Genomic DNA, 72,089 nt, shown 5'->3' with positions numbered 1-72,089 from the left:
CTACCTAAACATTCTTACATACTACATACTACGCGTACATACTCTCCGATATGATAGATACTACCTAGAACGTATGAAACAAAAGTGGGAGTAACTACACCCGGTAGTAGGAAAAATTTGTCATATATATATATATATATATATATATATATATATATATATATATATATATATATATATATATATATATATATATATATATATATATATATATATATATATCACTGTCCTTGTGAGCATATATATAAATCAAAGATATGCTTTAAGGACATACATGTTCATTTTATCTCCTTTACAATTTGAACCAATAAAGATAAGATAGGTGAAAATGATGCAAACCCGAGCAATGAACATGGATGTTGAAGGTACAGAATAGGGATCAAAATATAGTGAGGCTTCTAAGGAAAATGGAAGGAAATAACCTTTTCATCTCCATCAGATTTTCCCCTTCTTCCACCAACAGTGCAAATTAAGCATTACAGAGAAGCATCAGACACCTCCAATAATAGTCGATCATTATCTTCTGCATATGAAGTATCCATTGAACGGATAAGCAAGGACATATACGCCATATACTCTACACTCTAACATGCCCGAGGCAAAGACATCACAGGTCGGGAAAAATAGGTAGAAATTACAACCTTACAGGGAATAAACAAAACATAACTTGCCCCAGAACCATGGCATACCTTTGGTGACAGCAGGATGTAATTTCAGTGCAAAGAAACATACTGAGAGAATGATCATGATCATGCAGCAAACTAACACAACAGTAGTAATTATCAATTTCAAATTGCATTTATGCCTATCCCTAGTCATGTTCATATTTAGAACTCCCTACATTTTGGCGAACTTAAACCATGTTGAACTTAATGTAAGTATAATTCTCGATCCAAATATGGTGCCAGTCCATTTATGTTGGCTAAGTTAATTCAGTGGCTCTCCCCAACAATGGTGATGGGTGCTGAAAGATCTTCTAGTATCCCTTTCGAGGAGACGACCTTCTACGTCTTCACATTCATTCTAAAGAGAATGCCACTGTTGCCGCCTCATCACTGCACATATTTATGAATTGAAGTAATCAGACTTAACCAAGAGTAACCTGCAATGTAGTATAATAATCATAACCTTTTCTGCAGTTTATGGTAAGAATCTACTACCGAGCAATCAGCTCAGAAACAAAAGTCAAAAGAGGTAGAATTTGAGGGTGTGCAAAGAAAACCACTACACTGACCATCTTGCCATCACAAAAGTATTTCTTCTTTCCTTATCATAATCAAATGAATAAATGAAACATCACATGAATGTAGTGAGATGAGTATTTTTTTCAATTTTATTTTAAGTATAAATTAGAAGAGAACCTTTCAGACATGTAATGTAAAGAACTAATTATGCATTTCAAAACTAAACTGAGCTCAAAGCTACACATTTATAGCTACTACCATAACTCACAATTGACCGAGCAAAAGGCCAGATATGTGTAGCAGTTTATAAAATACAAAGTAAAGAGCACACAACAATTAGCAAATTTTGATAACAAATGGAGCCTGCAATGATCGTCGCTGGGCACGACTTGAACAATTCCATGAGGCTAGACTAACTTTCCTTATGATGAATCCTCGTCGTACCTGCATGAATCATATACAATTGGAATTTTAAAAACTGAAACCCCACCAAACCGGATTATATAATTTGACGTATGAAAATATCGGACAGAGGACCAGTGTGTTCAGATAATTCTAGTTATTTAGCATAAAAGAGGGAAGCTATCAGGGTACTTGGACTTTCTATGACATGTATCTGAAGCTAGCCAGGCTTACCAGTGACGGCATCCTAAAGATTTTTGTAATAACACAAAGGACAGAACAACCACATAGATGCACAAACCCTAGTTGACCAGATAAAAAAAGCCGAGGAGAATCGATTAATGGTTCAGGACATACCTGACACGTCTCCAACGTATCTATAATTTTTGATTGTTCCATGCTATTATATTACCTGTTTGGGATGTTTATGGGCTTTATTTTACACATTTATATCATTTTTGGGACTAACCTACTAACCGGAGGCCCAGCCCGTATTGTTTTTTTGCCTATTTCAGTATTTCAAAGAAAAGGAATATCAAACGGAGTCCAAACGGGATGAAACCTTCGGGAGCGTGATTTTTGGAACGAACATGTTCCAAAGGACTTGGAGTGCAAGTCAAGAAGCAGTCGAGGCCTCCACAAGATAGGAGGGTGCCCCCCTATAGGGCACGGCCCCCTGTCTCGTGGGCCCCTCAAGCGTCCACCGATGTACTTCTTCCTCCTATATAAGCCTACGTACCCCGAAAACATCCAAGAGGCACCCGAAACACAATTTCCACCACCGTAACCTTCTGTATCCGCGAGATCCCATCTTGGAGCCGTCGCCGGCATTCTGCCGGAGGGGGAATCCACCATGGAGGGCTTCTACATCAACATCATAGCCCTTCCAATGAGTTGTGAGTAGTTTACCACAGACCTACGGGTCCATAGTTATTAGCTAGATGACTTCTTCTCTCTTTTTGGATCTCAATACAATGTTCTCCCCCTCTCTTGTGGAGATCTATTTGATGTAATCTCTTTTTGCGGTGTGTTTGTCGAGATCCGATGAATTGTGGGTTTATGATCAGATTTATCTATGGATATTAATTGAATCTTCTCTGAATTCTTTTATATGATTGAGTTATCTTTGCAAGTCTCTTCGAATTATCGGTTTGGTTTGGCCTACTAGATTGATCTTTCTTGCCATGGGAGAAGTGCTTAGCTTTGGGTTCAATCTTGTGGTGTTCTTACCCAGTGACAGAAAGGGTTGCAAGACACGTATTGTATTGTTGCCATCGAGGATAAAAAGATGGGGTTTATATCATATTGCTTGAGTTTATCCCTCTACATCATGTCATCTTGCTTAATGCGTTACTATGTTCTTATGAACTTAATACTCTAGATGCATGATGGATAGCGGTCGATGTGTGGAGTAATAGTAGTAGATGTAGGCAGGAGTCGGTCTACTTGTTGCGGACGTGATGCCTATATACATGATCATGCCTAGATAATGTCATAATTATTCGCTTTTCTATCAATTGCTTGACAGTAATTTGTTCACTCACTTAATACTTATGCTCTCGAGAGAAGCCTCTAGTGAAACCTATGGCCCCGGGTCTATCTCTTATCATATTTGCTTCCAATTTACTTTTATTTGCATCTTTATTTTCTGCATCTGTATTATAAAATACCAAAAATATATCTATCTTATCATACTATCTCTATCAGATCTCACTTTCGCAAGTGGTCGTGAAGGGATTGACAACCCCTTTGTCGCGTTGGTTGCGAGTTCTTTGTTTGTTTGTGTAGGTTTGTGGGACTTGTTGAGAAGCCTCCTACTGGATTGATACCTTGGTTCTCAAAAACAGAGGGAAATACTTACGCTACTATTGCTGCATCACCCTCTCCTCTTCGAGGAAAACCAACACAAGCTCAAGATGTAGCAAGAAGGATTTCTCGCGCCGTTGCCGGGGAGGTTTTCGCTCAAGTCAAGACATACCAAGTACCCATCACAAACTCATCTCCCTCGCATTTACATTATTTTCCATTTGCCTCTCGTTTTCCTCTCCCCCACTTCACCTTTGTCGTTTTATTCGCCCTCTCTTTCCCAATCTTCTCCTCTATTTTCCGTTTGCCGTTTTCTGTTTGCTTGTGTGTTGGATTACATGTTTCCATGGCGCAAGACAATACCAAATTGTGTGATTTCTCGAATACCAATAATAATGATTTCCTTAGTACTCCGATTGCTCCTCTTAATGATGTTGAGTCTTGTGAAATCAATACTGCTTTGCTGATCTTGTTATGAAAGATCAATTCGCCGGCCTTCCTAGTGAAGATGCCGCTACTCATCTAAACAACTTTGTTGATTTGTGTGATATGCAAAAGAAGAAAGATATGGATAATGATATTGTTAAATTGAACTTATTTCCGTTTTCACTTAGAGATCGTGCTAAAGTTTGGTTTTCGTCTTTGCCTAAAAATAGTATTGATTCTTGGAACAAGTGCAAAGATGCTTTTATCTCTAAGTATTTTCCTCCCGCTAAGATCATCACTCTTAGGAATGATATTATGAATTTTAAACAACTTGATCATGAGAATGTTGCCCAATCTTAGAAAAGAATGAAATTGATGCTTCGCAATTGCCCTACTCATGGTTTGAATTTATGGATGATCACAAAAAAAATTTATGCCGGTTTGAACTTTGCTTCTAGAAATCTCTTAGATTCTGCCGTGGGAGGCACGTTTATGGAAATCACGTTATGAGATGCTACAAAACTTCTTTGATAATATTATGGCTAATTATTCTCAATGGCACACCGAAAGATCTTCTAGTAAAAAAGTGAATGCTATAGAAGAAATCAATGTTTTGAGTGGAAAGATGGATGAACTTATGAAATTGTTTGCTACTAAAAACACTCCTCTTGATCCCAATGATATGCCCTTGTCTTCTTGATTGAGAATAATAATGAATCTATGGATGTGAATTTTGTTGGTAGGAATAGTTTTGGAAACAATGCTTATAGAGGAAACTTTAATGCTAGACCGTTCCCTAGTAATTCCACTAATAATTATGGAAATTCCTACAATAATTCTTATGGTAATTATAATAAGATGCCCTCTGATTTTGAAAATAGTGTGAAAGAATTTATGATTTCTCAAAAGAATTTTAATGCTTTGCTTGAAGAAAAATTGCTCAAAGTTGATGATTTGGCTAGGAACGTTGATAGACTTTCACTTGATGTTGATTCTCTCAAACTTAGATCTTCTCCTCCTAAGCATGATATCAATGAGTCTCTCAAAGCAATGAGAATTTCCATTGACGAGTGCAAGGAAAGAACCGCTAGATTGCGTGCTAAGAAAGATAGCTTTATAAAAGCGTGTTCTTCTAGTTTCCATGAAAATAATGATGAGGATCTTAAAGTTATTGATGTGTCCCCTATTAGATCTATGTTTTTCAATATGAATTTTGATGATTATGGGACTGGTGATGAATCAACTTTTCCTAGACGGCGTCCCAAGAATTCAGAGTTTTTAAATCTTGATGCTAAATTTGGTAAAAGTGGGATTGGAGAGGTCATGACTTTAAATAGCATTGAACCCACTATCTCGGATTTCAAGGAATTTGATTATGATAATTGTTCTTTAGAAAGTTGTATTTCCTTGTTGCAATCCGTTGTTAATTCTCCACATGCTTATAGTCAAAATAAAGCTTTTACCAAACATATCGTTGATGCCTTGTTGCAATCTTATTATGAAAAACTTAATTTGGAAGTTTATATACCTAGAAAGCTTAATGATAAGTGGGAACCTACTATAAAGATTAGAATTAAAGATCACAAGTGTTTTGCTTTGTGTGATTTGGGTCCTAGTGTTTCCACGATTCCGAAAACTTTATGTGATATTCTAGGCTTCCATGATCTTGATGATTGCTCTTTAAATTTGCACCTTGCGGATTCCACCATTAAAAACCAAATGGGGAGGATCAATGATGTTCTAATTGTTGCAAATAGAAATTTGGTACCCGTTGATTTTATCGTTCTTGATATAGATTGCAATCTTTCTTGCCCTATTATTCTTGGTAGACCTTTCCTTAGAACGATTGGCGCGATTATTGATATGAAGGAAGAGAATATTAGATTCCAATTTCCATTAAAGAAAGGCATGGAGCACTTTCCAAGAAATAAAGTCAAATTACCTTATGAATCTATCATGCGGGCTACTTATGAATCAAGTACCAAAGATGGCACTCGTTAGATCTAACTTTGCTTTTATGCCTAGCTAGGGGCGTTAAACGATAGCGCTAGTTGGGAGGCAACCCAATTTTCTTTGTGTTTTTTTGTTTTTGTTCCTGTTTAGTAATAATTTTTGTTTCTACTTTCTGTTTAGATGTGTTTTCATGTTTTATTTAGTGTTTGTGCCAAGTAGAACCTATAGGATAAACTATGATGATAGTTGATTTGATTCTGCTGAAAAACAGAAACTTTGTGCTCACGATAAAAAATTCAATAAATCACAGAAACGAGCTTTTGCATTTATTCTTTATTATGCTGATCAATAAACAATTTTTCCAGTACTTACTATTTTGGTAGGAGTTTTAGAGTTCCAGAAGTTTGCGTTAGTTACAGATTGCTACAGACTGTTCTGTTTTTGACAGATTCTGTTTTTCGTGTGTTGTTTGATTATTTTGATGCATCTATGGCTAGTAAAATAGTTTATAAACCATGGAGAAGTTGGAATACAGTAGGTTTAACACCAATTTAAATAAATAATGAGTTCATTACAGTACCTATTGTGGTGGGTTTTTTTTCTTTCACTAACGGAGCTTATAAGATTTCCTGTTGAGTTTTGTGTTGTGAAGTTTTCAAGTTTTGGGTAAAGCTTTTATGGACTATGGAATAAAGAGTGGCAAGAGCCTAAGCTTGGGGATGCCCAAGGCACCCCAATATATTCAAGGATAGCCAAAAGCCTAAGCTTGGGGATGCCCCGGGAAGGCATCCCCTCTTTCGTCTTCGTTCATTGGTAACTTTACTTGGAGCTATATTTTTATTCGCCACATGATATGTGTTTTGCTTGGAGCGTCGTGTATTATATTAGTATTTTCTTGTTAGTTTACCACAATCATCCTTGCTATACACACCTTTTTGGAGAAGCCTATTTGATTAGAATTTGCTAGAATACTCTATGTGCTTCACTTATATCTTTTGAGCTTGATAGTTCTTGCTCTAGTGCTTCACTTATATCTTTTAGAGCATGGTGGTGTCTTAATTTTGGAGAAATTGCTAGTCTCTCATGCTTCACTTATATTATTTTGAGAGTCTTTTAGAACATCATGGTATTTCCTATGGTTACAAATTTGGTCCTAGAATGATGAGCATCCAAGTTGGGTATAATAAAAACTATCATAGAAAATGAATTGGATGCTAGGATCAATTTGATGCTTGATAATTGTTTTGAGATATAAAGGTAGTAATGTTAGGGTCATGCTAGTGGATAATTATGAAACTGAGAAATACTTTTGTTGAAGTTGGCAAGTCCCGTAGCATGCACGTATGGTAAAAGTTGTGTGACAAATTTGTTGCATGAGGTGCTCTTTTGAGTGTCTTCCTTATGAGTGGCAGTCGGGGACGAGCGATGGAATTTTTTCCTACCAATCTATCCCTCTTGGGACATGCGTAGTAGTACTTTGCTTCGAGGGCGAAGTAGATTTTTGCAATAAGTATATGAGTTCTTTATGACTAATGTGAGTCCATGGATATACGCACACTCATCCCTCCATTTAGCTAGCCTCTATTTTACCGCGCAATTTTCGCCGGTAGCATAAACCCATTATTTACCTTCCTCAAAACAGCCACCATACCTACCTATTATGGCATTTCCATAGCCATTCCGAGATATATTGCCATGCAACTTTCCACCGTTCCGTTTATTATGACACGTTTCATCATTGTCATATTGCTCTTTGCATGATCATGTAGTTGACATTGTATTTGTGGCAAGGCCACCTTCATAATTTTCATACATGTCACTCTTGATTCATTGCATATCCCGATACACCGCCGAAGGCATTCATATAGAGTCATATTTTGTTCTAGATTTGATTGTAACTCTTGAGTTGTAAATCCATAAAAGTGTGATGATCTTAATTATTAGAGCATTGTCCCAGTGAGGAAAGGATGATGAAGACTATCCCCCACAAGTCGGGATGGGACTTCGGACTTTATAAAAATAAAAGAGGCCAAAGAAGCCCACAAAAAGAAAAAAAGAAAGAAAAAGAGAAAGAAAAAAAAGGAAAAGGAAAAAAAAAGAGAAAATAAAAAAATAAAATGAGAGAAAAAGAGAGAAGGGACAATTGCTACTATCTCTTTTTCCAACTTGTGCTTCAAAAAAATAGCACCATGATCTTCATGATAGAGAGTCTCCTATGTTGTCACTTTCATATACTAGTGGGAATTTTTCATTATAGAACTTGGCTTGTATATTCCAATAATAGGCTTCCTCAAAATGCCCTAGGTCTTCGTGAGCAAGCAAGTTGGATGCACACCCACTTAGTTTCTTTTGTTGAGCTTTCATATATTTATAGCTCTAGTGCATCTGTTGCATGGCAATCCCTACTCACTCACATTGATATCTATTGATGGGCATCTCCATAGCCCGTTGATACGCCTAGTTGATGTGAGACTATATTCTCCCACTTTTTGACCTCACAACCACCATATTAGACCACCATAGTGCTATGTCCATGGCTTGCGCTCATGTATTGCGTAAGAGTTGAAAAGCTGAAGCGCGTTAAAAAGTATGAACCAATTGCTCGGCTCGTCATCGGGGTTGTACATGATGGGAGTATTTTGTGTAATGAAAATGAAGCATGGCCTAAGTATATGATTTTGTAGGGATAAGCTTTCTTTGGCTATGCTATTTTGATAGGACATGATTATTTGTTAGTATGCTTTGAAGCATTATTATTTTTATGTTTTATAAGCTTTTATCTTCAGTCATTTGGATCTGAACATTCATGCCACAATAAAGAAAATTACATTGAGAATTATGCTAGGTAGCATTCCACATCAAAAATTTCTTTTTTATCATTTACCTACTCGAGGACGAGCAGGAATTAAGCTTGGGGATGCTTGATACGTCTCCAACGTATCTATAATTTTTGATTGTTCCATGCTATTATATTACCTGTTTGGGATGTTTATGGGCTTTATTTTACACATTTATATCATTTTTGGGACTAACCTACTAACCAGAGGCCCAACCCGTATTGCTGTTTTTTGCCTATTTCAGTATTTTGAAGAAAAGGAATATCAAACGGAGTCCAAACGGAATGAAGCCTTAGGGAGCGTGATTTTTGGAACGAACGTGATCCAGAGGACTTGGAGTGCAAGTCAAGAAGTAGCCGAGGCCTCCACGAGATAGGAGGGCGCCCCCCCCCTTATAGGGCGCGCCCCCTGTCTCATGGGACCCTCGAGTGTCCACCGACGTGCTTCTTCCTCCTATATAAGCCTATGTACCCTGAAAACATCCAAGAGGCACCCGAAACACAATTTCCACCACCGTAACCTTTTGTATCCGCGAGATCCCATCTTGGAGCCGTCGCCGGCGTTCTGCCGGAGGGGGAATCCACCATGGAGTACATCAACACCATAGCCCTTCCGATGAGTTGTGAGTAGTTTACCACAGACCTACGGGTCCATAGTTATTAGCTGGATGGCTTCTTCTCTCTTTTTGGATCTCAATACAATGTTCCCCCTCTCTTGTGGAGATCTATTCGATGTAATCTCTTTTTGCGGTGTGTTTGTCGAGATCCGATGAATTGTGGGTTTATGATCAGATTTATCTATGGATATTAATTGAATCTTCTCTGAATTCTTTTATATGATTGAGTTATCTTTGCAAGTCTCTTCGAATTATCTGTTTGGTTTGGCCTACTAGATTGATCTTTCTTGCCATGGGAGAAGTGCTTAGCTTTGGGTTCAATCTTGCGGTGTTCTTACCCAGTGACAGAAAGGGTTGCAAGACACGTATTGTATTGTTGCCATCGAGGATAAAAAGATGGGGTTTATATCATATTGCTTGAGTTTATCCCTCTACATCATGTCATCTTGCTTAATGTGTTACTCTGTTCTTATGAACTTAATATTCTAGATGCATGCTGGATAGCGGTCGATGTGTGGAGTAATAGTAGTAGATGCAGCCAGGAGTCGGTCTACTTGTTGCGGACGTGATGCCTATATACATGATCATGCCTAGATAACGTCATAATTATTTGCTTTTCTATCAATTGCTTGACAGTAATTTGTTCACTCACCGTAATACTTATGCTCTCGAGAGAAGCCTCTAGTGAAACCTATGGCCCCCGGGTCTATCTCTTATCATATTTGCTTCCAATTTACTTTTATTTGCATCTTTATTTTATGCATCTATATTATAAAATACCAAAAATATATTTATCTTATCATATTATCTCTATCAGGTCTCACTTTCGCAAGTGGCCGTGAAGGGATTGACAACCCCTTTGTCGCGTTGGTTGCGAGTTCTTTGTTTGTTTGTGTAGGTTCGTGGGACTTGTTGAGAAGCCTCCTACTGGATTGATACCTTGGTTCTCAAAAACTGAGGGAAATACTTACGCTACTATTGCTGCATCACCCTCTCCTCTTCGAGGAAAACCAACGCAAACTCAAGACATAGCAATACCCTGTTGACTGGTGTTGCCGTGGATTGGAAAGCTCACACGCCTATCACCGGTGTAGCAAGCAAGAGCGCCCTACGCGCACTTGGGATAATAGACACTATGTTCATATATGTAGATACTGAACCCAAATGAGAGCACTGCATGTAATTGTTGGAAATATGCCCTAGAGGCAATAATAAAAGCTTTATTATTATATTTCCTTGTTCATGATAATTGTCTTTATTCATGCTATAATTGTGTTATCCGGAAATCGTAATACATGTGTGAATAACAGACACCGACATGTCCCTAGTGAGCCTCTAGTTGACTAGCTCGTTGATCAACAGATAGTCATGGTTTCCTGACTATGGACACTGGATGTCATTGATAACGAGATCACATCATTGGGAGAATGATGTGATGGACAAGACCCAATCCTAAACATAGCACAAGATCGTATAGTTCGTTTGCTAGAGTTTTCCAATGTCAAAGTATCTTTTCCTTAGACCATGAGATCGTGTAACTCCCGGATACCGTAGGAGTGCTTTGGGTATGCCAAACGTCACAACGTAACTGGGTGACTATAAAGGTAGACTACGGGTATCTCCGAAAGTGTCTGTTGGGTGACATGGATCAAGACTGGGATTTGTCACTCCGTATGACGGAGAGGTATCACTGGGCCCACTCGGTAATGCATCATCATAATGAGCTCAGAGTGACCAAGTGTCTGGTCACGGGATCATGCATTACGGTACGAGTAAAGTGACTTGCCGGTAACGAGATTGAACGAGGTATTGGGATACCGACGATCGAATCTCGGGCAAGTAACATATCGATAGACAAAGGGAATAGCGTACGGGATTGATTAAATCCTCGACATCGTGGTTCATCCGATGAGATCATCGTGGAGCATGTGGGAGCCAACATGGGTATCCAGATCCCGCTGTTGGTTATTGACCGGAGAGTCGTCTCGGTCATGTCTGCTTGTCTCCCGAACCCGTAGGGTCTACACACTTAAGGTTCGGTGACGCTAGGGTTATGAAGATATGTATATGCAGAAACCCGAATGTTGTTCGGAGTCCCGGATGAGATCCCGGACGTCACGAGGAGTTCCGGAATGGTCCGGAGGTAAAGAATTATATATAGGAAGTGCTATTTCGGGCATCGGGACAAGTTTCGGGGTTATCGGTATTGTACCGGGACCACCGGAAGGGTCCCGGGGGTCCACCGGGTGGGGCCACCTGTCCCGGGGGGCCACATGGGCTGTAGGGGGTGCGCCTTGGCCTAGATGGGCCAAGGGCACCAGCCCCTATAGGCCCATGCGCCTAGGGTTTCCACCATGGAAGAGTCCATGTGGTGGAAGGCACCCCTAGGTGCCTTGGGGGGGAGGGAAACCTCCCCTTGGCCGCCGCCCCCCCTAGTAGATCTCTCTACTAGGGCCGCCCCCCCCCCATGGCACCCCTATATATAGTGGGGGGGGGGGAGGAGGGATTTGACACCAGCCCCTGGCGCCTCCACCTCCCCGTTACGTCTCTCCCTCGTAGTCTCGGCGAAGCCCTGTTGCTGTGACGCCCTGCATCCACCACCACGCCGTCGTGCTGCTGGATCTTCATCAACCTCTCCTTCCCCCTTGCTGGATCAAGAAGGAGGAGACGTCTCCCGTCCCGTACGTGTGTTGAACGCGGAGGTGCCGTCCGTTCGGCGCTGGTCATCGGTGATTTGGATCACGTCGAGTACGACTACATCATCACCGTTCTTTTGAACGCTTCCGTGCGCGATCTACAAAGGTATGTAGATGCATCTAATCACTCGTTGCTAGATGAACTCCTAGATGATCTTGGTGAAACGAGTAGGAAAATTTTTGTTTTCTGCAACGTTCCCCTTCAGTGGCATCATGAGCTAGGTCTATGCGTAGTTCTTCTTGCGCGAGTAGAACACAATTTGTTGTGGGCGTAGATTTGTCAACTTTCTTGCCGTTACTAGTCCTTTCTTGCTTCAGCGGTATTGTGGGATGAAGCGGCCCGGACCAACCTTACACGTACGCTTACGTGAGACCGGTTCCACCGACTAACATGCACTAGTTGCATAAGGTGGCTGGCGGGTGTGTGTCTCTCCTACTTTAGTTGGAGCGGAATCGATGAACAGGGTCCTTATGAAGGGTAAATAGAAGTTGACAAATCACGTTGTGGCTTTAACGTAGGTAAGAAAACGTTCTTGCTAGAACCCTAATTCAGCCACGTAAAACTTGCAACAACAATTAGAGGACGTCTAACTTGTTTTTGCAGCAAGTGGTTTGTGATATGATATGGCCAAAGTTGTGATGAATGATGAATGATCTATATGTGATGTATGAGATGTTCATGCTATTGTAATAGGAATCACGACTTGCATGTCGATGAGTATGACAACCGGCAGGAGCCATAGGAGTTGTCTTTATTCTTTTATATGACCTGCGTGTCATCAAGAAACGCCATGTAAATTACTTTACTTTATTGCTAAACGCGTTAGCCATAGTAGTAGAAGTAATAGTTGGTGAGCAACTTCATGGAGACACGATGATGGAGATCATGATGATGGAGATCATGGTGTCAAGCCGGTGACAAGATGGTCATGGAGCCCCAAGATGGAGATCAAAGGAGCTATGTGATATTGGCCATATCATGTCATGTTTATTATTTGATTGCATGTGATGTTTATCATGTTTTGCATCTTGTTTACTTAGAACGACGGTAGTAAATAAGGTGATCCCTCATACTAATTTCAAGAAGTGTTCCCCCTAACTGTGCACCGTTGCGACAGTTCGCTGTTTCAAAACACCACGTGATGATCGGGTGTTTTATTCAGACGTTCACATACAACGGGTGTAAGACAGATTTACACATGCAAACACTTAGGTTGACTTGACGAGCCTAGCATGTGCAGACATGGCCTCGGAACACGGAAGACCGAAAGGTCGAGCATGAGTCGTATAGAAGATACGATCAACATGAAGATGTTCACCGATGTTGACTAGTCCGTCTCACGTGATGATCGGACACGGTCTAGTTTAACTCGGATCATGTAATACTTAGATGACTAGAGGGATGTCTAATCTAAGTGGGAGTTCATTAATAATTTGATTAGTTGAACTTAATTATCATGAACTTAGTCTAAATATTTTACAATATGTCTTGTAGATTAAATGGCCAACGTAGTCCTCAACTTCAACGCGTTCCTAGAGAAAACCAAGCTGAAAGACGATGGCAGCAACTATACGGACTGGGTCCGGAACCTGAGGATCATCCTCATAGCTGCCAAGAAAGATTATGTCCTATAAGCACCGCTTGGTGACGCACCCGTTCTCCCTGCAGAACAAGATGTTATGAACGCTTGGCAGGCACGTTTCGATGACTACTCCCTCGTTCAGTGCGGCATGCTTTACAGCCTAGAGCCGGGGCTCCAAAAGCGTTTTGAGAGACATGGAGCATATGAGATGTTCGAAGAGCTGAAAATGGTTTTCCAAGCTCATGCCCGGGTCGAGAGATATGAAGTCTCCGACAAATTCTTCAGCTGTAAGATGGAGGAAAACAGTTCTGTCAGTGAGCACATACTCACTATGTCTGGGTTGCATAACCGCTTGACTCAGCTGGGAGTTAATCTCCCGGATGATGCGGTCATTGACAGAATCCTCCAGTCGCTTCCACGAAGCTACAAGAGCTTTGTGATGAACTTCAATATGCAGGGGATGGAAAAGACCATTCCTGAAGTATTTGCTATGCTGAAATCAGCAGAGGTAGAAGTCAGGAAGGAACATCAAGTGTTGATGGTCAATAAAACCACTAAGTTCAAGAAAGGCAAGGGTAAAACGAACTTCAAGAAGGACGGCAAGGAGGTTGCCGCGCCCGGCAAGCAAGCTGCCGGGAAGAAGCCAAAGAATGGACCCAAGCCCGAGACTGAGTGCTTTTATTGCAAGGGAAGCGGTCACTGGAAGCGGAACTGCCCTAAGTACTTAGCGGATAAGAAGGCCGGAAAAACAAAAGGTATATGTGATATACATGTAATTGATGTGTACCTTACTAGTGCCCGTAGTAGCTCCTGGGTATTTAATACCGGTGCAGTTGCTCACATTTGTAACTCAAAGCAGGGGCTGCGGAATAAGCGGAAACTGGCAAAGGACGAGGTGACGATGCGCGTCGGGAATGGTTCCAAGGTCAATGTGATCGCCGTCGGCACGCTACCTCTGCATCTCCCTTCGGGATTAGTTTTAAACCTTAATAATTGTTATTTAGTGCCAGCTTTGAGCATGAACATTGTATCAGGATCTCGTTTAATTCGAGATGGCTACTCTTTTAAATCTGAGAATAATGGTTGTTCCATTTTTATGAGAGATATGTTTTATGGTCATGCTCCTATGGTGAATGGTTTATTCTTTATGAATCTCGAACGTGACGCTACACATGTTCATAATGTGAGTGCCAAAAGAAGTAAGGTTGATAATGATAGTCCCACATACCTGTGGCACTACCGCCTTGGTCACATAGGTGTCAAACGCATGAAGAAGCTCCATGCTGATGGACTTTTAGAGTCTCTTGATTATGAATCATTTGACACATGCGAACCATGCCTTATGGGTAAAATGACCAAGACTCCGTTCTCAGGAACAATGGAGCGAGCAACCGACTTATTGGAAATCATACATACTGATGTGTGCGGTCCAATGAGTGTTGAGGCTCGCGGTGGCTATCGTTATGTTCTCACCCTCACTGATGATTTAAGTAGGTATGGGTATATCTACTTAATGAAACACAAGTCTGAAACCTTTGAAAAGTTCAAGGAATTTCAGAGTGAGGTTGAAAATCAACGTGACAGGAAAATCAAGTTTCTACGATCAGATCGTGGAGGAGAATACTTGAGTCACGAGTTTGGGGCACACTTAAGAAAATGTGGAATAGTTTCACAACTCACGCCGCCTGGAACACCTCAGCGTAATGGTGTGTCCGAACGTCGTAATCGCACTCTGTTAGATATGGTGCGATCTATGATGTCTCTTACCGATTTACCGCTTTCTTTTTGGGGCTATGCTTTAGAGACTGCCGCATTCACTTTAAATAGGGCTCCGTCGAAATCCGTTGAGACGACACCGTATGAATTGTGGTTTGGGAAGAAACCTAAGCTGTCGTTTCTAAAAGTTTGGGGATGCGATGCTTATGTCAAGAAACTTCAACCTGAAAAGCTCGAACCCAAGTCGGAAAAATGCGTCTTCATAGGATACCCAAAAGAAACTATTGGGTACACCTTCTACCTCAGATCCGAAGGCAAGATCTTTGTTGCCAAGAATGGGTCCTTTCTGGAGAAAGAGTTTCTCTCGAAAGAAGTAAGTGGGAGGAAAGTAGAGCTTGATGAAGTATTACCTCTTGAACCGGAAAATGGCGCAACTCAAGAAAATGTTCCTGAGGTGCCTGCACCGACTAGAGAGGAAGTTAATGACAATGATCAAGATACTTCTGATCAAGCCCCTACTGAAATTCGAAGGTCCACAAGGACACGTTCCGCACCAGAGTGGTACGGCAACCCTGTCTTGGAAATCATGTTGTTAGACAACGGTGAACCTTTGAACTATGAAGAAGCGATGGCGGGCCCGGATTCCGACAAATGGCTGGAAGCCATGAAATCCGAGATAGGATCCATGTATGAAAACAAAGTATGGACTTTGACTGACTTGCCCGTTGAGCGGCGAGCCATAGAAAATAAATGGATCTTTAAGAAGAAGACAGACGCGGATGGTAATGTGACCATCTATAAAGCTCGGCTTGTCGCCAAGGGTTATCGACAAGTTCAAGGGGTTGACTACGATGAGACTTTCTCACCGGTAGCGAAGCTGAAGTCCGTCCGAATCATGTTGGCAATTGCCGCATTCTATGATTACGAAATATGGCAAATTGACGTCAAAACGGCGTTCCTTAATGGTTTCCTTAAGGAAGAATTGTATATGATACAGCCGGAAGGTTTTGTCGATCCTAAGAATGCTAACAAAGTGTGCAAGCTCCAACGCTCGATTTATGGGCTGGTGCAAGCATCTCGGAGTTGGAACATTCGCTTTGATGAGATGATCAAAGCGTTTGGGTTTACACAGACTTATGGAGAAGTCTGCGTTTACAAGAAAGTGAGTGGGAGCTCTGTAGCATTTCTCATATTATATGTAGATGACATACTTTTGATGGGAAATGATATAGAACTCTTGGACAGCATCAAGGCCTACTTGAATAAAAGTTTTTCAATGAAGGACCTTGGAGAAGCTGCTTATATATTAGGCATCAAAATCTATAGAGATAGATCGAGACGCCTCATAGGTCTTTCACAAAGCACATACCTTGATAAGATATTGAAGAAGTTCAATATGGATCAATCCAAGAAGGGGTTCTTGCCTGTGTTACAAGGTGTGAAATTGAGCTCAGCTCAATGTCCGACCACGGCAGAAGATATAGAAGAGATGAGCGTCATCCCCTATGCCTCAGCCATAGGTTCTATTATGTATGCCATGCTGTGTACCAGACCTGATGTTAACCTTGCCGTCAGTTTGGTAGGAAGGTACCAAAGTAATCCCGGCAAGGAACACTGGACAGCGGTCAAGAATATCCTGAAGTACCTGAAAAGGACTAAGGAAATGTTTCTCGTTTATGGAGGTGACGAAGAGCTCGTCGTAAAGGGTTACGTCGACGCTAGCTTCGACACAGATCTGGATGACTCTAAGTCACAAACCGGATACGTGTATATTTTGAATGGTGGGGCAGTAAGCTGGTGCAGTTGCAAGCAAAGCGTCGTGGCGGGATCTACATGTGAAGCGGAGTACATGGCAGCCTCGGAGGCAGCACATGAAGCAATATGGGTGAAGGAGTTCATCACCGACCTAGGAGTCATACCCAATGCGTCGGGGCCGATCAAGCTCTTCTGTGACAACACTGGAGCTATTGCACTTGCCAAGGAGCCCAGGTTTCACAAGAAGACAAGGCACATCAAGCGTCGCTTCAACTCCATTCGTGAAAATGTTCAAGATGGAGACATAGAGATTTGTAAAGTACATACGGACCTGAATATAGCAGATCCGTTGACTAAACCTCTCCCTAGAGCAAAACATGATCAACACCAGAATTCTATGGGTGTTCGATTCATCACAATGTAACTAGATTATTGACTCTAGTGCAAGTGGGAGACTGTTGGAAATATGCCCTAGAGGCAATAATAAAAGCATTATTATTATATTTCCTTGTTCATGATAATTGTCTTTATTCATGCTATAATTGTGTTATCCGGAAATCGTAATACATGTGTGAATAACAGACACCGACATGTCCCTAGTGAGCCTCTAGTTGACTAGCTCGTTGATCAACAGATAGTCATGGTTTCCTGACTATGGACACTGGATGTCATTGATAACGAGATCACATCATTGGGAGAATGATGTGATGGACAAGACCCAATCCTAAACATAGCACAAGATCGTATAGTTCGTTTGCTAGAGTTTTCCAATGTCAAAGTATCTTTTCCTTAGACCATGAGATCGTGTAACTCCCGGATACCGTAGGAGTGCTTTGGGTATGCCAAACGTCACAACGTAACTGGGTGACTATAAAGGTAGACTACGGGTATCTCCGAAAGTGTCTGTTGGGTGACATGGATCAAGACTGGGATTTGTCACTCCGTATGACGGAGAGGTATCACTGGGCCCACTCGGTAATGCATCATCATAATGAGCTCAGAGTGACCAAGTGTCTGGTCACGGGATCATGCATTACGGTACGAGTAAAGTGACTTGCCGGTAACGAGATTGAACGAGGTATTGGGATACCGACGATCGAATCTCGGGCAAGTAACATATCGATAGACAAAGGGAATAGCGTACGGGATTGATTAAATCCTCGACATCGTGGTTCATCCGATGAGATCATCGTGGAGCATGTGGGAGCCAACATGGGTATCCAGATCCCGCTGTTGGTTATTGACCGGAGAGTCGTCTCGGTCATGTCTGCTTGTCTCCCGAACCCGTAGGGTCTACACACTTAAGGTTCGGTGACGCTAGGGTTATGAAGATATGTATATGCAGAAACCCGAATGTTGTTCGGAGTCCCGGATGAGATCCCGGACGTCACGAGGAGTTCCGGAATGGTCCGGAGGTAAAGAATTATATATAGGAAGTGCTATTTCGGGCATCGGGACAAGTTTCGGGGTTATCAGTATTGTACCGGGACCACCGGAAGGGTCCCGGGGGTCCACCGGGTGGGGCCACCTGTCCCGGGGGGCCACATGGGCTGTAGGGGGTGTGCCTTGGCCTAGATGGGCCAAGGGCACCAGCCCCTATAGGCCCATGCGCCTAGGGTTTCCACCATGGAAGAGTCCATGTGGTGGAAGGCACCCCTAGGTGCCTTGGGGGGGAGGGAAACCTCCCCTTGGCCGCCGCCCCCCCTAGTAGATCTCATCTACTAGGGCCGGCACCCCCCCATGGCACCCCTATATATAATGGGGGGGGGGGAGAGGAGGGATTTGACACCAGCCCCTGGCGCCTCCACCTCCCCCCGTTACGTCTCTCCCTCGTAGTCTCGGCGAAGCCCTGCTGCTGTGACGCCCTGCATCCACCACCACGCCGTCGTGCTGCTGGATCTTCATCAACCTCTCCTTCCCCTTTGCTGGATCAAGAAGGAGGAGACGTCTCCCGTCCCGTACGTGTGTTGAACGCGGAGGTGCCGTCCGTTCGGCGCTGGTCATCGGTGATTTGGATCACGTCGAGTACGACTACATCATCACCGTTCTTTTGAACGCTTCCGTGCGCGATCTACAAAGGTATGTAGATGCATCTAATCACTCGTTGCTAGATGAACTCCTAGATGATCTTGGTGAGACGAGTAGGAAATTTTTGTTTTCTGCAACGTTCCCCTTCAGTAATGAGCTTAAAAGAGTTATTGTTGGCCAGCCACCCTTGGTATCCATGAAGAAGAATGCATAAAAAGTCCAATTACTTACTAGAGAACTTGTGAAGCCATGAACAGTTCAGGCTTACCACCACACACATGTGGTTGCCTAATCTGGAAATGTATGTATGAGATCGCCCTCAACAAACCTGTCAATCATGGATGCAAGGAAACACAACAGTTCAAAATGTATCGATAATAATTATCCGCGCCACATTTACATTTTAAAACCAGAAGAGTAAACATAACAACAACAATGTTCATCAACTAACCATTCAGTCTCTTCCCGTCTAGTGACAGATTCATCAACGGCCTGTACAATGATGGATTGGTATAGCTGCTTCCTGAATTCATCAGCTAGCTTTCATTTAAAATTTTCATTAGGTATAGGTTTCCTCGAGAGTACACATGCTCTATGTACCACAGAGCAAAATAAGCAACTCCCATCTCCTGGGATGCCTGGCAAATCAAGGTAAAATAGTCACAGGCAATAGCCCAATGCTATGTTGATATATCCGCAAATATAACTTCTTCACTTGTATTTGAGGCTCCACATCATCTTTTTTTCTTTTGTTGCACACTATCCTTTTCCTTTTGTTGCTGCCAATGAAAAGTATAGTAATTAGTTTGTAAATGAAAATACAACATATCATGTACCGTCACTATACAATGGAAAATCAAGGCATAAATTTAGGCATAAATTTTCTGAACAGTCACTGTACATTTTCTGAACAGTCACTATACAATGGCAAATCAAGGCATAAATTTTCAGCACTAAAAAAAGTACTAAAACAAATTTAATATATTCTATTTTTTTACATCTCCCTATAAGATCTTTTGGTTCACAAAAGGTAGGAGATTCAGAGAAAGTGAATAGAATGATCACCCATACATAAGCTCTCGGCATGAACAGGTTAGCTGACAGGAACAGAAGAGATATATGTTGACTACATCACCGTTGGTGATCTAAAACATGATAGAAAAGTGACTTGATCAAGAATAGTAGTGCACATATTGTCCTCCACCAAGTGATCAGCTAGCTATGAAAAGCGTTCTGGAAACCATGTGAATCCATATAACCAGTTAGCTATGATTGATTGCTGTAACTTCTCTTAAATTCAACAATATCTGACTTTCAGAACAATATCTAATTTCAGAACTGCTATATCTAAAGGTCAAACCATCGCATACATATTCAGAGAAAGAAGATAAGTTCAATTTGGTTTGTACTGCAGGCTCACATATCAGTTTAGTTTGGTTTGTATTGCAGGCGGTCAGAGCAACAAACTAATCGAGGAACAAGATAAGGGACATGTTAGATGATGTGTGCTGTAGGCAGCCGAAATCGAGCGTCCTTGGTCAATGGAGCAGGGAGCTTGGTCCAGGCGGCGACGGCGCTCCTCCCCAATCTGCGGCGTTAACCTCCCCATTCCGCGGCGGCGCTCCTTCCTTGCCTGCTGTGCGGCCTGGTAGTGTGCTCTTCTATGTTCCTCACGGTTGTGCGGCGTGGCCTCTCCTCCGCGGCGGTAGAGCTGGATGGAGGGGAGGGCAATGAAGGAGGAGGAGAGTTACCTGAGGAAGGCCTTCATCATTGTCGGACTTGCCGCCGGAGGCATCGCGCCCGTCCGCTCGTGTGCCGTCCAGTCGAAACGTCCAAGCCCAGCACGAGCTAACCGGTGGCGACGGCGCGCTCCGCCTGGCCTTCCCTGTTGATGGCGCGATGGCGCGCTTTGCCGGGAACAGCGGGCCAACTTCCTATCCTCCCAAGGCATGGCGCAAGAGCTTGACGGGGAAGCAGTGGCGCCAGCGGTAGAGAGATGCGAGCGACAGAGATAGATAGCTAGGGTCCTCACAGTCTCACCCAACTCCAGTGAAGGGAGAGCGCCAGCAGACGGCTCGAGGGGAGGCGTGACGGGGAAGGGGGAGTGCCCCCAGGAAGGGGAGCAGGGAGGAGGACGAGTGGGAGAGAGTGGCGGCTAGGGTTCCAGCGAGGAAGGAATGCGAGCAGGGAGGAGGACGAGTAGGAGAGCGAGAAGGACAAGCGGGGTTGACTAAATGTGAAAAGACCAAAATGCCCATCAGGGGGCACCGAAATAACAGGTAGTGGGATGGCTACTCCAAGCACTATTCATTGTAGCAGTGTTTCTCTCGATCTGATGGCCCCGATCGATCCATCTCATGATCCAACGGTCCAGATCGCTCCATCTAAACATCCGACGACCAGGATCGTTTTGGACGGCCAATCCAACGGCTGAAAATCCAAATGCACGGGAAGGCTTCATTTGTGTCCACAATCTAACAATGGGATGAGCCACATGTTCTTTCTTATTAATAGTATTTGCATGGAAAAACTCACACTTCTAATGATTGTACGGTACTTGTTTCCTTTGCGCGTGTAGAAAGCTGAAGTGACCCTCCCATGAGCACATTAGGTTTCTTTTTGTTCGCTAATTATGACCACTAGATGACCCATTGCGCCAATGGCGCAAAGGCCGAATGTAAGCTAATCGGTGTAAGAGTATGCATTATCATATTATTGTTTGAAAAGAATAGCTTATATACTATATGTAGTAAGTAGATAAGATTGGTGGAATATGTACATGATCCATTGGGAAATCTTAATATGATCTTGTAAGTGCTGCAGATATGATCACAGGGAATGTTTGATGGAAACATTAATGTGAAAGCATGCACAAAAGGAAAGGTTGTTTTTTGAGTCATAGTGTTCTGGAAACAACAGTAGAAGAGGAGTCCTTCACATATATACAATAAGCGATGGTAAACCGCTTTTGACCATAGAGACAACAATAAAATCTAAAGATCGTCGACTACTTTTCACCATAGAGGCAGCAAGGGAGGACTAAAGTCTATACATATCTTGCTGAGAGTAGTCACCATGACCAAAATGCACGATGAGAACCAGACGCTGCTTTGTGGTGACCTTGAAACGAAAGGCAGAGATGTCTCCATGGATTTTTGCAAGGCAACGAAACTCAGACTAGTTGATTGTTACAATGGCTCTCTTGTCGGTTCCTAGCATGATGCGGCAATTGGCTTGTAGATCAGTGTTTGCAAGCCTGACCTTGAGCGTATCATAATCTGGGTCAATGTAATCATTTAGTTTTCTTTCAGTGTAGTTGACCTGAAAATACTGATGAGAAAAAAGGAATTAATTCAATGGATTGGAGAGTGTCTTGTCACTCTTACACTGAGAAGGTTTAAATATAGATAGCAAGAACATTCATCAGCAAATAATGGCAGGAAGCAAAAGGAGGGTGCAGAGCATGCTACATTCCTTCCAATGTGGAGTATAAGATGTAAATTGGTTGTTTCTGTATGTATGGTACTCTAGTGAAGGAGAAAAAATATAGGAAGGAAGAAAACATGTATATCAGACTATATGAATATTAGTTTCTAAAGTTACATGTATACAGTTTTTTCAATATTTCGCAATGAAGTCAATTTGGTGAATCAAAATCATACTACAGGTTGTACTTCTAATGATTAGTCAAGTACAAGTAGTTTAGTTGTGAGGCATAAGTAAAGATAATTATTTTTTCAATGAAGTGGAAAGAAGGAGTTTACCATCCGCTGGCCTAGCTTTGCAAATGTTTTGTTGATAGTGCAGACATAGTATTTGATATCCGTTTTTCTGCGGCGGAACATGGCAAACAACTTGTTCACATGGTGCTGATAGAGCTTCACTTCATTGCCCCGGTGACAGTACCTTTCAAGCTCTCTCCGGTATTGGATAGCAGGGGGTGGTCCTGAATTTAGTTTCGTTTTGGTAAGATCTGGAAAGATCAAAATGACATGTAAGGAGGCTGAATACTATTTATTGTTAGGAGACTAAGCTTTCATCAAGAGAAAATTAGAATTAAGCTTTAAACCTATGGTAGGAAGAATATAGTAAGCAAGTTAGTTAACTTGAGCATTATTTATCGGCCTAATATATGTTTTTCCGGTTCTATGGCAGAAAATTGGTGTCAAAGAGGTATAGCAGATCATAAAAACTATTAGGTCATTTTATTTTAAATAGGGAATATCAGAACAAGATAATAAGCATTGTAGCTTGGCATTGGCTCACCGCGAATGATATACTACGGATGCTCATATTCTTCACCCTGTATAAGTATCGTGAGAATTGTTAGTGCGAGAAATCAGAAACTTAAGTAGCTGGCAATAGCAATTGTGGGCATATAGTTTAATTATGCACTTTAAAAGAGTACTAAGATGGATTTAACTTGTCTAGTTTGGTTCTTTTATAAATAAACCAGTATGTAATCGTTTGAGTATATGTGCATCAACCATTTGTGGCTATTTAATTCCTTTTGCCGGCTAATGTCTGTAAGTACTGTAGATTTGGGGCTAAACAGTGTACTAGATATTGCATTATATATATCGTGTGATGCATAGCAGGCCTAACAATCATTTAAGTAAATAACTACAGAGATTATATGCAATCATGGCAAAAAAGTCTGGAAAATTGTGAAAATCTGAAGTATTTGCCAAAGAGTGGAGAGGCAGGTCAAATACGAGGCGGTGGATTCATGGATAAAATAAGATTGAGCGATTCTAAAACCCAGTGTTAGCCGCATCTACTGGGATTCGGAATGGGTGGCCGTTTTTGCTGCAGAATAAGACGGTGCTTGGCAACGGGCTGGGATAGGCGATGGCTCACCTTTGGTGTCAGGTTCACGCAATTCCCTCAGTACTCCTGTAGAACATTTTGAGATGGTCAGGCATATCTCTCTGCATCGTGCGCCCTTGATTATGTAATAGTCAATGCAAGGAAACTGAGAAGTAACAGAAAACATGGTACTCATCTTGTCTTGTTATGTTATACCAAAAGGATATGATGTTTGAGGAGATGTTCACCTTCCCTTTTAATTGGATGTTAAAAAGGTTCCAAGTTTAGTAATTTTCTCCTTTTACTATCTCATGCACAACCCAAGTTGCCAAAAGTAACCATGCATCAACCAGTATCGAACCAGGAATGAGCCCAAATATCAACTTGGAAGTTGTTAAAAATATATGCAAAATCTATATCCTTCTACTTTTTCTCTTATCCCTTTCATTGGAAGAACATGATATAGAATTCAGTGTACATGTGCAGAGGTAGAAAGTGGCCAGCTACAACATGTTGATCCAAAATATGATTAAGATATTAGAATAAATTACATATTCCACTTTTCAGCGACCAATTCATGCCATAAATCCTTTATCAAGCAATCAAGACCATTGAGAATCATGGAGAGAAATATAAAAGATGTGATGGATAATGTTGCTATCTTAAATTAAAAAGGTTGACACACCATGGGTTCAAAATACTGTACGTAGCGATTAGGTCTTGACTACAAGTCTGTAATATGTTGACCCCAAAATTCATCCAAAAATAGATATAATTATGAATCTTTTGAGGACGAGCGATTACGTGAGGTGAGTGTTGTTGCTACTATTTCCAGCAAGAGGGCGTCGTCTATGGCTATGCACCTACAAATAAACATGTCTTGAATGTAACAAATGGTTTTATGAATTGTATGGATATGCACCTACAAAATAAACATGTCTTGAAAGTAACAAATGGTTTTATGAATTAATGTGTGTCCAAATCATAATATGATCATCAAGGACATGTGATCCCCATAAATAAAGGACAACTATGTAGCTAACAGAATCACTAATCTTAAGTAATTCTGGAAGAGAACTTACAACTTGATCCAGACATATATATCTTCATGTAACCTTAAAACCATATATATCCATTTCTTCAAGACATATCTATTTCTCTGCTCCTGATCACTTCATGCTAATTTATCCAAAAAGTGCTTGGTCCGATCAATATAATACAATCAAGATTTGACGGTTATTGCAACAAGCGCTCTGACACCAATATATTAAACCATCTTCTTCCTAGAAGCATTGAACAACCAAAATATATCTTATTCTAAAAAGTGATATACAAAAGAGTAATTGATGATGGGCATGCAACAACTTTATTTCCAGTATGTATCTACCTTCAGTTAGAAATTAAAAATATGTACTAAGGATTACCTAGGTTGTATGCCCTGGTGCATAAATCTCAAAGACTAATTAGTTTGGACCTCAAAGTTTCAAGAAGCCTAATTCTTATAAAATTGTAATCCATAGAAAGAAAATAATCACCTCTAGTATTCAATAACACATATATAAGAGATAAATTTAAGTTGGTTTGACATTTTGATGGAACAATTGGTGAGCATGCCCTAAACTACAATATCACTAAAAAGTAAGCAACCAATGGAGCTATAGAAACCAACACAGCTGAGAAGATGTAGTAGTCCACTGTATGGCAGAAGGGAACTAACGTCATATGAAATTGCAGATCTAAAAGATGCAAAGTAGGCAAAAAGTGGATGCACAGAAACTGAACCTGCTCCTGGGTGACGGCCACACTCATGCTCGGTAGCTCATGCATAGATACTGGATAGTACCTGCATATGTATGAGATGGCAGTGGAAGATTGGGTCTGGTATAAATGATTTGGATGGTTGAGGGCAGAGCAACATAGCAGCACCGCTGGTACAGCAGCGCGTGCCTCGACAACCATCCGAACGCCTTGTCGAGGTCGGACGCAGTGGCCTGGCAGTCGAGGGACTGCTGGGAGATGTCCATCACATATCAATGAGCTGATGCAGCTTGAGGTCGAGGCATCGAAGAAACCGGTGAGTGGACGTTGGTGGTCGGGCTGAGCTATCTTCCTCGCTTGCTCCGGTGAACAGGCCACTCCTCTATTTTATTCACTGTGGATAAAAACACTTGGTACATCAGACCATCAATACACGTTTTGTCCATCTGCTAATATTTAATTATTCATATCATTTCATGATTTGACATATTAGAGCATAGTCAAATATAGAGTGGGCTGGTAGTATAAAGAAACTTGGAGAACTACCTGCTCATACACTCTGTCAGTATCTACCTCCTCCCTAGGTAAGTTGCTCACTAATGATGCAGAATATGGAGATGATGCAGAATCTAGAGAACACCTTGTCATCCACTCCATCAGTATCTACCTCCTCCATAGGTAAAGAACTTGATTTTACTCTGAATCAAAGAGAAGCCCCCTGAAGATAGAAAATTGTATGCAGTTAATTGTCATATTTGGAATTAGCTCAGCTTTGCTCTATTGCTAGTCAACTAAATTGACTCTGGTGTGCTGCGGCAAATGTGGTGCTATCTGCTATGGCGAAGGGAAAAGATACAATGAAGAAAGAAGAATCCCAGTGAACAAGGGATGTAAGTTTTCTGCTGAGTATAGGAAAATCTACGGAAATTCATTGGCATCGTCAAAACAAAACTAAATTAATTTGTATCTCATTGGCTACTCTCCAGATCTGAGCCTCTCCTTTTTGCATTCACAACAAAAAGAGAAGAGATGGAGCTAGCATACCTGCAGATGCACTGGTGACAGTGAGGTCACCCGCAAGTACATCCAACTCTGGCTGAGGATACCGGCTCCTCCGCACTACTGATATATGGGAAACCACCATGAGCACGAGCACGCACGTGGTATCACAGAGCGCCGACATGGCGTTCACGAAGTAGATCCTGTATGCCAGGAAGGCGTTGGAGGCGAGCTTGGAGAGCTCATCAGATCACAGGTTGGTGGTGACGATGTTCTCCTCAGACACCCAGTAGGCGTACACCTCCTTGAGGGCCTAGGCAGCCTTCCTGCCCTCGGGGGTCTCCCAGCCACCGATGAGCACTCTATCAGGCTTGAACAGGTCATTGGTCGCCGTGCCCTCAGCAAGGAAACTCTGGGTTGGTCAGGATCTGGTAGTTCATGCCCTTGCTGTTGTGGGTCAGGATCTTCTCAATGGTCTCGCGGTCTTGACAGGGACAGTGGACTCATCAACGTCGATCTTGTCAGAGTTGGACACGTCGACAATCATCCGGGCAGCGCTCTCCCAGTAGGTGAGGTCGACAGCCTTGCCTGTTCCCAGACTGCGGGTCTTGGTGGGGGTGTTTGTTGAGGAACGTAGCAGAAATTCAAAATTTTCCTACGAGTCACCAAGATCTATCTATGGAGAGACTAGCAATGAGAGAGAGGGGAGTCCATCTACATACCCTTGTAGATCGCTAAGCGGAAGCGTTCAAGTGAACGGGGTTGAAGGAGTTGTACTCGTCGTGATCCAAATCACCGGAGATCCTAGTGCCGAACGGACGGCACCTCCGCGTTCAACACACGTACAACCCAGTGACGTCTCCCATGCCTTGATCCAGCAAGGAGAGAGGGAGAGGTTGGGGAAGACTCCGTCCAACAGCAGCACAACGGCGTGGTGGTGGTGGAGGAGCGTGGCAATCCTGCAGGGCTTCGCCAAGCACCGCGAGATATGAGGAGAAAGAGAGGTAGGGCTGCGCCAGGGAGAGGTGGAAACTCATGTGTATGCAGCCCCAAATACCTCAAGTATATATAGGGGAGAGGGAGGGGGGTACGCCCCCTCTAGGGTTCCCACCCCAAGGGGTGCAGCAGCCCCAAACCCATCTAGGGTGGCGGCCAAGGGGGGGAGAGGGGGAAACTTGCCCCCCAAGCAAGGTGGGGCGCCCCCTCCCCAAACCCTAGGCGCCTTGGGCCCTTGTGGGGGGGCGCACCAGCCCACCTGGGGCTGGTCCCCTCCCACACATGGCCCATGCAGCCCTCCTGGGCCGGTGGCCCCACTTGGTGGACCCCCGGGACCCTCCCGGTGGTCCCGGTACATTACCGATAACACCCGAAACTTTTCCGGTGACCAAAACAGGACTTCCCATATATACATCTTTACCTCCGGACCATTCCGGAACTCCTCGTGACATCCGGGATCTCATCCGGGACTCCGAACAACATTCAATAACCACATATATCTATTCCCTATAACCCTAGCGTCATCGAACCTTAAGTGTGTAGACCCTACGGGTTCGGGAACCATGCAGACATGACCGAGACGTTCTCCGGTCAATAACCAACAGCGGGATCTGGATACCCATGTTGGCTCCCACATGTTCCACGATGATCTCATCGGATGAACCACGATGTCGAGGATTCAATCAATCTCGTATACAATTCCCTTTGTCTAGCGGTATTGTACTTGCCCGAGATTCGATCATCGGTATGCAGATACCTTGTTCAATCTCGTTACCGGCAAGTCTCTTTACTCGTTCCGTAACACATCATCCCGTGATCAACCCCTTGGTCACATTGTGCACATGATGATGATGTCCTACCGAGTGGGCCCAGAGATACCTCTCAGTCAACGGGAGTGACAAATCCCAGTCTCGATTCGTGCCAACCCAACAGACACTTTTGAAGATACCTGTAGTGCACCTTTATAGCCACCCAGTTACGTTTTGACGTTTGGTACACCAAAAGCATTCCTACGGTATCCGGGAGTTGCACAATCTCATGGTCTAAGGAAATGATACTTGACATTAGAAAAGCTTTAGCATACGAACTACACGATCTTTGTGCTAGGCTTAGGGTTGGGTCTTGTCCATCACATCATTCTCCTAATGATGTGATCCCGTTATCAATGACATCCAATGTCCATGGTCAGGAAACCGTAACCATCTATCGATCAACGAGCTAGTCAACTAGAGGCTTACTAGGGACATGGTGTTGTCTATGTACCCACACATGTATCTGAGTTTCCTATCAGTACAATTATAGCATGGATAATAAACGATTATCATGAAGAAGGAAATATAATAATAATAAGTAATTTATTATTGCCTCTAGGACATATTTCCAACAGTCTCCCACTTGCACTAGAGTTAATAATCTAGCTCACATCACCATGTGATTAACACTGATAGGTCACATCGCCATGTGACCAACATCCAAAGAGTTTACTAGTGTCACTAAACTAGTTCACATCACCATGTGATTAAGACTCAATGAGTTCTGGGGATTGATCATGTTTTGCTTGTGAGAGAGGTTTTAGTCAACGGGTCTGCAACATTTAGATCCATATGTATTTCGCAAATCTCTAGGTTATATTGTAAATGCTGCTTCCACACTCTACTTGGAGCTATTCCAAATGGTCGCTCCACTATACGTATCCGGTTTCCTACTCAGAGTCATTCGGATAGGTGTTTAAAGCTTGCATCGACGTAACCCTTTACGCCGAACTCTTTATCACCTCCATAATCGAGAAACATTTCCTTATTCCTCTAAGGATAATTTTGACCGCTATCTAGTGATCCACTCCTGGATCACCTTTGTACCCTCTTGCCACACTCATGGCAAGGCACACTTCCGGTGCGGCACACAGCATAGCATACTATAGAGCCTACGTCTGAAGCATAGGGGACGACCTTCGTCCTTTCTCTGCCGTGGTCGATCTTTAACTCTTAACTTCATACCTTACAACTCAGGCAAGAACTCCTTCTTTGACTGATCCATCTTGAACACCTTCAAGATCATGTCAAGGTATGTGCTCATTTGAAAGTACCATTTAGCGTTTTTGATCTATCCTCATAGATCTTGATGCTCAATGTCCAAGCAGCTTATTCCAGGTTTTCTATTGAAAAACACTTTTCAAATAACCCTATATGCTTTCCAGAAATTCTACATCATTTCTGATCAACAATATGTCAACAACATATACTCATCAGAAATTCTATAGTGCTCCCACTCACTTCTTTGGAAATACAAGTTTCTCATAAACTTTGTATAAACCCAAAATATTTGATCATCTCATCAAAGTGTACATTCCAACTCCGAGATGCTTACTCCAGTCCTTAGAAGGATTGTTGGGGCTTTGCATATTTGTTAGCATTCTTCAGGATTGACAAAACCTTCTGGTTGTATCACATACAACCTTTCCTCAAGGATATCGTCAAGGAAACAATGTTTTTGACATCCTATCTGCAAGATTTCATAAATCATGCTGTAATTGCTAATATAATTCCAACAGACTCTTAGCATCGCTACGAGTGAGAAAGTCTCATCGTAGTCAACTCCTTGAACTTGTCGGAAAACATCTTAACGACAAGTCGAGCTTTCTTAATGGTGATACTTACCATCATTGTCTGTCTTCCTTTTAAAATCCATCTGTACCCAACGGCCTTACGACCATCAAGTATTTCTTCCAAAGTCATGGATCCTATCTCAGATTTTATGGCCTCGAGCCATTCGTCAGAATCCGGGCCCACCATCGCTTCTTCATAGCTCGTAGGTTCATTGTTGTCTAGCAACATGACCTCTAAGACAGGATTGCGTACCACTCTGAAGTAGTACGCGTCCTTGTCGACCTACGAGGTTCGGTAGTGACTTGATCCGAAGCATCATGATCACTATCATCAGCTTCCACTTCAATTGGCGTAGGTGCCACATGAACAACTTCCTGTGCCCTGCTACACACTTGTTGAAGTGATGGTTCAATAATCTCATCAAATCTCCACCATCCTCCCACTCAATTCTTTCGACAGAAACTTTTCCTCGAGAAAGGACCCGTTTCTAGAAACAATTACTTTTGCTTCCGGATCTGAGATAGGAGGTATACCCAACCATTTTGGGTATCCTATGAAGATGTATTTATCCGTTTTGGGTTCGAGCTTATCACGATGAAACTTTTTCACATACGCGTCGCAGCCCCAAACTTTTAAGAAACGACAACTTAGGTTTCTCCAAACCATAGTTCAAACGGTGCCGTCTCAACAGAATTACGTGGTGCCCTATTAAAGTGAGTGCGGTTGTCTCTAATGCCTAACCCATGAACGATAGTGGTAATTTGATAAGAGACATCATGGTATGCCCCATATCCAATAGGGTGCATCTATGATGTTCGGACACACCATCACACTATGTTGTTCCAGGCGGTGTTAGTTGTGAAACAATTTCCACAATGTCTCAATTGTGTACCAAACTCGCAACTCAGATATTCATCTCTATGATCATATCATAGACATTTTATCCTCTTGTCACGATGATCTTCAACTTCACTCTGAAACTACTTGAACCATTCAATAATTCATACTTGTGTTTCATCAAGTAAATATACTCAGTATCTACTCAAATCGTCCGTGAAGTAAGAACATAACGATATCCACTGCGTGCCTCAGCACTCATTGGACTGCACACATCAAAATGCATTACTTCCAACAAGTTGCTTTCTTGTTCCATTTTACTGAAAATGAGGCTTTCAGTCATCTTGCCCATGTGGTATGATTTGCATGTCTCAAGTGATTCAAAATCAAGTGAGTCCAAACGATCCATCTGCATGGAGCTTCTTCATGCATTTTATACCAATATGACTTACATGGCAGTGCCACAAGTAGGTGGTACTATAATTACTATCTTATATCTTTTGGCATGAACTTGTGTACCACTACGATCGAGATTCAATAAACCATTCATTTTAGGTGCAAGACCATTGAAGGTATTATTCAAATAAATAGAGTAACCATTATTCTCCTTAAATGAATAACCATATTGCGATAGACATAATCCAATCATGTCTATGCTCAACACAAACACCAAATAATAATTATTTAGGTTCAACACCAATCTCGATGGTAGAGGGAGCGTGCGATGCTTGATCACATCAACCTTGGAAACACTTCCAACACATATCGTCATCTCACCTTTAGCTAGTCTCCGTTTATTCCGTAGCTTTTATTTCGAGTTACTAACACTTAGAAACCGAACCGGTATCTAATACCCTGGTGCTACTAGGAGTACTAGTAAAGTACACATCAACATAATGTGTATCCAATATACTTCTATCGACCTTGCCAGCCTTCTCATCTACCAAGTATCTAGGGTAATTCTGCTCCAGTGGTTGTTCCCCTTATTACAGAAGCACTTAGTCTCGGGTTTGGGTTCAACCTTGAGTTTCTTCACTAGAGCAGCAGCTGATTTGCCGTTTCATGAAGTATCCCTTCTTGCTATTGCCCTTCTCGAAACTAGTGGTTTCACCAACCATCAACAATTGATGCTCCTTCTTGATTTCTATTTTTGCGGTGTCAAACATCGCGAATATCTCAAGGATCATCATATCTATCCCTGATATGTTATAGTTCATCACGAAGCTCTAGTAGCTTGGTGGCAATGTCTTTGGAGAAACATCACTATCTCATGTGGAAGATTAACTCCCACTTGATTCAAGTGATTATTGTACACAGACAATCTGAGTATAAGCTCAACGATTGAGATCTTCTCCCTTAGTTTGTAGGCTAGAAAACTCGTCGGAGGTCTCATACCTCTTGACGTGGGCACGAGCCTGAAATCCCAATTTCAGCCCTCAGAACATCTCATATGTTCCGCGACGTTTCAAAAAATGTCTTTGGTGCCTCAATTCTAAACCATTTAACTGAACTATCACGTAGTTATCAAAACGTGTATGTCAGATGTTCACAACATCCACAGACGACGTTCGGGGTTCAGCACACTGAGCGGTGCATTAAGGACATAAGCTTTCTACGCAACAATGAGGACAATCCACAGTTTACGGAGCCAGTCCGCATAATTGCTACTATCAACTTTCAACTAAATTTTCTCTAGGAACATATCTAAAACAGTAGAACCAAAGCGCGAGCTACGACATAATTTGCAAGAATCTTTTGACTATGTTCAGGATAATTAAGTTCATCTTATGAACTCCCACTCAGATAGACATCCCTCTAGTCATCTAAGTGATTACATGATCCGAGTCAACTAGGTCGTGTCCGATCATCACGTGAGACAGACTAGTCATCATCGGTGAACATCTTCATGTTGATCGTATCTACCATACGACTCATGCTCGACCTTTCAGTCTCTTGTGTTCCGAGGCCATGTCTGTACATGCTAGGCTCGTCAAGTCAACCTAAGTGTTTCGCATGTGTAAATCTGGCTTACACCCGTTGTATGTGAACGTTAGAATCTATCACACCCGATCATCACGTGGTGCTTCGAAACGACGAACTTTCGCAACGGTGCACAGTTAGGGGGAACACTTTCTTGAAATTTTAATGAGGGATCATCTTATTTACTACTGTCGTTCTAAGCAAATAAGATGCATAAACATGATAAACATCACGTGCAATCAAATAGTGACATGATATGGCCAATATCATTTTGCTCATTTTGATCTCCATCTTCGGGGCTCCACGATCATCATCTTCACCGGCATGACACCATGATCTCTATCATCATGATCTCCATCATCGTGTCTTCATGAAGTTGTCTCGCCAACTATTACTTCTACTACTATGGCTACCGGTTAGCAATAAAGTAAAGTAATTACATGGCGTTGTTCAATGACACGCAGGTCATACAATAAATTAAGACAACTCCTATGGCTCCTGTCGGTTGTCATACTCATCGACATGCAAGTCGTGATTCCTATTACAAGAACATGATCAATCTCATACATCACATTCTTCTTGGCCATATCACATCACATAGCATACCCTGCAAAAACAAGTTAGACGTCCTCTAATTGTTGTTTGCATGTTTTACGTGGCTGCTATGGGTTTCTAGCAAGAACGTTTCTTACCTACGCAAAAACTACAACGTGATATGTCAATTGCTATTTACCCTTCATAAGGACCCTTTTCATAGAATCCGTTCTGACTAAAGTGGGAGAGACTGGCACCCGCTAGCCAACTTATGCAACAAGTGCATGTCAGTCGGTGGAACCTGTCTCACGTAAGTGTACGTGTAAGGTCGGTCCGGGCCGCTTCATCCCACAATACCGTCGAAACAAGATTGGACTAGTAACGGTAAGCATATTGAACAAAATCAACGCCCACAACAACTTGTGTTCTACTCGTGCATAGAATCTAGGCAATAGACCTAGCTCATGATGCCACTGTTGAGGAACGTAGCAGAAATTCAAAATTTTCCTACGAGTCACCAAGGTCTATCTATGGAGAGACTAGCAACGAGAGAGAGGGGAGTGCATCTACATACCCTTGTAGATCGCTAAGCGGAAGCGTTCAAGTGAACGGGGTTGAAGGAGTCGTACTCGTCATGATCCAAATCACCGGAGATCCTAGTGCCGAACGGACGGCACCTCCGCATTCAACATACGTACAGCCCGGTGACGTCTCCCATGCCTTGATCCAGCAAGGAGAGAGGGAGAGGTTGGGGAAGACTCCGTCCAGCAGCAGCACAACGGCGTGGTGGTGGTGGAGGAGCGTGGCAATCCTGCACGGCTTCGCCAAGCACCGCGAGATATGAGGAGAAAGAGAGGTAGGGCTGCGCCAGGGAGAGGTGGAAACTCATGTGTATGCAGCCCCAAATACCTCAAGTATATATAGGGGAGAGGGAGGGGGGTACGCCCCCTCTAGGGTTCCCACCCCAAGGGGTGCAGCAGCCCCAAACCCATCTAGGGTGGCGGCCAAGGGGGGGGGAGAGGGGGAAACTTGCCCCCCAAGCAAGGTGGGGCGCCCCCTCCCCAAACCCTAGGCGCCTTGGGCCCTTGTGGGGGGGCGCACCAGCCCACCTGGGGCTGGTCCCCTCCCACACATGGCCCATGCAGCCCTCCTGGGCCGGTGGCCCCACTTGGTGGACCCCCGGGACCCTCCCGGTGGTCCCGGTACATTACCGATAACACCCGAAACTTTTCCGGTGACCAAAACAGGACTTCCCATATATACATCTTTACCTCCGGACCATTCCGGAACTCCTCGTGATGTCCGGGATCTCATCCGGGACTCCGAACAACATTCGGTAACCACGTATATCTATTCCCTATAACCCTAGCATCATCGAACCTTAAGTGTGTAGACCCTACGGGTTCGGGAACCATGCAGACATCACCGAGATGTTCTCTGGTCAATAACCAACAGCGGGATATGGATACCCATGTTGGCTCCCACAAGTTCCACGATGATCTCATCGGATGAACCATGATGTCAAGGATTCAATCAATCTCGTATACAATTCCCTTTGTCTAGCGGTATTGTACTTGCCCGAGATTCGATCGTCGGTATGCCGATACCTTGTTCAATCTCGTTACCGGCAAGTCTCTTTACTCGTTCCGTAACACATCATCACGTGATCAACCCCTTGGTCACATTGTGCACATGATGATGATGTCCTACCGAGGGGGCCCAGAGATACCTCTCCGTCAACCGGAGTGACAAATCCCAGTCTCGATTCGTGCCAACCCAACAGACACTTTCGGAGATACCTGTAGTGCACCTTTATAGCCACCCAGTTATGTTGTGACGTTTGGTACACCCAAAGCATTCCTACGGTATCCGGGAGTTGCACAATCTCATGGTCTAAGCAAATGATACTTGACATTAGAAAAGCTTTAGCATACGAACTACACGATCTTTGTGCTAGGCTTAGGGTTGGGTCTTGTCCATCACATCATTCTCCTAATGATGTGATCCCGTTATCAACGACATCCAATGTCCATGGTCAGGAAACCGTAACCATCTATTGATCAATGAGCTAGTCAACTAGAGGCTTACTAGGGACATGGTGTTGTCTATGTACCCACACATGTATCTGAGTTTCCTATCAATACAATTATAGCATGGATAATAAATGATTATCAGGAACAAGGAAATATAATAAGAATAACTAATTTATTATTGCCTCTAGGGCATATTTCCAACAGTGTTCACCGAGACAAAGATGATGTTGGCCTCGGTGATGTGCTTCTCGATGTCGGTTTTGAAGAAGAGGTTCTTGCCCTTGCATGCCTTGACAACATCATCGAGGCCGGGCTCGGAGATTGGGAGGGTGTCATTGTTCCAGGCGTCAATGTGGGGCTTGGAGATGTCGACAACCACCACCTCAATTGTTGGGCACTTGATGGCAATGACATCCATTGTTGGGCCACAGACGTAGCCAGCTCATATGCAGGAGATCTTCACCGTCTTGGCTGCCTACAACCTGTGATCACAACAAAGTAATTGTGTTGAGAGGATTGAAAAATAGGGCATCCACTGCTCTTACTGCACATCTCAGACTCAGAGTAAACAGAAGCAACCGAGTTTCAGATCTTAAAAAGACAGTATGTGTTAGAGATGCAGAGTTGAAGCCACATAAATGTTCTAAGAAATATTCTACCCAAATAATTGAGCAAAAAAGCATGAACAATACTCAGTAATCAGATGCTGGCAACATCACGGCATGATCAAATATGAGGGTAAAAAACGGCGTGCCTACTTCTGCAGACTGCATACAAAGGAGCATGACAAACTGAACGGAGATCACACCAAACGTCCAAATCCAGTGGGTATGCCATCAAATATCCTCGTTTGATATGCCAACAAAGATCACACGGGGATGTTGTCAAAACCAACACATCAACACACATCGCTTTCCGTAGGCAAAAATTGAGCAAGGAAGCGGGAAGGAACCCAACCTTGATGGCTAACGGCATGGAGGACCCAAGAACCAACCGATAAGGAAAGAGAGAATGAGTAACATATCAGCTTATAGACATTTCATCAAACACGCCAGGAGCATCATACCGAAGATCTCACCTTCTTATGACAACAATGAGCAGCGGTAGAATGCAAGGAGCAGTGGCAAACCGAAAATGAGAGCAGCCCCGTCAATCCTGCAAGAGGAAAGGAAACGGAAGAAAGGAAAAGTGAGGAATCAAATCGCACAAGGTAATGAGAACGAGAAAGTGGGGTCAGTTTCATGAAAGAGAATGCAACACCGCCGCTGCTGCTCTCATCCACCCAATTAATGATCGACGAACCCACAACAACAATTATAGAAAATCAATTATATTATTATAACCAGGTCCATCGAGGCAACATATCTAAACATATAGGGGACAAACATATCAACATGCTTAAATATTCTCCTAAAAAGCATGAATAAACAAAGCAAGAAGATGATCCATCGAGCACAACATATCTAAACATAACATCCATCTATTGTATCAAGCAAACTGTCACCAAAAACATGTAGGAAGGAGTTATCTTCGGATTCTCAACCTCTCCAGCCAGCGTACTGATTCAATCCCAATAGTTGAGGTTCCAAAATAGAGTGTTTAGATACTGGCCCCAATTCACATTGTCCAGGTCCATTTCAAGCCATCTTGAAGGTTCAATATGTGGAATTCCTATCAATCAAGATAAGATTCTGATGTAATAGACTGCCGTAAAACTAATGATTTGCATCATATGATAAACAACCTTTTGTACTATATAGTGTACATTAAAAAAATCCTATCTTGATAACCATGATAGCAGAAAGATCTAAGTATCCCTGCAAATAATTATTCTGCTATTAATCAGGCACTACAACAACTATACAGATTAAAAAATGTCCAATTCCAGACTCTTTTTTATGTGGTATTGCTAGTTCTTGTGTATCCCAATAACTTTCCAAAATCAACACTAATAAGCCTTTTAAATGATTAGTGATTTGCCTAAGAGTAAAAGCATGCAAGTATATTCATTAACTGCCCTCGTACTACCTGCAAACTGCGCTTTGGGTTCGGAACCGCCCTGCTGATAACCCACAAGTGTAGGGGATCGCAACAGCTTTCGAGGGTGAAGTACAACCCAAATTTATTGATTCGACACAAGGGGAGCCAAAGAATATTCTTGAGTATTAGCAGTTGAGTTGTGAATTCAACCACACCTGGATAACTTAGTATCTGCAGCAAAGTATTTAGTAGCAAGAGTGGTATGATAGTAATGGTGACAGTAGCAACAGAAAAGGTAAATGTTTTTGGGTTTTTGTAGTAGTTGTAACAGTAGCAACGGAAAAGTAAATAAGCGAAGAACAATATGTGAAAAGCTCATAGGCAATGGATCAGTGATGGATAATTATGCCGGATGCGATTCCTCATGCAATAGTCATAACATAGGGTGATATAGAACTAGCTCCAATTTATCAATGTAATATAGGCATGTATTCCGTAAATAGTCACACATGCTTATGGAAAAGAACTTGCATGACATCTTTTGTCCTACCCTCCCGTGGCAGCGGGGTCCTAGTGGAAACTAAGGGATATTAAGGCCTCCTTTTAATAGAGAACCGGACCAAAGCATTAACACATAGTGAATACATGAACTCCTCAAACTACGGTCATCACCGAGAAGTGTCCCGATTATTGTCACTTCGGGGTTGTCGGATCATAACACATAATAGGTGACTATAGACTTGCAAGATAGGATCAAGAACACACATATATTCATGAAAACATAATAGGTTCAGATCTGAAATCATGGCACTCGGGCCCTAGTGACAAGCATTAAGCATAGCAAAGTCATAGCAACATCAATCTCAGAACATAGTGGATACTAGGGATCAAACCCTAACAAAACTAACTTGATTACATGGTAAATCTCATCCAACCCATCACCGTCTAGCAAGCCTACGATGGAATTACTCACGCGCGGCGGTGAGCATCATGAAATTGGTGATGGAGGATGGTTGATGATGACGACGGCGACGAATCCCCCTCTCTGAAGCCCCAAACGGACTCCAGATCAGCCCTCCCGAGAGAGATTAGGGCTTGGCGGCGGCTCCGTGTCGTGAAACGCGATGAAACTTTCTCCTTGATTTTTTTCTCCCCGAGACGGTATATGTGGAGTTGGAGTTGAGGTCGGAGGAGGTCCGGGGGGACCACGAGATAGGAGGGCACGCCCCTAGGGGGGGCGCGCCCCCCTGTCTCGTGGACAGCCCGTGGGCCCCCTGACCTTGATTCTTTTGCCAAAAATTCTTATTAAATCTGAAAAGTGCCTTCGTGGATTTCCAGGACATTCCGAGAACTTTTCTTTTCTACACATAAAACAACATCATGGCAGTTCTGCTGAAAACAGCGTCAGTCCGGGTTAGTTTCATTCAAATCATGCAAGTTAGAGTCCAAAACAAGGGCAAAAGTGTTTGGAAAAGTAGATACGTTGGAGACGTATCAACTCCCCCAAGCTTAAACCTTTGCTTGTCCTCAAGCAATTCAGTTGACAAACTGAAAGTGATAAAGAAAAACTTTTACAAACTCTGTTTGCTCTTGTTGTTGTAACATGAAAAGCCAGCATTCAAGTTTCAGCAAATATTATGAACTAACCATACTCACAATAACACATAGGTCTCACAATTACTCATATGAATAGCATAATCAGCTAGCGAATCATAATAATAAAACTCAGATGACAACACTTTCTCAAAAAAATCAGAACATGATATAACAAAATGGTATCTCGCTAGCCCTTTCTGAGACCGCAAAACATAAATGCAGAGCACCTTTAAAGATCAAGGACTGACTAAACATTGTAATTCATGGTAAAAGAGATCCAGTCAAGTCATACCCAATATAAACCAATAATAATGAATGCAAATGATAGTGTGCTCTCCAGCGGGTGCTTTTAATAAGAAGGATGATGACTCAACATAAAAGTAAATAGATAGGCCCTTCGCAGAGGGAAGCAAGGATTTGTAGAGGTGCCGGAGCTCGATTTTAAAATAGAGATTGAATAACATTTTAAGCAGCATACTTTCGCTGTCCACGCAACAACTATGAGATGGCTGTATCTTCCATACTACATGCATTATAGGCAGTTCCCAAACAGAATGGTAAAGGTTTATACTCCCCCAACCACCAACAAGCATCAATCCATGGCTTGCTCGAAACAACGAGTGCCTCCAACATACAACAGCCCTGGGGGAGTTTGTTTAATTATTTTGATTTGCTTTGATCTTTTTGGATCATGGGACTGGGTATCCCAGTTACCGGCCCTTTCTCGTGAATGAGGAGCGGAGTCCACTCCTCGTCAGAATAACCCACCTAGCATGGAAGATATAGGCAGCCCTAGTTGAAACATGAGCTGCTCGAGCATACAAAACAGAATTTCATTTGAAGATTTGGAGTTTGGCACATACAAATTTACTTGGAATGGCAGGTAGGTACCGCAAATAGGAAGGTATAGTGGACTCATATGGAACAACTTTGGGGTTTAAGGAGTTTGGATGCACAAGCAGTATTCCTGCTTAGTACAGGTGAAGGCTAGCAAAAGACTGGGAAGCGACCAACTGAGAGAGCGACAACAGTCGTAAGCATGCATTAAAATTAATTCACACCAGATACAAGCATGAGTAGGATATAATCCACCATGAACATAAATATCGTGAAGGCTATGTTGATTTGATTCAACTACATGCGTGAACATGTGCCAAGTCTAGTCACTCAATTCATTCAAAGGAGGATACCATCCCATCATATCACATCATAATCATTCTAAATGCATGTTGGCATGCAAGGTAAAACCATTATAACTCATAGCTAATCAAGCATGGCACAAGCAACTATAATCTCTAAGTGTCATTGCAAATATGTTTATTTCATAATAGCTGACTCAGGAACGATGAATCATCATATTTACAAAAACAAGAGAGGTCGAGTTCATACCAGCTTTTCTCATCCCAATAAGTCCATCATATATCATCATTATTGCCTTTCACTTGCACGACCGAATGAAGTGTACAATAACAGGAGTGCACGTGCATTGGACTAAGCTGGAATCTGCAAGCATTCAACTCAAGAGAGAAGACAAGTAATATGGGCTCTAAATATAAATAATCAATCATGCATATGAGAGCCACTAAGCATTTTCAATATGGTCTTCTCGACCCCTAGAAGAAAGAAAAGAAAATAAAACTATTTACATGGGAAAGAGCCCAACAAGTAAAAGAAGAACGAGAAATCTTTTTGGTTTTCATTTTAATTTCTACTACAAACAAGGAAATTAAACTAACTATTTTTTTTGGTTTTTCTTAAGGTTTATCAAACACACAAGAAGAAAACTAGAAAAAGAGATTTAAACTAACATGGATAATACAATGAAAGAGTATGAGCACCGACGACTAGTGTGTGAACATGAATGTAAAGTCGGTGAGAAATACGTACTCCCCCAAGCTTAGGCTTTTGGCCTAAGTTGGTTTAATACCAAGGACCGCCGCTACTCTCTCCGGTGTAAGGAGAGGTATAATCAGGATAATACTGGCTGGTCATCTCCGGATCCCACTGGACAGATGATGCGCGATAAGGGTCCAGTCCAGGTTCTAGTTCAGGTTCAGGTTCTGGAGTAAAAGCTTGAGCTAGATGATTGTTCACCGCATCCGGTGTAACGAGAAATTTTTCTGCAAGCAAATCAAACAACAGAGGCGCAGGAAAAATAATAATCTCAAAGTGTTTCTTATTGAATCTAAGTTTATACAAGAGCATCCTATCTTTGTTGTCAACAATAAACTTATGTGCTACCATGCTCTTGTAATCTAGAATGTGAGGAGGCAATATTGTCTCCTTTTCCTCATGGTGCCTAATGGGTATCTGAAAATGTCTAGCAAGACGTGCATCATAGATACCTCCAAATATGGGGCCTTTTGTACGACTCAGGGCTAGCCGGTTAGCAACGACGGGACCCATATTAAAACTATTGTCTCCAAGCAAAGCATGTTGAAGCATGATAATATCAGGAAAACTCAAGTTTCCACTATTCCCACGACCAATCAATCATCTACTAGCGAATATGGCAAAGTAGCATAAAACAGGAAAGTGTATGCTAGAGACTTTCGCTTCGGAACCCTTCTTTGGCTCCTCTACAGCGATAATATCAACAAAGCCAGCCACATCTTCACGATGGGGTTCCTCTAATTCTCCCTCATAAGGTATCCTACATACCGTGCAAAAATGACGTAAAGACATTTCTTTGAACTCATCATATAAATAAAATGATACTTCAGGCGGTGACTTCTTAGGATAATAATAAAAGTTTTGCACGAAAGTATTGGTAAGTAAGAGATACTGATCGATTCGGTCGTTCATGAAACCGGTGAGCCCTGCAGTCTCGATTAAAGCATAAAAGTCTTCATGAATTCCGGCTTCCTTCAAGAAATCCTCACATGGCCATTCACATGACCATACTTCCGCTAAGCGACGAAGATTATACTTGGGTTTTTTCTTCTCTTTGTGTTGTCTTAGAGCTTTGGCTAGAAGAGCCTTTAAAGGACCCTGCAACCCTCGTGAGCGCGGCAGTACCGCTGGGAGGGAACGGTAGTACGGCTTGTTCAGTGGTAGTACCGCCCTGCCCAAGCGGTAGTACCGCTCTATGCGTGGCTGCTTGGGGGGTAACGGCTGGATTGTTTCCCCCACTATATAAAGGTGTCTTCTTCCCCAAAGTTGACTTACCTCTTCCCCCAAAAAGCTGCATTGTTGCTCCAAGCTCCATTTTCGCCTGATCTCTCTCCCTAGCCAATCAAACTTCTTGATTTGCTCGAGATTGGTTGAGAAGGACCCGATCTACACTTCCACCAAGAGAAATTTGATTCCCCCCACTAATCCCTAGCGGATCTTGTTACTCTTGGGTGTTTGAGCACTCTAGACGGTTGAGGTCACCTCGGAGCCATAGTCCATTGTGGTGAAGCTTCATGGTGTCGTTGGGAGCCTCCCATTAAGTTGTGGAGATTGCCCCAACCTTGTTTGTAAAGGTTCGGTCGCTGCCTTCAGGGGCACCAATAGTGGATTCATGGCATCTCGCATTGTGTGAGGGCGTGAGGAGAATACGGTGGCCCTAGTGGCTTCTTGGGGAGCATTGTGCCTCCACACCGCTCTAACAGAGACGTGCTTCCCTTTAAAAGGAAGGAACTTCGGTAACACATCCTCGTCTCCACCGGCTCCACTCTTGGTTATTTTGTGCCTTTACTTTTGCAAGCTTACTTGTGTTGTATCCCTTGCTTGCTTATGTGCTAGTTGTTATTGCATCATATAGGTTGCTCACATAGTTGCATATCTAGAGAACCTATTTTGTTGCAAAGTTTAATTTGGTAAAGAAAAGCTTAAAAAATTGTTAGTTGCCTATTCACCCCCCCTCTAGTCAACTATATCGATCCTTTCAATTGGTATCAGAGCCTCGTCTCTTTATTAAGGACTTTGTCGTCCGAAGAGTATGGTTGACACCACAGACGGTGCGGAGAAGCACTCCGGTGTGAATCCTATCTCGTCTATGGCCGATGGGGGAACCTCTGTCTCTCATGAGGAATTCAATGTGGCTCTAGACACATTGAAAAACTCCATGACGACCAAGGTTGAAAGCATGTTTACTAAATTTCTAGAAGGACTTAAATTGTCTACCTCGCTGATGAAAGTGGGTGATCCCACTAACAAGGTGACGGATGCTACCTCCGAAAAGGGGGAAGCTAACAGTGAAAAGGGTCCCTCTACTAGTGGTAGAAATGGCACCGGCATCTTTGCCCATGTGGAACCTCCAACCTATGGTGGACCAATTCCCTCTACTCATTTAAATCATGTCGGTCCTCCTCCTAAGATTGTGAAAAATGAGGATTTTGATTCTTAGGTGTACCGCTTCAAGCGTCATTTAAAGCATGTGAATACTAATCTTTGGAGAATCATTGAAGAAGGTTTCTATCCACATGACCCAAGCAACTTCACCCCTCGAGAAGCCGTGGATAATCAATTCAATGAGAATGCTCTCTTCATCATCCAAGAGGCAATTCTCCCCGAAGATCTCCCTCATCTTCGACCCTATGCCACGGCCAAAGACACGTGGCATTGCATTGTGTCTCTCTATCGGGGAAGTGCGAGCATTCAATGCTCCAACTATGAAGTGGTGCAAGATGAAGCCGATGAGTTTGCTATGAAGGAAGATGAAGAACCTCGTGAGCTCTTTCGGAGAGTAACCAAACTTGCGGTCTCCCTCCGAGATCATGGGAGCAAGGACACGGATGACAATTGGATAAAATGCAAGTTCCTCAAGGCCATGATGCCCTACAACAAGGCCATGTCCTCCGCCATTCATCAAAGACCGGACTTCCACTCCATGACCTCAAGTGAAGTGTTGGATGAGTTCGTTGCAATGATCATCTTGGACAAGACCACCGATAACGCGGTGCTCCGGTCTCAAAGGGCAAAGAAGCCCAACCTTGCCTTGAAGGCCAAGGTTATTGTGGAAGAAGAGGAAGAATAGGAAGATGAGGAGAGCAACCCCGAAGATACAAAATATGATTATCACGAGCACATGGCTCTCGCTTCAAGGAAATTTTGGGGCAAGAAGAACTCAAGACCCAATTTCAACAAGAACAACTCAAGTGGCTTCAAGAGCAAGCAAAGAGTTAGAACTTGTTTCAACTGTGGCAATGTAAGCCATTTCGTTGAGGATTGTCCTTACGATAAGCGGGAAGACAATGGTGGCAAGCTCATCCAGAGAGACAAAGCCAAGTCTTTCCCCAACAAGAACAACTTCACCAAGAAGACTCCTACTCAAGGGTTGGTGGTTCAAGAGGAATACCGTGAGGATGACGATGATGATGAAGATAGTGAAGCAATGGCCATGGCATCCGTTGCCATTGCCACAACTCCCCGGGTGTCTCTCTTCGATTCACCCAACGAGAACATCACCGCCAAGTACCTCATGGCTAAAGCCACCAACAAGGTAACCCCCAACATCAAAACCACCATTTTTCCTAATCCTTCTTTGATGGTTGGCATTGATGATGGTAAGGGGTCTAATGAGGAAGTAAATGAATTTGAGTCCTTTATGAGTAAGCTCAAGGGCAAATCCAAGAAGCACTTTGTTGCTCTCTTGGAACAACTTGGTGAAGTCAATGACATGATCGAGGCTCACGAAGAAACCATCTCTAAGATGGAAGGTCATAGTCGTAACTATGCCGATGAGATATCCGATCTCTCTAATGCTCTTGAGGAAGAGCGTGGGCATCGTTTGGCTATTGAGGAGTCACAAAACAATGACCATGCTAAGTTAAAGAAAGATCTCGATCATGCTCTTGTTGTGTCTCGTGTGCTATCTTCCGAGAAGGCTAAACTTGGGGTTGATCATGCTAGACTCAAGGAGGAGTTTGATGTGCTTGATAAGGCCCACAAGGTCTTGAAGGGTGCTCATGCTAACCTCAAGGAGTCTCATGCACAACTCCAAGTTAAGCTAACCAAGGAAAAGGCCACCTTTCCTCACATGATCTTAATTGATAATGCAAATGCTAGTAACCCGTATTGTGAGCATGTGCATCTCGTGGAGGAGAATGCCAAGTTGAAGGAACAACTCGAGAGAGGCCTTGTGTCATGCATACAAGGTGAGAAGAACCTAAATGACCTTTTGAGCAATCAAAAGGAAGTTGTGGCCAAGGAGGGAGTTGGGTTCTCCCCCAAGTCCAATAATAAGAGGAAGAACGAGAAGAAAAATGACAAGACCAAACGACCTCCCCCGCTTAAGCAAACTTTTGTGAAGGAGGGAGAGGGTGCTCCTAATGAGAAGAAGAACAATGCGAAGAGTGGTGATGCCAAAAGGGGCAAAGCCATCTCTTCCAACAAAGTCGGCGACTTTAACCCTTCTTATGTGTTGTGTCGTTCTAGTGATGGGCATGTTTATGCTAAATTTGTTGGTTCTTCTTATGAGTATATTGAATGGTCTATTTGGGTTCCTAAGACCCTTGTTACTAACATCAAAAGACCCATTACTAAATGGGTACCTAAAACTAAGCATTGATCTCTTGTAGGTGTTTGCTTCCGGTGGGGGAACATGGTTGCTCGATAGTGGAGCAACAAATCATATGACCGGGAGCAAGGACTTGGTGGTGGACGTGCAAAAGATCCCATCTATTCCCACCAATGTCGAGTGGGGTGATGCCTCACATTCTAAGGTATTGGGCCTTGGCAAGGTTGTCATTTCTCATGATCTAACGATCGAGAAAGTCATGCTTGTTGAGTCCCTTGCGTACAACTTACTTTCCGTTCGTCAACTTGCACTCATGGGCTTTGCCACCTTCTTTGATCTTGATACCATGGCCCTCTTGTGGAGCAAGACTCTTAAAGTAGCCTTTGTTGGGCATGTCGAGAATGGTCTCTATGTGATTAACTTTTCGGAGCGACCCACTAAGACCGCGACATGCCTAATGGCTAAAGTTGATGTGGGTTGGCTTTGGCATCGCCGTTTAGCCCACGTCAATATGAGATCTTTGCAAAGTCTTCTCAAGGGGGACCATGTACGTGGACTAACAAATGTTAGTTTTGCCAAAGATCGTGCTTGCAGTGCTTGTATCGAAGGAAAGCTTCATGAGAAAGCTCACCCTCCCACGACTATCATCTATTCGAAGAGACCCTTGGAGCTCCTTCACATGGACCTCTTTGGGCCTCCATCCTTTGATAGTCTTGGGGGAAGAAAGTATTGCTTGGTGATTGTGGATGATTATTCAAGATACATGTGGGTATATTTCTTCAAGAGGAAGAGTGAAACTCAACAAACCGTCATCGACTTTGCAAATGAGGCTCAACGACAACATGATGCAAAGATCTTGACAATAAGAAGTGACAATGGCACCGAGTTCAAGAACTACACCTTGGATGAGTTCCTTAGTGATGAGGGGATCAAGCATCAATTTTCCGCTCCTTACACCCCTCAACAAAATGGTGTTGCGGAGAGAAAGAACCGGACGTTGATGGATGCGGCAAGGACCATGATGGCGGAGTTCAAGTCTCCATACAACTTTTGGGCCGAAGCCATCAACACCGCGTGTCATGCATCAAATCGCCTGTATCTCCGCAAAGGCTTGAACAAGACTCCTTATGAAATACTCACCGGTAACAAGCCCAATCTCAAGTACTTCCGGGTGTTCGGGTGTAAGTGTTTCATTCTCAAGAAAGGTGTTCGTTTGTCTAAATTTGAGGCTAGAGCTTATGAGGGCATGTTTGTTGGTTATGCTACAAACTCTCATGCTTACCGTGTTCTCAACAAGTCCACCGGACTCATTGAGGAGACGTGTAACGTGGAGTTTGACGAAAATAACGGCTCCCAAGTGGAGCAAAGTGGTACTTGTGATGTAGGTGATGAAATTCCTCCCCAAGCCATAAGAAGAATGGGTATTGGTCATATTCTACCCATTGAGGAACCCCTTGTGTCCGAAGGAGAAGGACAATGCTCCACTCAAGTGGAGCCATCACCTCCCCAAGACCCACACGCTTTCGAAGAACAAAGTGAAGGCCCTCAACCTCATGAACAAGACCAAGGGCAAGATCAACATAAAGATGGTGGTGAACCACCAAATGATGCCCAAGGTCAAGTTCTCCCCCTCGAGCAAGTTCACGATCAAGAGCAAGCTCAAGATCTCGAACAAGCTCAAGACGCGCTCAAGATAATCAAGTTGATCCTCCTCCTTCCACATCCAAGGAGGAATTAGAGCGTCGTGCCGAAAAGATTGCTTCCAAGCTCACCACCAAAGGCCATCTCATGGAGAATGTGGTTGGAAGTCTAAGAAAGGGGGTAAGCACTCGTAGACAATTAGCAAACTATTGTGAACATCACGCGTTTGTCTCTTGTGTTGAACCCCAAAAGGTCTATGAGGCGCTCAAAGATTCGGATTGGCTCAATGCCATGCATTAAGAACTCAACAACTTCGAGTACAACAAGGTGTGGAGATTGGTGCCACGACTGTCGGGGAACCATAATGTCATTGGAACCAAGTGGATTTTCAAGAACAAGCAAGACGCTCACGGGAACATCATTCGCAACAAGGCAAGATTGGTAGCACAAGGCTACTCCCAAGTCGAGGGTATCGACTACGGTGAAACCTTTGCTCCCGTTGCTCGCCTTGAATCCATTCGTTTGTTGATTGCTTATGCTTCCCATCACAACTTTAAGTTACAACAAATGGATGTGAAAAGTGCTTTTCTTAATGGACCTATTAATGAATTGGTTTATGTCAAGTAACCCCCCGGGTTCGAGGATCCTTACTTCCCAGATCATGTGTATCAACTCGATAAGGCACTCTATGGCCTTAAACAAGCCCCACGTGCGTGGTATGACCACCTTACTGAGTTGTTACAAGATCGTGGATTTGAAGTTGGGAAAATTGTTCCCACTCTTTTTACTAAGAAGGTCAAAGGGGAGTTGTTTGTGTGCCAACTATATGTTGATGACATTATCTTTGGTTCCCCTCACAAAGCTTTCAATGAAGAATTTGCCGCTCTCATGACCTCTAAGTTCAAGATGTCTTCGATGGGAGAGTTGAAGTTCTTCCTTGGTTTTGATATCAAACAAAGAAGAGAAGGTACCTTCATCAACCAAGCCAAATACACTCAAGACATGCTTAAGAGATTCAAGCTAAATGATGTCAAGCCAGCTACTACTCCAATGCCTACCAAGTGCCAACTTGACTTTGATCCCAATGGTAAAGCGGTGGACCAAAAGGTATATCGCTCTATGATTGGATCCTTGCTTTACCTTTGTGCATCTAGACCGGATATCATGTTGAGTGTGGGAATGTGTGCTCGGTTTCAAGCCGCACCAAAGGAAAGCCACTTTGTGGCGGTCAAGCGAATCTTTCGATATTTGGCTCATACCCCAAACTTTGGCCTATGGTACCCAAGAGGAGCAAACTTCAAGCTCGAAGGATTTACGGATTCCGATTGGGCGGGAGACAAGGTGGATAGGAAGTCCACTTCCGGAGGGTGCCAATTTCTTGGTTGCTCTTTGGTGAGTTGGTCTTCCAAGAAGCAAAGTTGTGTGTCTCTCTCGTCCACCGAAGCGGAATATGTGGCGGCTGGTAGTTGTTGTGCACAACTCTTATGGATGAGGCAAACTTTAAAGGAATACGGTGTCATTTGTGACAAAGTGCCTCTTTGGTGTGACAATGAAAGTGCCATCAAGATTTCTCTCAACCCGGTGCAACATTTCAAGACGAAGCATATTGAGATTCGGTATCACTTCATCCAGGATCACATTAGGCGAGGGGAGATTGAGCTCAAGTATGTCAACACGCATGATAACCTTGCAGATATTTCACGAAGCCCTTGGATGAAGCAAGATTTCGCGAGTTAAGGCATGAGCTAAATATCATTGATTCGAGCAATGTGACTTGAACCCTTGCACACCCCACCGCACTCAACTTGTTGTCTAGTTTAGGTGTAGGCATGGACATAGGGGGACTGTTGTTCTCTCAATGAACTCTCCCTCCCCCCATTATGCATAAATTGATCTAGTCTTTCACATTAACCATTTTTTATGGTACTTGTGCTTCAAGGACGAGTTTGGTCATGGGTCCAAGGTTAAAATCTTTGCGACGCCATACCTCTTGACTCAAACATAGGTGGCCTCGGCCACCGCCCTCTTTTGAAGAGGTGTGTTTTGGCCCCTTGCTAGCGTGTTTTCTCCCGTGTTGGTCTTTCCTTACTTCGTGCCTTTTTTTTCGCTTCTTTTTGAGCATTAGCCGTCTGTCTAGAGGCCTGTTGGTTACTGGGCGGTACTACCCTGGTGGTGCATGGTACTACCGCTTATAAGTGGTAGTACCGCCCACCAGCGCGGTACTACCGCTGCGAGGTGGGGGGCAGGGGGTTATATCGGGGGCAGGGGGAGTTTTTCTTGTCCCCCATACCCATTCGCTCGCCTCCTCGCTCCATTTCGTCTCTCCAGCAACCGGTCGCCGCGGAAGGGCTCCGGCGGATCTCCTTCTCCGGGGCGTCCCTCTCCATTCCCTTCGGTGGAATCGATCCCCACCTCGTCCTCTTGCCATGGATGCCGGTATTGCCCCCGTTCCCTCTCTCTTCTTGTCTAGATTTCCAATCTAGCATCTTAGGGGCAATAGTGGTTGCATCTCTAGATTTTTTGCCAAATCTAGGCTTGAGTAGGATGGAGAAGGCATCTAGGCAGTTTGGATTAGTGGTTGGTAGAAGTATTTTTGAATTTGGTAGGACGGTAGTGCCGGATCTGACCACGGCAGTGGGAAACCGTTGTTTCCCCGTCTCGAGCGGTACTACCGCTCTCCTGGAGCGGTACTACCGCTTGGAGCGGTACTACCGCTTACAGGTCGCGGTACTACCGCTTGCTACCCAGTTCCACTGTACTCTTACCGATCAGTGATCCTTTTGTTGTGTTTTGTGGCTTATGCTCTTTCTTTCTAGTTGTTCTGCATGTTCTTGTGTGTGGTTCCAGGTGATGAACATCCTGAGCATCAGGCTTGCCGTGTCAACCCCGGTCGTGCCACGTCGAAGCGTTACCGCACTACTAAGTCTGCAGGAGGTTCCTCAAGTGCTCCACCTCCACCTCAAATCAAGAAGAAGTCTGCTGTCAAGGCGAAGCAAACTGGCAAAACCGTGCTGGAGATGCAAGCCAAGGAGTTCTGGGCAAGGCGTCGCTGCAACCCCTATGAGGCAGACCAAGATCCTACTTTGGTCAACCGTCCGTTCTGGAACAGGTTTCAGTTTGCCATTTTCTTTGATGTGCTCAAGGCCAAGAAGAACCTCTATGTCAATGTGCGCTCCATCGACACCGACTATATGGAGAAGGATCCTGAGTACTTTGGTGAAGCTCTTCAAATGTGCACTCAACTAAACATTCTCGGTATCATCCAATTCAACAAAGATTATGATCCTGATATTGTGGCCCAATTCTATGCCACGGTTCATCTCAGGACTGATGAGGACAGGACACTGACTTGGATGACCAATGGCAAGTTGCTTTCTGTCAAGTGGAAGGCATTCATGGAGTTGCTTGGGGTGGAAGATCGCGGGCTTGCATCTCCTGTCGGCTTTCGCCCTCACCGCAACACAACCTCCACTCACAAGCAAGCTCTCTGGCCCTATTGCACGCTGAAGATCAACTCTGAGACTAAGAAGAAAACTTATGAGCTGCCTGCCTTTCTGGATATTCTTCACCGTGTCTTCCATGAGACTCTGTTCCCTCGCATAGGGAATCTGGATATGGTTCATTCTTATCTCGTGGACATGCTTCTCTTCTGCCAGCGTGAGAAGGAAGAAAACACTAGCGAGTCCCTGGACATCTCTCATGTTATGTGGTCTGAACTCCTCTCTGCCATTTCTGAGCGTAAGTGCCCAATCTATGGTCCTTTCATCATGATGCTTATTGAGAAGGCATGGGATCGTGTCTATCCCAAGGTTATGCTAGAGACTGGAGATTTGGTGTCTCATGAGGTCAAGCGTCTGAGGAAGAAGGACAACTGGGGCACTTAGGTCCCTAAGTCTAGGGGTGCATCGTCTGCTGCTGCTATGGAGACCGAGGAGGAGGCTGAGGCCGAGGATGATGATGACTATGAGCCTTCTGGGGCTGAGCCCTCTTGGGCAAAGAAGCTCAAGCTCAAGGTAAAGAAGCTGTTCTGCATGGAGTCTCATGGCCAGTACATGACTCGTGTTGCTGAGAAGAAGGCCAGTGGTCGTCACAAGGAGCTCATGCATCAGATGGGTGCTATCGTTCTCAGTGCATCTGAGGACCAGCTTACTTAGGAGGAGGACTGGGTTCAGCAGCATTGCCCGTGGACAGATTCTGATGCCGAGCAGTTCCCGACCGACAACGATGGCGAAGACGATCACGCTGAGATCTGATGTTCGCGACCTTGCTATCACCTGGAGCCGTAGCAACACTTCCTCTCTTTTTGGTGTCTCGATGCCAAAGGGGGAGAGAGTTTAGGGATTTGTGTCGTCATTGTCTGTTTCACGAGTGTGTCTTCTTTGTGGTGTGCTTTCTCGATGTTTGCTTTGTTTGGTTTTGTGTCAGTGAGACCTAAGTTCCAGACATATGGTGTGAGACATATGCTACCTTATCTCTAGATTATCTTTATCTATGTCTGCCTAGCTTCTGAGTTGCATGCTTATCTTGTTATATACTCTTTGCTCTCATATATATTGCTTAGGTTGTTGGTCTCCAAAATGTAGGGGGAGCGTTGATCCTAGTATGTGTGTCATGCAGTCCAAAGCACCTATCTAGATAAGCACACATCTAGGGGGAGCTCATCTACATTTGTGAGTTGTGGGGTTTGCGCTTTCTTCCTGTGCAAATCTCGTATTGTCATCAGTCCACCAAAAAGGGGGAGATTGTAAAGGCATATTTATCCACAAGGTGTTTTGGTGATTGATGACAATGTTTTTGCGGACTAATCGTGTGCGTTGAGTTTTTTCAGAGATTCATCCTTTGGCACGAGACGATTACCTCCCCCCGGTGTTTTATTCAAGACGGTGTAGCTCCTTTGTTTCTCTATTGGTGGACTAGTTTCGTAGGAGTCACTGTACTATTAAGAGGGGATCCGCTTTGGTAAGGCTAGGGTGGAATCAACACGTACACATCCTTATCACTCCCGATGTTCCTTTCCGCTTCATTGGAGCTATCTTTCCTCTCCTTGCCTGCCTTGTCCTGTCCCAGCGGTAGTACCGCGGTCCTCAGCGGTAGTACCGCCGAAGCACGTCAAGCGGTAGTACCACTTGCGGTCTCCGGCCGTAGTACCGCAGTGGTTCCGGGCTACTACCGCCTCCACTCGAGACCGCTGCTTTTCGTGTCGGGTTTTACGGTACTAGTAGCAGCAGTAGTGCCGGTAGTACCGCTCCAAGCGGTAGTACCGCCCGTACTTCCGCGATAGTACCGCTCCAAGCGGTAGTACCGCCCGTACTTCCGCGGTAGTACCGCTCTGGGTCCAGGACCCTGCAACCCTTGTGAGTGCGGCAGTACCGCTGGGAGCGAACGGTAGTACCGCTTGTTCAGCGGTAGTACCGCCCTGCCCAAGCGGTAGTACCGCTCTGTGCGTGGCTGCTTGGGGGGGTAACGGTTGGATTGTTTCCCCCACTATATAAAGGTGTCTTCTTCCCCAAAGTTGACTTACCTCTTCCCCCAAAAGCTCCATTGTTGCTTCAAGCTCCATTTTCGCCCGATCTCTCTCCCTAGCCAATCAAACTTGTTGATTTGCTCGGGATTGGTTGAGAAGGACCCGATCTACACTTCCACCAAGAGAAATTTGATTCCCCCCACTAATCCCTAGTGGATCTTGTTACTCTTGGGTGTTTGAGCACCCTAGACGGTTGAGGTCACCTCAGAGCCATAGTCCATTGTGGTGAAGCTTCGTGGTGTCGTTCGGAGCCTCCAATTAAGTTGTGGAGATTGCCCCAACCTTGTTTGTAAAGGTTCAGGCGCCGCCTTCAAGGGCAACAATAGTGGATTCACGGCATCTCGCATTGTGTGAGGGCGTGAGGAGAATACGGTGGCCCCAGTGGCTTCTTGGGGAGCATTGTGCCTCCACACCGCTCTAACAGAGACGTACTTCCCTTTAAAAGGAAGGAACTTCGGTAACACATCCTCGTCTCCACCAGCTCCACTCTTGGTTATTTCGTGCCTTTACTTTTGCAAGCTTACTTGTGTTGTATCCCTTGCTTGCTTATGTGCTAGTTGTTATTACATCATATAGGTTGCTCACATAGTTGCATATCTAGACAACCTATTTTGTTGCAAAGTTTAATTTGGTAAAGAAAAGCTTAAAAAATTGTTAGTTGCCTATTCACCCCCCTCTAGTCAACTATATTGATCCTTTCAGCAGTTTTGCAAATGGAGCTTTGAGCTAAGAGATCAAAAATTGCAGCAAAACGAGCTAGAACTCGGGCTTGAGCTGGAAGGGGATTTTTTGGGTAGAAGATGAAGTGTGTGGGTGCTGGCATAAGTGGAGGGGAGTCACCAGGGGCCCACGAGACAGGGGGGCGCGCCCTACAGGGGGGCTTGCCCTCCTCTCTCGTGGCCTGGTGCTTGGCCCTCCTGCAGTGTTTTCAGTGCCTAAAATCCTCAAATATTCCAGAAAAATCATACTAAATTTGCAGGGCATTTGGAGCACTTTTATTTTCGGACTATTTTTTTATTGCACGGATAAATCAGAAAACAGACAGATAATACTATTTTTTGTTTATTTATTCTAAATAACAGAAAGTAAAAGGAGGGTACAGAAGGTTGTGCCTTCTAGTTTCATCCATATCGTGATCATCAAAATGAAACCACTAACAAGGTTGATCAAGTCTTGTTAACAAACTCATTCCGAATAACACGGAACCGGAGAAATTTCGAATAACACTAAGTTACCTCAACGGGGATATGAAAATCCCCAACAATAAGAATATCATACTTTTTCTTGACAGTAGGGAGAGGAAATTCAAAACCTCCAAAAATGATAGTTGGAACTTTTTGAATAGAATTGATGCTATGAACTTGAGATTGTTTCCTCAGAAAGTGTACCATATGCTCATTACCATTAATATGAAAAGTGACATTGCCTTTGTTGCAATCAATAACAGCCCCTGCAGTATTAAGAAAAGGTCTACCAAGGATAATATACATACTATCGTCCTCGGGAATATCAAGAATAACAAAGTCCGTTAAAATAGTGACATTTGCAACCACAACAGGCACATCCTCACAAATACCAACAGGTATAACAGTTGATTTATCAGCCATTTGCAAAGATATTTCAGTAGGTGTCAACTTATTCAATTCAAGTCTGCGATATAAAGAGAGAGGCATAACACTAACACCGGCTCCAAGATCACATAAAGCAGTTCTAACATAATTTCTTTTGATAGAGCATGGTATAGTTGGTACACCCGGATCTCCAAGTTTCTTTGGTATTCCAACCTTAAAACTGTAATTAGCAAGCATGGTGGAAATTTCAGCTTCCGGTATCTTTCTTTTATTTGTGATGATATCCTTCATATATTTAGCATAAGTATTTGCTTTAAGCATATCAGTTAAGCGCATACGTAAGAAAATAGGTCTAATCATTTCAGCAACATGCTCAAAATCCTCATCATCCTTTGACTTGGATGGTTTAGGAGGAAAGGGCATGGGTTTCTGAACCCATTGTTCTCTTTCTTTACCGTGCTTCCTAGCAACAAAATCTCTCTTATCATAACATTGATTCTTTGATTGTGGGTTATCAAGATCAACAGCAGGTTCAATCTCTACATCATTGTCTTTGCTAGGTTGAGCATCAACATGCACATTATCATTAACATTATCATTAGGTTCATGTTCATCACCTGATTGTATTTCAGCATCAGAAATAGAAATATCATTGGGATTCTCAGGTGTGTCTGCAATAGGTTCACTAGAAGTTTGCAAAGTCCTATCATTCTTCTTTTTCTTCTTCTTAGAAGAACTAGGAACATCTAGATTATTATTCTGAGAATCTTGTTCAATTCTTTTAGGGTGGCCTTCAGGATACAAAGGTTCCTGAGTCATTCTACCAGTTCTAGTAGCCACTCTAACAACAAAGTCATTTTTATTATTCAATTCATCAAGCAAATCATTTTGAGCTTTGACTACTTGCTCAGCTTGAGTAGCAACCATAGAAGCATATTTGCTAACGCGGTGAAGTTCATCTTTACTCTAGCCAGACTATCACCTACGCGTCCTATCTCGAAAGCATTATTCTTTAACTCTCTACCAACATAAGCATTAAAACTTTCTTGTCTAGCCATAAAGTCATCAAATTCATCTAAGCACGAGCTATGAAATTTAGTAGAGGGTATTTCAAATTTATCGTATCTATAGAGAGAATTTACCTTCACTACCTGTGTCGGGTTATCAAGATAATGTAGTTCTTCAGGCGGTATATTAAGACCATGTATTTCTTCAATAGGAGGTAAATTCTTAACATCTTCAGCTTTAATACCTTTTTCTTTCATTGATTTCTTTGCCTCTTGCATATCTTCAGGACTGAGAAATAAAACACCTCTCTTCTTCGGAGTGGGTTTAGGAATAGGCTCGGGAGTTGGCTCAATTGGTTCAGGAATTACTTCAGGAACTGGCTCGGGAAGAGTCCAATTATTTTCATTAGTCAACATATTATTCAATAGTATTTCAGCTTCGTCGACTATTCTTTCCCTGAAAACACAACCAGCACAACTATCCAAGTGGTCCTTGGAAGCATCGGTTAGTCCATTATAAAAGATATCAAGTATTTCATTTTTCTTAAGATGATGATCAGGCAAAGCATAAAGCAACCGGAGAAGCCTCCCCCAAGCTTGTGGGAGACTCTCTTCGTTGATTTGCACAAAATTATATATTTCCTGCAAGGCAGCTTGTTTCTTATGAGCAGGGAAATATTTAGCAGAGAAGTAATAAATCATATCCTGGGGACTACGCACACAACCAGGAGCAAAATAATTATACCAAGTCTTAGCATCACCCTTTAATGAGAACGGAAATATCTTAAGGATATATAAATAGCGAGAGTTCTCATCATGAGTAAATAGGGTGCCTATATCATTCAACTTGGTAAGATGTGCCACAACAGTTTCAGATTCAAGGCCATAAAAAGGATCAGATTCAACTAAAGTAATAATATCAGGATCAACAGAGAATTCATAATCCTTATCAGTAACACAGATAGGTGAAATAGCAAAAGTAGGATCGGGTTTCATTCTAGCATTAAGAGACTGTTGCTTCCATTTAGCTAATAATTTCTTAAGATCAGATCTATCATTGCAAGCAAGAATTTCCATAGCAGCTTTTTCATTCATAACATAACCCTTAGGAACAACAGGTAAAACATAATCATTGGGGGAACGTTCATCATCACTATCATCAATAGCATCTTCAATATTTTCATTCCCCCTAACTCTAGCAAGTTGTTCATCAAGAAATTCACCTAATGGCAAAGTAGTATCACGCACAGAAGTAGTTTCATCATGCATAGCAGAAGTGGCATCATCAATAACATGCGACATATCAAAATTCATAGCAGTAGCAGGTTTAGGTGTCGCAAGCCTACTCATAACGGAAGGAGAATCTAGTGCAGAGCTAGATGGCAGTTCCTTACCTCCCCTCGTAGTTGAGGGCAAAATCTTGGTCTTAGCGTCTTTCAAGTTCTTCATAGTGATCAACAGATATAAATCCCAAGTGACTCAGAGAATAGAGCTATGCTCCCCGGCAACGGCGCCAGAAATTGGTCTTGATAACCCACAAGTGTAGGGGATCGCAACAGCTTTCGAGTGTGAAGTACAACCCAAATTTATTGATTCGACACAAGGGGAGCCAAAGAATATTCTTGAGTATTAGCAGTTGAGTTGTCAATTCAACCACACCTGGATAACTTAGTATCCGCAGCAAAGTATTTAGTAGCAAGAGTGGTATGATAGTAATGGTGACAGTAGCAACAGAAAAGGTAAATGTTTTTGGGTTTTTGTAGTAGTTGTAACAGTAGCAACGGAAAGGTAACTAAGCAAAGAACAATATGTGAAAAGCTCGTAGGCAATGGATCAGTGATAGATAATTATGCCGGATGCGATTCCTCATGCTATAGTTATAACATAGGGTGATATAGAACTAGCTCCAATTCATCAATGTAATATAGGCATGTATTCCGTAAATAGTCACACATGCTTATGGAAAAGAACTTGCATGACATCTTTTATCCTACCCTCCCGTGGCAACGGGGTCCTAGTGGAAACTAAGGGATATTAAGGCCTCCTTTTAATAGAGAACCAGACCAAAGCATTAACACAAAGTGAATACATGAACTCCTCAAACTACGGTCATCACCGAGAAGTATCCCGATTATTGTCACTTCGGGGTTGTCGGATCATAACACATAATAGGTGACTATAGACTTGCAAGATAGGATCAAGAACACACATATATTCATCAAAACATAATAGGTTCAGATCTGAAATCATGGCACTCGGGCCCTAGTAACAAGCATTAAGCATAGCAAAGTCATAGCAACATCAATCTCAGAACATAGTGGATACTAGGGATCAAACCCTAACAAAACTAACTTGATTACATGGTAAATCTCATCCAACCCATCACCATCCAGCAAGCCTACGATGGAATTACTCACGCACGGCGGTGAGCATCATGAAATTGGTGATGGAGGATGGTTGATGATGACGACGGCGACGAATCCCCCTCTCCGAAGCCCCGAACGGACTCCAGATTAGCCCTCCCGAGAGAGATTAGGGCTTGGCAGCGGCTCCGTGTCGTGAAACGCGATGAAACTTTCTCCTTGATTTTTTTCTCCCCGAGACGGTATAAATGGAGTTGGAGTTGAGGTCGGAGGAGGTCCAGGGGGCCCACGAGATAGGAGGGCGCCCCCCCCTAGGGGGGCGCGCCCCCTGTCTCATGGACAGCCCGTGGGCCCCATGACCTTGATTCTTTCGCCAAAAAGTCTTATTAAATCTGAAAAGTGCCTCCGTGGATTTCCAGGATATTCCGAGAACTTTTCTTTTCTACACATAAAACAATATCATGGCAGTTCTGCTGAAAACAGCGTCAGTCCGGGTTAGTTTCATTCAAATCATGCAAGTTAGAGTCCAAAACAAGGGCAAAAGTGTTTGGAAAAGTAGATACGTTGGAGACGTATCACCTGCATCTGGGTGCTCGCGCAGCCATGGTCGTGGATCCCGCAGCCGTCGTGGCATTGAGGAGCCTGAGCAGGAAGCCCACAGGGGTGCTTGGTCTTGGATCCGGCTGTCTGCTTGTCAATCTAGGGGACATGGCGATGGCAATGGCCTGCAGCTGCCCGCCCGCCATGGTGCTCATCCTTTTGTTTCCATTGTGATGGCCTACCTGCAAAAACCACCCAACCGTAGGGGTCATCCAGAAGAAGAAGAGGGGAGGGGAGGGGAGGAGGATGGAGGGCGTGTGTACCTTTGAAGCCAAGGTGCTGCAGCCCGTCGCAGGCGTCGATGGCCACCACATCAGAAAACTTCGCTCCCCACCCCACCAAGAGAAGGCCACCGCCGTGATGGATGGGTGTGGGGCTAGGGTTCTGCCCCCATCCATGGACTTCCTCGAGGACCAGGTGGACGACGGTGCGCTGGTGCCGGTGCCGCTGCGGATCTGGGCGTCGCTCCGCTCGATCTGGGGCCTCCCCTCCCCTTCACTTCCCTTCCCTTCCTTTAGAGAGGAAGGAAGGTGAGGGTGGAGCGGCAGCGCTGGAGGGAGAGGAGGCCGCCAGAGTTTGGGTTGGATGGATTGGAGTCGAGGCAGAGGAGAGAGGAGCGGTGGTGGTTGGGGGTCGTGTTAGAGGAGAGCGGCGGCTAGGGTTCGTGCGCGTGGGGAGCGTTTCTCTTTGACTATCGCTCGCTGCCCGATCGATTCGCTGGAGGAGAAAGCGGACGGGTGTGGGGCCTGCACGTCGAGCGTGGTGCGGTGGTTTTTTCGCTCAGGTGGTGCGCTACGCCCCCCACTCGCGGGCGCGATGCGGTGGTCTTTTTCGCCTCGCGTGGTGCCGTGCTCTCGAGGCATCGGTTGTGCCTACACTAGTAGAAAAACCGCCACTAGTCCCGGTTGGTTAGGGCCTTTTGTCCCGGTTCTTGAACGGGGACTGAAGGGTCGTTACTAATGCCCTAGACCTTTAGTCCCGGTTCTAACACGAACCAGGACAGATGGGCCTCCACGTGGCCGGTGCACCGAGCCCAGGCAGGAGGGCCTTTGGTCCCGGTTGGTGGCACCAACCGGGACCAAAAGGCATCCACGCGTTAGCATTTCAGGGGCTGGGGGTTTTGTTTTTTTTGAAGGGGGGGGGGGGTTGGGGGGTTAATTTAGGTGTTTCATATGTTGTGTTAGCTAGCTAATTAATAGAGAGAAGTGTCCTCTCTTATGTTCGTGCTTGGTCGACGCTACGTACTGTACATAGAGAGGCCCTCGACACGCTAGCTAGTAAGAAAATGAAGGAAACCATTAAGTACAGGGGTTCGTCATGCATACCGAGAGAAGTGATCGATCGACCTCTCCTTCTCCGAGAGATTGGTCGAAGAACAAGTTTTCGTATTATCTATTCGCCGCTACTGGCTACATACATATACAATATGTAAGATCTCTTACAATCCCCTAGCATTTGAAATCAACTTCCACATGGTATTCTCCGGCTTTATTGATGACGTGGTCAAGAAAGAATCCCGCCAATTCCTCTTGAATTGCTTTCATGCGATCTTGTGGTAGGAGTTCATTCCGCATCTGCCACGTCTAATTTGAAGAAGGGGGTTAATACATATATGAATGAAACTCAACAGAAATGATGGTGTAATAAAATGAAATTGTGAATATTATTGCTTACGCACTTCATATTGTCTTTTAGAGTAGCCCCGCTTATTTTTCAAAGTCGCGTTGTAGATGAACTCGCACACGTAGTATCCATAGAAATCATTCCCTTGTTCCTGCCACAAGCACTTTACGAGAAATAGAGGTCAATCAAAATGATAATGAAGCATTATAAATGGCATTGATGAAAGTATAGCTATAGAATCAACGGGAGATGCGCGCAACTAGCTAGCTAGTAGTACTTACTTTTGGGTATGTATATCGCAGCTCCTTCGGTAGTCCCGGAGCTTCTGCGGTGAACTGTTTCCAAACCCTGCAAGACAAAGAAAATAATTATTATTACTTGAGATATCAGGAAATGAACAAAAAGTTGCCAATAATGTGCGATAATGATCGATCGAACTTACTTGTTGAGCAATTTAGTCATGTCTGCATAGGTTTCGGGATCTTTTTGTCTCGAGTCTAAGACGGTTACTAGTCCCCGCTCAAGCTTAATCTCCATAAGAACATAGTGGAAGCTGCGCACGCATGCATAACTCATCAATTACATTATTATAACCTCGCTCGAGTAATAAGGGAAACCGAATATGCACACGACAGTAACACTCACTCGAAGTTGTAAGGAAAGAGTATTAAATCTTTGTTTTGACTTTTGATCAATGATTGTAGCAAGTTGGCCTCGGCCTCTTCGGCGTTCTTTTTAACCTGAAATTCATCTATGATATTTGTGTTAATGAACCCAATATCATACATTTCTTGTTTTTTGCACTCGACGATCTTCAATCTGCATAATATAGTGAGGATAATTAATTATAAATACATGTAATGAAAGAGCCGAGCTATATATAGAGACTTAATGACAGAAATAGTACTTACAGACAGTAGCAAAAGACCGTTAATTTATCGAGGGCCTTTTGATTGAAGAACTTGAAGAACTCCTCAAATGGAACAGGCAACAGATCAGTTCCAACGAGGTCGTGCTCCTCTTTAATTCTGAGATACAAAGTATTCGTCCCCCAGACTCTCTGCAGGTTTTCATGTACCAATTATGGAATCTTCGCATCATCGTTGTTAGAGATTTTTCAGCTTTGACGAGAGGCTTCCCGTACTCGTATCTGTGTTCGTCCACCTCCAAGAAATAAAAATGTACATCATTAGGCAGGTAATCTCTAAGATTGCTATAACCGGGCACCGTTCCCGGAGCATTAGCGGCGATGTCGCTAGACACATTGAGCGGGGGGCACGATTGCTTTGCTTGTTCGCCGAGCTGGGCAATTTTTTTCCCAGCTGCTCGTTCTTTTAACCTTTGATCACTGACAGTACTTCCCGAGCTCTCCGCTTGGAGATATGCCTTTTCAGTAATGCGCTCATAGTTGGTTTTCGGCGAAGACTTTGGTGGTTTCCTCAGGGCATCGATAGTGCGCTTTGCTTTCATTGCATCTACCTTCTCCTCCGGAGGTGGATGTCTCTTTGCTTTCAGCCCTTCAAAGAAGTCCTTCACTTTGGTCTGCACGATCTTCACGTTTTCCTCCTCGGTCCTCTCGTACGGTAACTTCTCTAGAGCCTTGAGAGATGGATCGTATCTGTATTGCCTCCCGCCTCTGGCTGTACTGCTAGACACCGGAGCAGACGAAGTGGCTGCGGCTGTCTTCTTTCGTGCTTGCTTACAAGGCGGCGGAGAAGGACTACGACTCGCCGGAGTGCTACGTCTTGAGCTTGCGTTGGTTTTCCTTGAAGAGGAGAGGGTGATGCAGCAATAGTAGCGTAAGTATTTCCCTCAGTTTTTGAGAACCAAGGTATCAATCCAGTAGGAGGCTCCTCAACAAGTCCCACGAACCTACACAAACAAACAAAGAACTCGCAACCAACACGACAAAGGGGTTGTCAATCCCTTCACGGCCACTTGCGAAAGTGAGATCTGATAGAGATAGTATGATAAGATAAATATATATTTGGTATTTTATAATATAGATGCAGAAAATAAAGATGCAAATAAAAGTAGATTGAAAGCAAATATGATAAAAGATAGACCCGGGGGCCATAGGTTTCACTAGAGGCTTCTCTCGAGAGCATAAGTATTACGGTGGGTGAACAAATTACTGTCGAGCAATTGATAGAAAAGCGAATAATTATGACGTTATCTAGGCATGATCATATATATAGGCATCACGTCCATAACAAGTAGACCAACTCCTGCCTGCATCTACTACTATTACTCCACACATCGACCGCTATCCAGCATGCATCTAGAGTATTAAGTTCATAAGAACAGAGTAACGCATTAAGCAAGATGACATGATGTAGAGGGATAAACTCAAGCAATATGATATAAACCCCATCTTTTTATCCTCGATGGCAACAATACAATACGTGTCTTGCAACCCTTTCTGTCACTGGGTAAGAACACCGCAAGATTGAACCCAAAGCTAAGCACTTCTCACATGGCAAGAAAGATCAATCTAGTAGGCCAAACCAAACCGATAATTCGAAGAGACTTGCAAAGATAACTCAATCATATAAAGAATTCAGAGAAGATTCAATTATTATCCATAGATAAATCTGATCATAAACCCACAATTCATCGGATCTCGACAAACACACCGCAAAAAGAGATTACATCGAATATTTCTCCACAAGAGAGGGGGAGAACATTGTATTGAGATCCAAAAAGAGAGAAGAAGCCATCTAGCTAATAACTATGGACCCGTAGGTCTGTGGTAAACTACTCACAACTCATCGGAGAGGCAAGGGTGTTGATGTAGAAGCCCTCCATGGTCGATTCCCCCTCCGGCAGAGTGCCGGCGAAGGCTCCAAGATGGGATCTCGCGGATACATAAGGTTACGGTGGTGGAAATTGTGTTTCGTCCTGCCCTGGATGTTTTTGAGGTACGTAGGCTTATATAGGAGGAAGAAGTACGTCGGTGGACGCCCGAGGGGCCCACGAGACAGGGGGCGCGCCCTACAGGGGGGGGGCTCCTATCTCATGGGAGCCTCGGCTGCTTCTTGACTTGCACTCCAAGTCCTCTGGATCAGGTTCGTTCCAAAAATCACGGTCCCGAAGGTTTCATTCCGTTTGGACTCCGTTTGATATTCCTTTTCTTCGAAATACTGAAATAGGCAAAAAAACAGCAATACGGGCTGGGCCTTCGGTTAGTAGGTTAGTCCCAAAAATGATATAAATGTGTAAAATAAAGCCCATAAACATCCAAAAGGGGTAATATAATAGCATGGAACAATCAAAAATCATAGATATGTTGGAGACGTATCACGGAGCAGCCGGGGCGGCGGTGGGTCTCTTCTGCCCTTGCTGGCGAGGCCGAGAAGGAGGAGGCAGCTGGCTGCTCGGGCGCGTTGGCGCAGGCGGAGAAGGAGGCGGAGTGCCGCCACGCGCCGGAGAAGGAGGCTGAGTGCCCTGATCACTCGCCGGAGGAGGTGGAGGAGGAGGCGGAGTGCCCTGACTCGCCGGATGAGGAGGAGGAGGCGGAGGCGTCCAGTTCGGAAGGTTGATGAGCTTCTTCCACCATAGGCATGGAGTCTTCAGAGAAGAACCCAGCCGAATCTCCCCTTCACCCGTAGGGTGGTCAAGCTCAAGGTCCTCAAATCCGTCCGTTATTTGATCCACCATCACCCTAGGATATCCTTCTGGAATCGGCTGGTTGTGGTAGGTTGAGCCAGGTTTGTTACGTATAACAGAGCTAACAGCCGCCTTGACTTTCAATGTCATCCATCGCGTCATAAGGTGGCAATGTTGAGACTCTGCGATAGCATCCATGGGGTAGCCCGTGAAGACAGGCTCCAGCTGCTGAGTCTGCTCGGTGGAAGCCACGCTGCTTCTCCACTAAGATGGCGGGGTAGCTTCAGGGGAAGCTTCGGCAGGTCATTTGCTGTGATCTGCTTCTCGTTCCTCAGGTCATTCTCAGCCTTGTCCCACAAAGGTCGGGCTTTGAGGTAACCACCTGACCCCGTGCGATGGTGATGCTTCTTCTTTGCAGCATTAATCTTGTTTTTCGCTGACATCTTCTTACTCTTTTTCAATGTCTTATGGGCCACAAATGCATGCCATTGATCTCTGATCTTCTCAAACCGGCCGGTGAATTCTGGTGTCTCTTCTTTGTCGACAAACGTTTTCAGCTCATTCTTCCACCTCCTGAATAGTTCTTTCGTCTTCTTAAGAGCATGAGACTTGATCAATTCCTCTTTAACTGGCTTCTCTGGATCCTCCTCTGGCGGTAGGGTGAAATTTGCCTTAAGCGTTGTCCAAAGATCTTCTTTCTGCATATCGGAGACATAAGACGTCGGCACTTCAGGGTCTTCCTTCTTTGGATTTAACCATTGCTGGATACTGATCGGGATCTTGTCCCTAACAAGAACCCCGCACTGAGCACAAAATGCATCCCTTGTCCGGATGGGTTCAATCGGCTTGCCATCGCGCGCGATTGCTGTGATCTCAAACCTTTCATCCGAGCGCAACTTTTTCTTTGGGCCTCGTTTCTTTACCGAAGTTGAGCTCGATCCGAAGGGCTAGAGAAAAAGAAGAAAGACGATTAATAAATATGTGTACATATGAAAACAATGAATGCATCAATTAACTAGTCAGCATGGGCTTAACTAATATATATATATATCTGGCCCGACTCGGTTCAGTCACCGGAGTAGTCAGCACGGTCTCCTTCTTGTACCTCCATTGGGTCACTAAAGCCATCATGAACATAGCCCTCTTCTTGTACCGGCATTAATGGGTCACCGGAGCCATCATGAACATAGCCCTCTTCTTCACCCAGTCCTTCCTGACCATCGGTGTCGTTGAGAAATGACGCAACGACATCACTTCCTTGTGCGATTATCTCCCCCAACATCTCTTCTGTTGCTTTGTCTCGGGAGTGCTCCATAGTTTCTACAAATATTTACAACATGTCAATTATTATTCAAACATGGTACAGATGGATATATATTAGTGGCAAACGTAGAACTAGCTAGCTAATCACAATAAGGAATCATGTTAGTGGCCTCGACGCTGCTTCTCTAGGGTTTGGGGTAGCCTAGACAACGCTTCAAGGGTTTGGGATGGCCTCGACACAACGCTTCAAGGGTTTGGGGTGGCCTCGATGACAATGCTCTTTTAACTTGGTAAATTTGGGTGGCCTCGAGAGAGTTTGTCGGGTAGGGGCGCGGCGGGAGGGGGTAGGAGACCAACATCGTTTTTTCTCTAGGGTTTGGGTGTCCTCGAGAGTTTTGGTCGAGCGAGAGGGCCGAGGGGGGTGCTCCCGTGGTATAAGTTATCATGGTCGAGAGGGGGTATATATATCGACCGCCCCTCATGTCGAAGTTATCCGGGAGGGGGTTATATCGACAACGACGTGACATACATATACATGGGAAAATAATGTTATCGGGGAGGGGGTATATCGGTACCCCCCCCCTCGTGTTGAAGTTCTTGGGAGGGGGTATATTGACAATGACATACCCGATAAAAAATAAGAAGACAAAAGAAGAAGTAAAAAGAGGAGAAGAAGAAAGGAATAGAAGAGAAGCAATCGAAGAAAAAAAAAGAAAAAAAGGAGAAGAAGAGATTTTCCTATTTTTCTTCTTCTTTCTCCTCTATTCCTTTCTTCTTCTCCTCTTCTTTTTATTCTTTGTTCCTGTTCTTATTTATGTCTCCACTTTTTCCTCTCCTCTTCTTATTTTCCTTTTTCCTCTCCTTCTTTTTCTTCTTCTTCCTTATCTTCCTAGCTAGATCTATAATACTAATCTAAAATGTAACTTATGCATATATAAAACTTTTTCTTCTTCTTCCTTCTTCCTTCTCTTCCTTCTTTTCCTAAATATATAAAACTTTTCTAAAAATGAAACTAACCTAAAATGTACTAAATCAGAGAACATATATGGATAAAACTAACCTAAAATGTACCCAAATGTACTAAAAATCTAACTTTTATATGCACATAGAACATACATACATATATACATTTTTATAAAAAGGCAAAAAACAAATCATCATATATATGAACAAAAAATCTAAAAAAAGGACATATAATTAGATATAGACACATACATATACTCACACATATACATATAATCTGGAGAAAAAAACATCATATATATGTGAAAAAACAGAGGAGAGGACAGGGGGCGGCGCCGGCCTGACCAAGGAGAGGTGCGGCGTAGTCAGGGCAGGGGCAGAGGCACGGCGCCGGCGTCGGTGTAGAGGGTGGCGACGGCGGCGTGGTCGGGGCAGGGGCGATGGCGTCGACGGGGCAGAGGGCGGCGACAACGTCGACATGGCGGGTCGGGAGTGCGGCAGAGGCACGGCGAGGGCGCGCGACGTGGTCAGGGGGCAGGGGCGACGGCGGCTTGGTCAGGGCGGGGCAACGGTTGCGTGGTCGGGGGCGCGGCAGAGGCACGACGAGCTCGGGCAGCCTGGCGGCGGCGTCGGAGGGATAGAAGAACCGATGAAATTTTCATGATTGCTGGCTTATATAGCAAAGCCATTGGTACCGGTTGGTGGCACCAACCGGTACCAATGCTCCCCTTTAGTCCCGGTTGGTGCCACCAACCGTGACCAAAGGTCTCTTTTCAACAGCCCAAAGGGCGGGAAGCGGCAGCCTTTGGTCCCGGTTGGTGGCACCAACCGGGACTAAAGGGTGGGCATTGGTACCGGTTGGTGCCACTAACCGGTACCAATGCCCACCCTTTAGTCCCGGTTGGTGCCACCAACCGGGACCAAAGGCACGTGTGTTGCCCGCGTCGCGGCCAAAGTTTAGTCCCACCTCGCTAGTTGAGAAGGGCGCGCAGTGGTTTATAAGCCCCACTGCCGCACCCCTCTCGAGCTCCTCTCCACTTCAGGCTTACGGGCGTACTTGCTACTGCTTTTCCTGATGGGCCTTCTGGGCCTACTGCGGGCCTGAATCCTGGCCCATGGATGGGTTTCTAGTCGTATTCAGGTCGTGGTGGCCTAGTTGGTGGCAATTTTTTTTATTTTTTCCCATTTTTTTGTTTTCTTTTTTGCTTTATTTATTCTGTTTTGTTTCTATTTACAACAAAATACTTATTTATTTTATTTTGTTTTGTTTATAATTACTTATTAATTTTATTTTATGATAATTCTTTTTGCTATTAAAGTTTCTAACAAAAAAAGTTCTTTATGAAAATTCTTTTTGCTTTTAATGATTTTGAACATAAAATACTTTGATAATTTTAGTTGCATCAATTTTATATAATTTTAGTTTCAATAATACTAGAAGTTGCTTATAAAGTTTTGAACAAAAAATACTTTGATAATTTTAGTTTCATAAATTTTATTTATGTTATTAAAGTTTTTTTGTTTCTACTTATCTATTTTATTAAAGTTTATATTATTTTGTTTCAAATTAATTATTTATTTTATTTTGTTTTGTTTCTGACTTCATTTGTTATTTTTCATGCATTTACTGATTATTTTGAGCTATAAGACCATGAAATTGAAAAGCATTTGAAATGAACTCTGAAAAGGTTCCAAGTTGGCATGGTATCATCATTTCACCCACATAGCATGTGCAAGAAAGTAGAGAGGCTTACGGCAAAAACTGGATGCACTTCGTGTACAAAACAGACAATCTCCTTCGAAGTATCAGGGTTTCATACGGAAACTCGTCTGTTACAAAGGGTTTTCATTTCTTTTGAACTTATTTGAATCCCCTTATTTTTCTGTGTTCAAAATGCACCATTCAAAGCCACATCATCAATTTACAACCCTTTCTGACTTCATTTGTTATTTTTCATGCATTCACTGATTATTTTGAGCTATAAGACCATGAAATTGAAAAGCATTTGAAATGAACTCTGAAAAGGTTCCAAGTTGGCATGGTATCATCATTTCACCCACATAGCATGTGCAAGAAAGTAGAGAGGCTTACGGCAAAAACTGGATGCACTTCGTGTACAAAACAGACAATCTCCTTCGAAGTATCACGGTTTCATACGGAAACTCATCTTTTACAAATGGATTTCATTTCTTTTGAAATTATTTGAACCCCCTTGTTTTTCTGTGTTCAAAATGCACCATTCAAAGCCACATCATCAATTTACAACCCTTTCTGACTTCATTTGTTATTTTTCATGCATTTACTTATTATTTTGAGTTATAAGACCATGAAATTGAAAAGCATTTGAAATGAACTCTGAAAAGGTTCCAAGTTGGCATGGTATCAACATTTCACCCACATAGCATGTGCAAGAAGGTAGAGAGGCTTACGGCAAAAGCTGGATGCACTTCGTGTACAAAACGGGCAATCTCTTTCAAAGTATCAGGGTTTCATACGGAAACTCGTCTGTTACAAAAGGATTTCAATTTTTTGAACTTATTCGAACTCCCTTGTTTTTTTGTGTTCAAAATGCAACATTCAAAGATGTAAGACCATGAAGTTGAAAAGCATTTGAAATGAACTCTGAAACCAAAGTACATACATAGTTCTTCAGAGCATTAAAACCAAAGTACATACATAGTTCTCATTGAACAACATATAGCTCTCCAGAGCATCTAATTAAACCATACATTTAAATTATGTAAAACATTTCAATGCAAAAACAAATGCGATCATAACCGCAACCAAGGTAACAACTGATCCAACTGCATAATGATACCAAGCCTCGGTATGAATGGCATATTTTCTAATCTTTTTAATCTTCAACCGCATTGCATCCATCTTGATCTTGTGATCATCGACGACATCCGCAACATGCAACTCCAATATCATCTTCTCCTACTCAATTTTTCTTATTTTTTCCTTCAAGTAATTGTTTTCTTCTTCAACTAAATTTAACCTCTCGACAATAGGGTCGGTTGGAATTTCCGGTTCAACAACCTCCTAGATAAATAACATCTATGTCACATTGGTCAGCATAATTGTCATAAACAATTAATGAACCAAATAGTTATGAAAAGATAATATATACCACATCTGAATCATAGACAGGACAGGGCCGACGGGGGCGGATACCAAAACCATCGCACTATATAATAACAAGGAATAATAAAAGTAAGAAAATTAGACAACTATCTATCTGAAGTCAGAATTTTTTTCTTTCAGAAAGAAGATAAGAACAAGAGGCTCACCACGGTGGTGCCGGCGACGAGATCGGCGAGGGCGATCGACAGCAGTGAAGATGCGGCGGGGACGGGGCGTGACGGACCGCTAAATCTAGGCAAATCTCATTGAAAATGGAGCTCGAAGGTCGAGTTTCGAGAGGAGAAAGCTTAACTAGTGTGGCTCGGGCATTTCATCGAACACCTCATGTGCATAGGAGGTGAACTAGAGCACACAAATGCCCTCCACCCGCCGGCTTGACAAAAACAGAGCACTGTGGAGTGCTCTGCCGCGGCGGTGGGTATATGTAGGCAAGTTATTTGTCCCGGTTCATGGCATGAACCAGGACTAAAGCCGCCCCTTCTGTCCCGGTTCAAGCCACGAACCGGGACCAATGGTTGTGGGCCAGCAGCGAGGACCATTGGTCCTGGTTCATGGCTCGAATCGGGACAAATGGTTCTACACGAACCGGGACCAATGCCCACGAGGCCCCGTCCGGCCCAATTGGCTCACGAACTAGGTCTAATACCCCCCCATTGGTCCCGGTTCTTGAAGAACCGGGACTAATGGGCTGGCCAGGGCCGACCGGTAGCCCTGTTTTCTACTAGTGCTAGCAGTTCTTGAGGCTTTATATGTTAGATTACCAGTGTTGTGTGCCACTTACACTTACAACTCTGCAGCAATTCTGTCTTTCAAGTAAAGAAGTACAAACAATCAGATGCCAAATTTTCCAAGACGGATTATGCCGAGAGGTAGGTGGCCCTGATGAAGCAAAAGGCAGATTGAGAATGGCGAGCACAACGGCAAGGGAAGAATGCCAAGCCTGCCGAGCCACCCAAGGACTAAGGCCATGCTCGGGAGAGGAGAAGGAAGGCCATGGCAACTAAGAGCCACAACATTCCAACGTGGGTTCAATATTATGTTCATGGATGCTTCTGCACATTCTTGATAGAAGAGATTATAAAGAGGTAGTGCATATTGCCTTCACGCAGTCCAGGTAAGTCATTAGTGGAAAAATTGAATCCTTTTAATGTTGGGGAACGTTGCAGAAAATAAAAAAATTCTACGGTTTCACCAAGATCAATCTATGAGTTCATCTAGCAATGAGAGAGAGTAGTGCATCTACATACCCTTGTAGATCGAGCGAAAGCGTTCAAGAGAACGGGGTTGAGGGAGTCGTACTCATCGTGATCCAAATCACTGGAGATCCTAGCGCCGAACGGACGGCACCTCCACGTTCAACACACGTACGATCAGGGAGACGTCTCCTCCTTCTTGATCCAGCAAGGGGGAAGGAGAGTTTGATGAAGATCCAGCAGCACGACGGCGTGGTGGTGGATGCAGCAGGGATCTCGGCAGGGCTTCGCCAAGCGTCTGCGAGAGGGAGAGGTGTAGCAAGGGGGAAGGGAGGCGCCAAGTGCAAGGGTGCGGCTCCCTCCCTCCCCCCTCTTTAAATAGGGCCCCTAGGGGGGGCGGCCCTAGGAGATTGAATCTCCAAGGGGGGCGGCGGCCAAGGGGGTGCCTTGCCCCCCAAGGGAAGTGGAGGCGCCCCCCACCCTAGGGTTTCCAACCCTAGGCGCAGGGGGTCCCAACGGGGGGGGCACACCAGCCCACCAGGGGCTGGTTCCCCTCCCACTTCAGCCCATGGGGCCCTCCGGGATAGGTGGCCCCACCCGGTGGACCCCCGGGACTCTTCCGGTGGTCCCGGTACAATACCGGTAACCCCCGAAACTTTCCCGATGGCCGAAACTTCACTTCCTATATATAATTCTTTACCTCCGGACCATTCCAGAACTCCTCGTGACGTCCGGGATCTCATTCGGGACTCGGAACAACTTTCGGGTTACTACATACTCATATCTCTACAACCCTAGCGTCACCGAACCTTAAGTGTGTAGACCCTACCGGTTCGGGAGACATGCAGACATGACCGAGATGCCTCTCCGGTCAATAACCAACAGCGGGATCTGGATACCCATGTTGGCTCCCACATGCTCCTCGATGATCTCATCGGATGAACCACGATGTCGAGGACTCAAGCAATCCCGTATACAATTCCCTTTGTCAATCGGTACGTTACTTGCCCGAGACTCGATCGTCGGTATCCCAATACCTCGTTTAATCTTGTTACCGGCAAGTCACTTTACTCGTATCGTAATGCATGATCCCATGACCAGACACTTGGTCACATTGAGCTCATTATGATGATGCATTACCGAGTGGGCCCAGAGATATCTCTCCGTCATACGGAGTGACAAATCCCAGTCTCGATTCGTGCCAACCCAACAGACACTTTCGGAGATACCCGTAGTGCACCTTTGTAGTCACCCATTTACGTTGTGACATTTGGCACACCCAAAGCACTTCTACGGTATCCGGGAGTTGCACAATCTCATGGTCTAAGGAAATGATACTTGACATTTGGAAAAGCTCTAGCTAAACGAACTACACGATCTTTGAGCTATGCTTAGGATTGGGTCTTGTACATCAAATCATTCTCCTAATGATGTGATCCTGTTATCAATGACATCCAATGTCCATAGTCAGGAAACCATGACTATCTGTTGATCAACGAGCTACTCAACTAGAGGCTCACTAGGGACAAGTTGTGGTCTATGTATTCACACGTGTATTACGATTTCCGGATAATACAATTATAGCATGAATAACAGACAATTATCATGAACAAAGAAGTATAATAATAACCATTTTATTATTGCCTCTAGGGCATATTTCCAACAGTCTCCCACTTGCACTAGAGTTCAATAATCTAGTTACATTGTGATGAATCGAACACCCATGGAATTCTGGTGTTGATCATGTTTTGCCCTAGGGAGAGGTTTAGTCAACAGATCTGCCACATTCAGGTCCGTATGTACTTTACAAATATCTATGTCTCCATCTTGAGCATTTTCACGTATGGAGTTGAAGCGACGCTTGATGTGCCTGGTCTTCTTGTGAAACCTGGGCTCCTTGGCAAGTGCAATAGCTCCAGTGTTGTCACAGAAGAGTTTGATCGGCCCCGACGCATTGGGTATGACTCCTAGGTCGGTGATGAACTCCTTCACCCAGATTGCTTCATGCGCTG

At 43.8% G+C, this 72,089-nt stretch overlaps 1 pseudogene; it reads right to left on the bottom strand.

Annotated features, from left to right (window-relative positions):
- Positions 1-26,578: 26,578 nt before the first annotated feature.
- On the bottom strand, positions 26,579-36,529 carry LOC123067634 (UDP-glucose 6-dehydrogenase 4-like; annotated as a pseudogene).
- Positions 36,530-72,089: the final 35,560 nt, after the last annotated feature.

The sequence above is a fragment of the Triticum aestivum genome, chromosome 3B (assembly GCF_018294505.1).
Source record: "Triticum aestivum cultivar Chinese Spring chromosome 3B, IWGSC CS RefSeq v2.1, whole genome shotgun sequence".
NCBI lineage: Eukaryota > Viridiplantae > Streptophyta > Magnoliopsida > Poales > Poaceae > Triticum > Triticum aestivum.
This window is presented reverse-complemented; position numbering and strand designations above follow the sequence as displayed.